This window comes from Arachis ipaensis, chromosome B3 (assembly GCF_059453495.1).
Source record: "Arachis ipaensis isolate K30076 ecotype BB chromosome B3, ASM5945349v1, whole genome shotgun sequence".
In the NCBI taxonomy this organism is placed as follows: domain Eukaryota; kingdom Viridiplantae; phylum Streptophyta; class Magnoliopsida; order Fabales; family Fabaceae; genus Arachis; species Arachis ipaensis.
This window is the reverse complement of record NC_142438.1, coordinates 101,381,204-101,453,292: the sequence shown is the minus strand read 5'-3', so window position 1 is coordinate 101,453,292 and position 72,089 is coordinate 101,381,204. Positions and strand designations below refer to the sequence as shown.

General features: G+C 39.1%; 2 non-coding genes and 1 pseudogene across 2 annotated transcripts; 1 reads left to right on the top strand and 2 right to left on the bottom strand.

Annotated features, from left to right (window-relative positions):
• Positions 1 to 3,237: 3,237 nt before the first annotated feature.
• LOC148571809 (uncharacterized) lies at positions 3,238 to 6,810 on the bottom strand (annotated as a pseudogene).
• Positions 6,811 to 36,121: 29,311 nt separating this feature from the next.
• Positions 36,122 to 36,229, bottom strand: LOC148571808 (small nucleolar RNA R71). Its single transcript, XR_015908173.1, has one exon. It is a non-coding gene; the product is annotated as a small nucleolar RNA R71 (small nucleolar RNA).
• Positions 36,230 to 45,520: 9,291 nt separating this feature from the next.
• LOC148571807 (small nucleolar RNA R71) lies at positions 45,521 to 45,624 on the top strand. Its single transcript, XR_015908009.1, has one exon. It is a non-coding gene; the product is annotated as a small nucleolar RNA R71 (small nucleolar RNA).
• Positions 45,625 to 72,089: the final 26,465 nt, after the last annotated feature.

Here is a 72,089-nt window from a genome sequence, read left to right as displayed (position 1 = left end):
ATGGTTCCTACTTCCTACTCTAAAGACATGAAGAATATACACAATAATACTTTTTGTAGTAAAATGTGTCATCGGTTTCATCAGATATGTTTAATATTTTTTTCCACTTGTTTTATATGTTGCTGACCAGCAACTTGCAAAATATATTTTTTTAAAGAGTAAATACTCTTTTCGGCCCATGTCCTTTTTGGAAATTGACTACACGTCTCCTAACCTTTTTAAATTACCAAATCGGCTCCTATTCATATACTCCGTGATACCAATTAGCCTTTCCGTTAGTTTCTTCGTTTAAAGTCGTCGAAAAACGCTGAGGTGTAACGTGCAGCCCGTGACATGGCGTTGGATCATCATACGTAGAATACTCTGTGGGCATTGGGACAATTAAGCCCCTGCACACTCAGCAAAGCGACGTCGTTTTGAAAAGAAGCCCTTTGGCTCGTTTATGGTGAAATCTCAGTCTCCCTATTTCTGAACCCTAACACTAGTGCCTCAAGCATGAGCGATCCAGAGCAATCTTCAACCTCTAACACACGCCGTGTCTGGAGGAAGACTATGGTGGGTTCGAGTAGCAATGCATGTGAGGGTATGAAGGCCAAGTTCTAGCACCCTAAATGCAAGTGTGGCACATATGCAGTCATGCAAGAGTCTGGGACAGCCAAGAACCCGGACAGAATCATCCTGGGTTGTTTCTACTATCGCGTAAGTGTGCATCCATCTTCAGTTTATGTAATCAACTTCTTGTGTTGTTTAACAAGTTGTATTTACTATAATGGCGATTGCAGATGGAGCAACATCACTGCAACTATTTTGTTTGGCTGGACAAACTGATTGCTAAACATTTTGGACATGAAGATGACAATGATGTTCAAGGAAGAATGGCTATGCTGGAGAATAGATTGGAGCAACTGGAATTCAAGATTGAGGATGAATATGAAGGAAAATAAAAAAATGTAGTAATACCCATGGTGTATTTGTTATGCTGGCAATGTTAATTCTGTTAACAGCAATTGTGTTTGTAGTGTTTTAGGGTATATTGTGTTGCTGTAAGTGATGCATGGACAAGGTTAAGAGTTAGGTTAATTTGCTCTGTAATTGTATATTCTATATGAATTGAATGTGAATTTTTTTTTGTAAGATTGTAAAGCCTGAACCCATGATAAGTCTGCACAATGTTGTATAAGCTAAAATCATAATGTTTATATTCATACTGCTAAGCACAAAGGCTATTACAAAATCAGCCAAAAAACATGTTCCAGTAGTGTTAACTGTATTACTTCTTACAACTTGACAACCAAAAAACTTGACACTAAAATATTCATAACTATAACTATGATTATGTCATTTCTAAAGTCTTGGTGGCCTAAAACCATATGTTGGCTTGAATCTGTAGGGTGCATTTAGGCCTGGTGTGGGGATAAACGTGAAAGGAGTTGTGGCAGTCCCTGAGCCAGTTGCTCCTTCTTTTGGAAGTTGCTGCTAAGTTGGTGGTTGTGTGGTTTGGGTTGTTGCTTGCTGTAGAGGGGGCTGAATTGTTGGGGTTTTGTCCTGCTGCATAGGTGGCTGAACTGTTGGGGCTGTAGCCTGCTGTTGAGGGTGGTGAACTGTAGGTGCTGGAGGTCTAGTTATTACTTGCTTTGGTCTGAAATTTGGCCCCTGGTTGAGTGTAGTTGGGGTAGTAGGGGTTGAGGGCTCAGTGTTGAAGCTCACACCCTAAACCACATGAAAACAACTCAGCTTAGTGCATTTACTCTTGGGCCAAAAAATTTTATAGTTGCTGGACATGAATCTATAAAATAACATTACCTCTAATGGTGGTGGGCAGACTGTGAAGATTGGATCTCAACTCTTGTCTCTTGTTGGACTGAATTTGGGTTGGAGGTCTTTGGGACTTTTTTCTTTTGCCTTTTTGCTTTAGCCTGTGAAAGACACAAGAGAAGCAAAGTAAACATAGCCATGACAGAAAAAAAAACTCAACTAAGTTTAGGATCTAAGACAGTGGTCTACCACTGGATCAATAGATGTGGCAGTAACATTTTGGGGGACATTTGTTCGAACTCCTTCCCCTGCCTGTGCAAATCAAAAATAACATCTCAACTACTATACTGCTCAATTGAATGGAGGAAATAACAACTACTACAATGAAAAAAAAACATGTAGAACTCCTTTAACCTGTGCTTCCTGCTGATCTAGAGGTGGCTGTGATGATTGGTTTCCATTTTGTTGTTGCCTTGGCTTCTTTCGCTTTGGTTGCCAATTTGGATTTGTAGGAGGGCCTTTGCAAGTCATGTGGTAGTGTCCCTTTTGCCCATATTTACTGCATGTTACTTGGAATGACTTCCTCACCTTGTGACCTTGCTGCTGCATTTGAGACTCAGCCACCACATCAACAGCCCTTTTTTTGGTTGGTATCCTAGGGGGTCTCTTAATGATTGGTGCCTCTGGACGCAGCCTGTTGGTTTCTTCCCAAAACTCCTCAGAGTTCATTGGTTTAATGGAGTCCCCATAAGTAGCCCGAATAGCTTCCATTGTAAGCTATTTGTGGGCAAAATCCTCTGGCCTCAGTTGTTGTTTCCTTAACCTTGATATAGCAGCTACTGCATGCTTGCATGGAAACCATGGTAGGATAGATACATAAATGCAACAGTTACTGAATCAATATTTACTTAAATCACATAACTATTAGCAGCCAAACAATAAGTAGATGATTAAACCTGTTAGTTGCCAAACATTGCAAGCACATGTTTGCCTTTGCAAATTGACAGCCACTCTTGTCTGGTATCTTTGGACTTCAAACAATACCCTTGCTTCATCCCCAACCCACTCTGCTGTCTACTTGTTGCTCTCAGGAATGATGTACTCATCCAGCCTTAGTTGTTGAACTGGAGCCAACTTACCCATGCATTTGCTTAACTTGTGCTTGTGCCCTGCCATTTTTCGCATAATGTAACTTCGAAGCTCCTTGCACATAGTTAAAATTGGCATCTCTCTGTACTCCACGATTTTGGCATTCCAAACTTCTCACATGTTATTGGTGATATTGTCACACTTCGGGCCATGGCTAAAGTAAGCCTTCGTCCATGCACCGGGATCAAACTTCCGTAGATACTCCTAAGCATCCTTGTTCACCTTCTTCACAAGCTCCATGTTGTCTTTGAATTCTCTCATTGTTGTGCTCTTAGCAGCCTTCCAAACTAGCCCTTTTGTGTGCTTGTCCTTAAAGTGCTTGATGAAGTTTTTTCATATATGTAAGACACAATTTCTATGATGGGCTTGTGGCATAACCTCATGCAATGCCTTAGCCAACTCCTGCAATAACAAGTCAGCCAAGAGTTGAATTAACAAGTAAGCACAACACACAAACCATATAACAAAAAGAAACATAAAGAAGGAATTCATGTTACCTTCTGCTGGTCGGACATGAAGTTCCACCCATTGGCAGCCACCGGACCAAGATCATCGTGCAGGATTGAAAGAAACCATTTCCAGGGATCAGTGTTCTCAGCTTCAACTACAGCAAATGCTATTACAAAGAAACTATTATTGGCATCTTGCCCCACAGCTGACAAAAGATGACCACCGAAGTACCCTTTTAAGAAGCATCCATCCAATCCGATCAGAGGGCGACAGCCCGCCTTGAAGCCTTTCTTGCAAGCATCCAGTGAAATGTACAACCTATTGAACAGTGGACGACGCTCCAGTTGAGAAATTACATCAATCATCCCAGTGGAACCTGGATTGCTTCTGTGAATTTCATTTAAGTAGTCATGTAGCTTTCCATATTGTTCTCGCTCCTTTCCAATTGTTTGCACTTTAGCAGCTTTCAAAGCTCTGTATATCATCCTGTAATGTACATTGACATTGTAGTCTTGTTTCATGTGCTCTAGTGCCTCTTTCGGAGTCATTAGAGGTTGAGTTACCAACCTTTTTACCAATTTACTTGTCACCCAAGCTCTATCAGCCATGTTACTGCTCAAATTCTTGCCACAGTTGTGCTCTCCAATGAATGTCTTGATTTGAAAACTTAGACTTTAACTATTATGAGAGAAAAACACCAGCCATGGACAACCCTCCTTAGCACACCTTGCTCTAATCCTCTTGGGTTCATTCTTCAAATACATAAGCTCTTTACCCTCATATACAAAGTAGTCCTTAAGTGCTTGCTTGAACATTGCCATGGTCTCAAAGTGTTGTCCAACCTGAAACTGAACCTCACCATACTCTGCATCCTCATTGAAGTAAGGATATCTTGCCTTATGCTCCTCATCTGAACTAGATATTGGGGAGTTAAATGCCTCAGACTCATATTGATATGGCTTATCTAGGTCTGAGTCCAATTCCTCAGCCACTGGATCTGAATTGGGCTTATCTCTTGCCTCATCATTTGGTTCAACCTCAGCTGGCCCATTACTTTGATCTCCACTAGGCCCAGTATTTGGCACATTGTTTGCTTCTTGTTGGGATAGAACATGTTTTCTTTTTCTTCCAACACACCTTTTTGCCTTCTTCTTCTTAGTCCTAGGAGACATGTCCTTATCATCTATTCTACCAGGTGGCACATTCTTCTTCTTTTTAGGTGTCTGTTGTCTAACACAACTCTTCTTCTTAGTACACTTTTGTCCAGCATCCATTGCCTCTTTCATCCTCACACTAGACTGCTTCTTCCTCACACTCTTCCTCTGTACATTAACTTCCTCATCACTACTACTTCTATCAGATTCGAATCCAGGTGGAGGGGGTCTGTAGGGTTCGTCTTCAGTTGTCTCATATCCGTCATCTGAAGAAGACGAATTTACCTCAACAACATCTGGCCCATATACTGGTTGACTAACATCATGCTCAAAATAAATAACCAGCAAATCTGACTCCACATTCTCCATCTTTTTATCACACATTTCATTGATTTCCTTATCTCCTTTAAGAACATGCAACCCAGACTCTAAATCGGGGGCACTACCATCATACCAATACATCTGTTTGTAGCTTGTATACCCTAAACCCTTGAACATCTCCTCCAAATCCTTGAAATTAAAATAATCTATGTCTAATGGAAGAAATGTCTCAACACTTCCATCGTGGTAGTACAATGCACCATCTTCATCCCATTCAAACCAACCCCCATGATGAAAAACAGGGACTATTTCATATGATATTTATTAGAACAACAATGTGCAATAATTAGAACTTAACTAACTACTTCCATCAGACCTCATTTTAACATTTTAGAACATGTATGGGATGATCACTAATCCAAATCATCATTAACAAAAACCAAGTTCAGGAAAAATATTTTTGAGCAACACAAGCTAACGAAGCTTCAAGATCAGATAGCGACACTAACCTTAGTAGCGCCGTCAGTTCCTCCGTCTGCAGCACCGTCAACGCCTCCGTGTTGGAAGTATCTGTCAGCTTGCTTGGGGGGAAACGTTTCGTTCTCTTAGGGTTTCTTCGTAATTTTGAGTAGAGAACGAGGGTGATGTATGGTAACTGAAGTGTGCACAAGGGGGAGAATGGGATTTCACCCCCAAATGAGCAAAAGAATGCCAAGCAAAACGACGTCGCTTTGCTGAGTGTGCAAGGGCTTAATTGTCCCAATGCCCACAGAGCATTCCACGTATGATGATCCAACACAACGTCATGGGCTGCACGTTACACCTCAGCGTTTTCCGATGACTTTGAACGGAGAAACCAATGGAAAGGCTAATTGGTATCACGGAGTATATGGATAGGGGCCGATTTGGTAATTTATAAAGGTTAGGGGGCGTGTAGTCAATTTTTAAAAAGGACAGGGGCCGAAAAGGGTATTTACTCTTTTTTAAAACTTATTAAACACCGCACATCATATGGATTGTGAACAAATATATAGATTGAACTAATTTAAATGAGATCGGTCCATTTTGATCTCTTAAAATTTTTTCCACTCAACGCTTGCATGTGTGTCCTTTTGGCCTCTGCTCCCCTTTCAACACTTCACCAACATTTCGAATCAGCTTAATCTTTCGAAAATAATTATTTCGACTAACAAATTTCCTCCTAGGATTAATGTGTTTACTTTCGAAGTCATTTCTTGGAAGACGAAACACTTAATCCTAATCCAGTCTTCAATCACTTTAACTGATCATAATTGCCGTTTATCTTCTTCATTAATTCTGACCCGTTTGACACGTCTCTCACGATTCACAATTTCTCTCTCCACCACTTCACCTTCTTCGCAAAGTTACCTCCTTTCTCTTTGAATTCTTTCTGTAACAATGGTCAAACCCCCCTTTAAATTTAAACCTTCCATCTTTGCTTAATTTTCTTGAATTCTCATTTTCTCCACATCTCTTACATTCTTCTTTCTTGTGTTGCTTCTATTTTCTTTCCTTCGTTTTCCTCTGCTCATCAATAGCTGCTACTTCATCTCACGTTGCTGCTCAGGACAAGGGCAAACGTTCTACATTGCAACCATAGGCTCCTCCGGCCTTACACGTGCTAAACCAGGTCATTGATGACCCACAGCTTCAACTTGATGACTGCAGAATCCTTATTCCCTTTACTGTGGGTAAAGATACCCATTGTTTTGTTGGTCCCATTGAGAATTTGGAAAGGGCGAACAGAAAATTCCCTTTCTTCCCCAATGCTCAAGGGGAGAACTTATTGATTAATCAGGACCTTGACATCCTCTTCTTTAACAATCAAAAACCCTTCAGGAATAACCCTAAAATCACCCCTTGTGGAACTGATTTCACAGCCTGGCATGAGCATCTTGCACCGTCGAAGAACGCTGCTTGGGGGGCTCTTGGGATTCAAGACCTTCTGAGACTTTCTCATTTTTCTCCTTCGACACTTCCTTGGATGATTGGAGCCGTAACTTTTTTCTGGAACAGGACTACCAATAATTTTCACCTTCCTTGTGGAATGATTGGTATCTCACTTCTCGATGTAGCTGCCATTACAGGACTCCCGATTAGACCTGTAGATTTTACTTCTGATATGCAGCCTAAGCATCAGTACAACATTGCTCCTATGACTTCCTACAGTGACTTCATTGCTCATCATATGGGCGCAGAGGGTGACCCTATTACAGATGATGAACATGTGGTCTTTTTGTTCTATTGGTTAAACGCAATTATTTTCTGCTCCCAAAGCATTCAAATGCAGAAGCTTTTCCTTCCTCTTGCTGCTTTCCTTCATGAAGGAAATAACCTCAACTTAGCCAAGCTACTTCTAGGGCATATTTTCGAAGAACTTGGCCAGTTTGTCAATTGTCTTCGAAACAATTACTTGATAAGTACGGGAGGCCTTCTTTGGCTTTTCCAACTCTGGCTTAATGCCATTTTCAAAAAAATATATGATAAAGCCTGGAGGTGGTGTTTTAGACAAACAGCATATCGAAGGCTTTCACTTGGCTAATTTCAAACCAAATTTTTTAGAAGCTCAATCGAATGAAGATCGATTTTGGGCTGTTTTTTTCTTTTTTCCACTCCTGTAAAGATTTTCATAATGAGGACCTCAATTTCACCCCTTTTCTGCATCGAAATTGTGGTCCTGCCCGGCTCGAACATCTCTTCGTCCCCAATGAAACCGAAGAGAAGGAACTTCCCAACATAAGTTGGGCAAATCTACTAGCTGTGCAAGTGATTCCAACAGGACTACCTCAACACAAAAAGGAATGCTTCAAAGCCACTCTGTATGCTCCTCACTATACAGCCAGGCAACTAGGCTTCTCACAAGCTATCCCCACTCCACTCCCCAGGAACAGCAAACCCTTTTGCCATGTCACTTTGGCTTCGAAGAAAGAGCTTGATGTTTGCCTCTCAGAGGGTTATAATCATCTTGTTTATGATCGAAGCTCATTCATTACAAAATCTTGCTTCGATTGGTGGACCACTTACTATTCTAAGTACAGTCGTACTTTAGAAGAGATCAAGCGTTTTGTTGTCCGAGTGGTCTCTGCTGCTGAAGGCTCTCCCAAGATACCTCCAAAAAGGAAAGCCGAAGCTACAGCTTTTTCACGACAACCGCCAAAGAAAAGTCGACGAACTCCTTCAAGAGCTTCTAGAAGGGTAATTACTCTTTATTTGTATATATATATTTAAACCGAAATTCTTCGAAAACCACATCCGCTTGCAATCCTCTTGATTTCACCCTTTTTTCAGTTACAGTTGCAACAATCGAGCGAAAGCTCTTCTGATGATAATGAGCCATCCATCCAAAATCTCTTTGCTGCATCCTCGAAGTTGGATGATACAATTGATTCGGATTCAGGCTCTCCTTTGATTTGAAGAAAAAGACCTGTTCCGGTAATATTATATTGTTTTCAAATATATTGATTCAATTAGACTACTTCGACTGATGTTTGTTATATTTTAGCCTGTTACTGCTGCTCAATCAATCACTTCAACTCTTGCACCTGACCAACCACCTCAAAAACATCAACAAGATTTAAGACAGAAAGCATCTCATTCATCAATTCAAACTATTGAATCTGCTGAACCTCGCCAGGTAGCTCCTCCAAATTTAATTGAGACCCAAGTAGTTGATTTAACAGAAGAATGTGTTCACCATTCTCCAACACAGGTTTTAAGTATTGAACATTCTTCTCCACTAAACCAAGTTGTAACCTCTACTGGATTCCAAACGGCTCCTAATTCTGACTCTCCTTCTCGAGTCCCTGAAACTATTGCCACCGATTCAGATTCACCATCCCGAGTTTTGGAAACCATCCCTTCTCCACAAAGAATTTCTAGTCCATTCAAGAATGCTAAACTTCTAACTCCTCCCGGTTTAGGATCTAGAGATCTGGGCATAGTCTCTGAATCCACGGATGCTGACCTGATTACACTAGTTACCATCCTGAATCAGGTTGTTCAGGAGGATAAGGTGCCCATTTCTACCACCGCACTTACAGGTCCTTCTACATCCAAATTCCCACCTAAGCCGAGTGTTAGTTCTCGAGAACAACTTTTGGCCCTTCTCAAGCTTCTGGATTATCCACCTGTTGAATGGACAAATAATGCAACCTTGAACCCAATTCTGTCTGATGTCCTAGGTTCATCTCTTGAACTTCAGGTTCTATCCCAACACTCTGCTATAAATAGAAAATTCATAAAAGTTGCTGACATGTGTATATCTGCTCAAGATAAGCTGCAAGAAGTCAAAGATAAAGTGGCTAAAATTTAGTTTGAATCAAATAGCTATATTGCAGATCTCCAGCCTATAAAAGCTTCCCGTGAAAAATTTTACTTAAGAATCTCCCAAGCCTTTTCCGCTCAAGCTTATTATGACAAGGAAGAAAGAGAACTCGAAACAGAATTTGCTCAAATCAATGAGAAACTTGCCGAAATTCGAAAGAGGAAAGCTGATATAGCAACACCTCTAGCCACTATCCAACACAAGAACCAGAAGCTTGTACAATAAATTCGTTCCATTGAGGCCAAACAAGAAGAATATGAGAAGCAGCTTGGCAAGGATCAATACGAAGAATATGAGCAAATTGAAGCACTTTCGGATCTGGTCAGTGAAAGGATTAAGCTACATTCAGACTTAGCAAAGCTTTTGGCGCCTTACCTTTCTCCTCCTTAAGGTTCAATGCTTGTAATGATTTCCTTTGTTTTTTATCCACAGACTGATGAACGAAATTCTTATGCCGGTATAGAAATTAGCAATGAATCCAATCGTGAGTATAGTCTAACCGACATGCAAATATCACATCAAACAATTCTAAAATCTATGACCGAGAGTATTAGTCCCGGGTCGTCCTCCCTAGGAATTGCCTTAGAATGCACATTATTGATTAGCAAGTATTTTATGGTTTTGAGAGTTGGTGCAAGAATTCAAGCTAACAAAGGTAAACAACAATTGATTAAGATAAAGGTCTTGGCTAAGGGTGAGTATTGGAAGTTCCATCATTGTAGTTTCCTTCAATTGTGATAACAATTGACTATTGCTCCACTTAGTTAACCCCCTAATAATGGAAGAAATTTAAGAGGAAGTAACTAACTTGAGTCACAAGTCCTAGTCTAACCCTAGGGAAGTCTAGCTTTAGTGCACTCCAAGTCAATTAGCAATTCTCAATTCCCAATCAACAATTGACATCCACTACTCAAGTGTCCAATAACTCAATCCCTAAGCCAAGTAAGAGAAATCTACTCCATAGCTAGGGTTGTCATTTTCACAAATAATTGGTGGGTAATCATACGAGACATGATGAAATTGAGATAAAGGAATTGAATTAAACCTATCTAATTCAAGAAATCATCAACAATCAAGTAATTGAATAAAATTCCTCAATTCATTAATCAAAATTCAAAGTAACAAGGTCACAAACCTAAAGTCCAAGTGAATGAATCAAAAGAGCACTAATTGAGAGTAGAAGAAGAGTAGATTTACAACTTGTATCAAAGCAAAAGTGAATTAACAATGGATCTCACCAAGAAATCAAAGGAGAATTGCAATGGAGAGAGTAAAATCCTAGAGAGAAGTTGGAGTTTTGATAAACCCCAATTTTATGGTTTATCTTGTGCTTATTTTGAGGGATTTTATCACCTTTTCTCACATTTATTCAATGAAATAGCATAGTTTTGCAATTCTCCCTTGATTTGTGCTTAAATGTGAAAACATGCTTTTTAGGCCCTAAAATAGCTAAATTTAATTCACTTTAATTCCATTCGATGCCTTGATATGTTTGTTGAGTAATTTCAGGTTCATAAGGCAAGTATTGGATGGAAGAAGTGAGAAGAAAAGCATGCAAGTGGGAGAACTCATGAAGAAATGAGGGAACCGTAAAGCTGTCAAGCCTGACCTCCTGGCACTCAAACGACCATAACTTGAGCTACAGAGATCCAAATAAGATGGTTCTAGTTGCGTTGGGAAGCTAACATCCGGGGCTTCGAAATGATATAAATTTTGCCATATGTTGCTTCGCGTTCAGGGGCGCGCACGCGCACTTTGCGCGCGCGCACCGATGCTGTCCGTGGCCCACTTTAATGAAATCGCCCCCAGCGATTTTGCAGTTCATTTTGGTCCCAATCCAACCCATTTCTGATGCTATTGAACCCAAGGATTGAAGGAGGAATGAACCAAGCAGTCATAGTTTAGTTTTCATCATGTTTTAGAGTAGAATTCTAGAGAGAGAAGCTCTCTCTTCTCTCTAGAATTTAGGGTAGTTTAGGTTTAATTTTCTTAAATCCAACTTTTAATTCTTGTTTTGATTTGGTTTCTCCTTTTAATTTCTTGTTGTTACATCTCTACTCTTCTAGTTTTTACTTGTCCATTTCTTTTATTTTGTTTCTTTTATGTTCATGAACCTTGTTGGATCTTAATTTTCCTTTAATGCAATTTTATGTTTGATGTTATTTTTATTGTTGATTTGAGTTATTGATTTTACTTTTCTTGCTATTGGTAGTTGGTAGATTTTATTATTCTTGCACATTTACTATGCTTTCCATGTATGCCTTCCAAGTGTTTGATAAAATGCTTGGAAGGATGTTAGAGTAGATTTGAGCATTCTTGGCTTGGAAAGAGTAATTGGGCAATCTTGAGTCATGAAAACCCAACTCATGTTGGTGATCTAGAGTTGTTAGCTAATATTGTTTCCATTGACGCTAATCTTTTGCTAATTAAATTAGTGAGTTGATTAGGACTTATGGAATATTATTTCCATTGACGCTAATCTTTTGCTATTTTAATTAGTAAGTCGATTAGGACTTTTGGATTGAGATTAGCTAGTCTCATTAGACTTTCTTCCAATGTTGGAGATGACGTAATGAGATAAATTCTTGTTATTATTGTGGTGTGATTAATTAGTCTTGTTTGACATTCTCCCTATTTGTTGGAGTTAACTAAATAAGATGAATTAATCATTGCATGACTAGGATAGAAAGCCTATGATCTCAACACTTGCCATGAATGTCTCTCTTTATTAATTGCTTTCTTTAATTGCTCTCTTTACTTTTCTTGTCATTTATATTTTATTGCCCTCTCACCAATGAAAACCCCCTTACCCCTTTCATAGCCAATAATTGAGCACTTCATTGCAACTCCTTGTGAGACGACCCGGAGTCTAAATACTCCGGTTAATTCTTATTTGGGGTTTGTACTTGTGACAACTCAAATTTTTGATTGAGAGGATTGTTTGTTGGTGTAGAACTATACTTGCAACGAGATTTCAATTGTGAAATTCTATACCGACATGACAATTCTCTTTAAATCAAAATGGCGCCGTTGCCGGGGAGTTGCAATGGTGTTACATTATTGGCTATTGTGAATATGTGAATATGTTTGCCTTTTGTTTGTTTGTTAGTTTTTGTTAGATTTAGGACTTTGTTGCTTATTTTTGTTAGTTTTTGTTTTTGTTTGCTACTATGAATTCTCATCACTTTGGCTATGAGTTTGTCTCAAATTATGTTGTAGGGAATGGGAACTACAATGAGGATATGCATCAAGGATGGAATAATCAAAGATGGGAGGAGCCTCAAGGGATTGATCAACCTTCTTGGCAACAACAACCTCCGAATTCTTATGGGTATAACTCTCATCCTAATGCATATCAATCTAATGGATGTGGTGACCCTTATTGTGATTGTCAACAACTACCACCACATTCCTATGAACCATCCCCTCAACATGACTTTGAACCACCTTACTCACACGCCCCTTTTCACCAAACACCTCCATATGACCCTAATCCTTATCCATCATACCAACCACCTTATGAACCATATGAACCATACATGGAACCACCACCATTCTAACACAATTACTCTCAAGAACCACTTCAATATACACCATCTCCATACCCTTACCAAGGTGAACCAACTTCCAATCATGAAACCTTCCTCCCAAACAATGAACCTTCTCTTCCACCATCACCTCCCGATGAAGCCCCCACACATGAATTGAGAGATCTTGAATCTCATATCTTAAGGTGACAAGAGGAGGATGAAAAGAAGTTTAAAGAGCTAGGAGCCAAGGTGGCTATCCTAGTGGAAGCCGTTAGCAATATGGCCTCCTCCCAACTAAGTAATCAAGGAACTCCCATTGACGAATGTGGAGAGGCAATTAAGGAGCATAGTGAGGGAGTGAGTTTAGAGCTTTAAGATGAAGAAGAGGAGTTGAAGAAAGAATTGCCACAAGGGGAAGAAGTTGAGATAATTGAGCCGGAAGAAGTGGTTGAAAACCTAGGAGATGTTGGAAGTCCATGGGAATGTAGCATTAGAGAGCCCTCTTTCAAGAAGCTTGATATTGATGTTGAGGAGGGTGTACAACCTCCAAGACATATCATGGTGGAAAACTTTGAAGAGGTTGATCAAGAGATGGATTCAATCATTGAGGAGTTCCTATCTACAATTGGATCCTCTCCCATTGGGTTTGACATGGAGATCAAAGAGGAAGATGCACAACCTCTCATGCCCTTGGTGAGTAATGAAGAAGAGATTGAATTGAAAGCAAGCCACCAAGAGGAAGAGGTTGAAGTTAAGGAAAGTTGTAAAGAGGTGGAGGTAATCAAGGAAGAGTACAAGGGAGTGGAACTTGCAAGATCATTGGAGACATCCCTTCCTAAGTCACCATCCAATACAACATTCAAGTGGGTAAAATTCTTATCCCTAAGCTTCACTTTCTCACTTGAATATGGGTTGATTGAAAATGATGGTCAACTTAGAGCTCTTTGTGGAGTTAAGAGTAAGAGAGAGTTGTGTAGTGGTTGGAAACATTACTCTACGTTCATAATGGTTGCATGCTCAAAGTTGAATGGCAATGGTTGATGTAGAACCAAATTTCATGGGTCTAGGAAGTTGTTTGGAGGCTTCTTTGAGAATTCCAAGGCTAAACCACCCAATTGGAGCTATGATGATCAACTTGAAGATGGGTGCAAAAACAAGATTTGGGATCCGAGAGTATATGAGGATCAATTTGGGAGCTCATATCTTGGAAAGAATCTCACCCAAGCTTGGTGGAAATGGTTGGAAATTCTGACAACCAATTGAGGAGCAAGCATTCTTGGAGGATCAAGGATGAATACAAGCATAAGCCACCATGACAAGGAGCCTCCCAAATGTCCAACTTAAGGACTTAAACTAAAAGTGCTAGGTGGGAGACACCCTACCATGGTAAACCCTTTCCACTCTCTTTTAGATTTGGTTAATAAGTGATTTGAGTTGCCATTATAGGTAGTTTTTGTTATTTTCTATACTCTTATACATTTTTCTTTGATTGATTGGTTGTTTCTTAGTTTGTTTTGATTAGTTTAGATTGTTGTTAAAGTAGGTTGCTTGAGGTACAAGTTTTGTTTGTTTTGTCTTTGAAAATTTTTCAAAAAGTTAAAGATTTTTGTTGAATTTGAATTTTGGTTGCTTTAGAATGTTTATAGGTTAGGAGAGTGTTGAATTCTGTTTTTATGTTTCAAAAAAAAAAAAAAACGAGCATCGGCGCCCAAGCGCGCTGTGCGCTCGCGCGCCGTTGTGGTTTCACAACTCCTAGTACTATAATCCGAGAGTTGTGCCCACTTTATGCCTACTTTGTGCCAGGCGATCCGCGCGTAAGCACGCATGGCGTGCGCGCGCCAATTGTCCCTACCGCATCCGCGCCCAAGCACGCATGGCGCGCGCGCGCGAATTGTCCGTGCTGCATCCGCGCCTGAGCACGCATGGCGCATATGTGCGGATTTGCACTCTGTTTTTCTCCTTTCTCCTTTCTCCTTCTTTCTTCTTTTCTTCTTCTTTCTTTCTATTTTTTTTTCTTTCTTTCTTTTTTCTTCTTCCTCTCTTGGAAAATTTTTTTCTTTCTTTTAAAAATAAAAAAACAAAAAAAATTTTTAAAAAAAATAAAAAAAAATTAAAAAAATATAAATAAAAAAATTTCTCTCTTTTCTTTCATCTTCTTTTATTGCATTTCCTTGTTTTCATTCATTGCATTTTAATTTTATTTTTGTAACTTGTTTTCCATTTTCTTTTCTAAGTTTCTTATTTTAATAAGGGTGTTGGATTCTCTTACTCAATTGTTGAGAATTTCTTGGTTAATCTTGGTGCTTCTTGACTTGTTTGATATTGTTGGGTGATGAAACTTTTAAATCAATGCTTAATCTTGTATGACTCTTATATTCTTTGTGCATTGATATGAACTTGTATGTCTTTCATGACCCACTCTTTCTAGTTGAACTTGATACTTTTGAATGCTCTTCATGCGTTAACTTGTTCTTGCATCAAGTATTAGTTAATATGCCTTTGCTTGAATTGCTTTCTCACTCACATGTTGTAGCTACCATGTATTTGAGAATCATACTTTTATTTGGCATTAGCCCTCGCCTATGTTCTATTTGCTTTGATATCTTTGTTATAGGCGTAATTTTCTTTCTTTTTCTTTCCTTTTAGGTTGGCCACCAAGAAGGAAAGGAATGAGAAAGCTTCTAAATGGGGCAACAAACAAGTCCACCTGCACAACCTTTTGAAGGAACTCATCAATTGTAGAAATCCGTCCACCTTGCTCTTCTTTGCATGCACCGAGGACGGAGCAAATTTTTAAGTGTGGGGAGGTCGTTCGACCGATCTCCATGGGTAACAATTTTCTTTCAACACCAATTCTTGATTTCCTTTGCTAGTTAGTTGTTACATTGCATGATAGGTTGCATGTTAGTTAGAACTTGTACATATTTTTACCACTTCCTTTTTATGTTAGGACTACTTGGTTAGGGTGATGATTTCTTTTCCAAGAAAATAAATTGTTTTTAGGGCACCCTACCAATTTGAAAAAATTTTTCTTGTTGAACTTGCTCAAAGAATTTATTCTGGAACATGATTTTTGAGCTAAGAACACAAGCATGTGAGTTTTGAGCCCTATGGTGTGGTTACATCTTATAACCACTTATTTTCCATTCTTGTGTGCATTATTCTTTTTCTATTATTGTAATCTTTGATTTGTTTGATTCTTTATGTCCATTATTCCATGCATACATGCATTTATATGATTGAGGCCATCACTTCATTTAGCTCACTTATCCAAATAGCCTACCTTTCATCAACTATTGTTAGCCAATTTTGAACCTATTTAATCCCTTTTGTTCTTAATGTTAGCACATCACTACCCTTAACTGAAAAATAATAAATGTCCTTAATTTGGATCTTTGATTAGCTTAGGCTAGTGAGAGTGTGTATCATTTGGGTATGGGAAACTTGGGACATTGGTTGAGGTAAAAGTGTATTTTGTATTTTTGATTGAAAATTTTGGGAATTGGGTACATACTCGTGTATTAATTATGTTTAAACCATATGCATTGATGCTCTTGTATATACTTTATTGAAAAAAGAAAAAAAAATCTACAAAATAAAGAAAAAAATATAGAAAAAAAAAGAGAAGAGAAAAAGAAATAAAAAGGGGACAAAATGCCCCAAATTAAAGTTCAATAAAAATCAATGCATATGGAATGTGAATTAAAAAGAATGCATGGGCATGTGGAAAAGTGGGAATCATGGGTAGCTAGGTACTATATTAGAATTGTATAGGTTGTTATATGTGTTTAGTGAGAGCTTAGGCTAGTCAAAGATTCAAATTCCAAGCTCACTTGACCATATGCATCCCTACCTTGACCCTAGCCCCATTACAACCTATGAATAAGTCCTCATGATGAATGTATGCATGCATTGAATAATTGTTGATTGTTAGATGAAAAACAAATCATAGAAAGCATGATTAGAAGAGAATTGAGTGATCAACCCTATACACTAGAGCGACTAGAGCGGATACACATCCGGTGAGGGTTCGATGCTCAATTCCTTGTTCCCGGCTTTTATGAGCTTTTCTTCTTGCAAGTCTATTTGAACTTCATTTTAATATTTGAATTGGTAGGATTCATGAATCATCATACTACTTAGCTCTATATGTGCATATATGTTCTTGGAGATTGATTTACTTTTAACCAAGTAGGTAGAATCATTTTGCATTTAGTTGCATGCATGTAGATAGGTGCATATAGCTTCTTTGCATTGAATAAATGTTCATACCCTTTTCTTGTCATTCTTTATTCTTAGCATGAGGACATGCTTGGTTTAAGTGTGGGGAGATTGGATAAACCCCAATTTTGTGGTTTATCTTGTGCTTATTTTGAGGGATTTTATCACCTTTTCTCACATTTATTCAATGAAATAGCATGGTTTTGTAATTCTCCCTTGATTTGTGCTTAAATGTGAAAACATGCTTTTTAGGCCCTAAAATAGCTAAATTTAATTCACTTTAATTCCATTCGATGCTTTGATATGTTTGTTGAGTAATTTCAGGTTCATAAGGCAAGTATTGGATGGAAGAAGTGAGAAGAAAAGCATGCAAGTGGGAGAACTCATGAAGAAATGAGGGAACCGTAAAGCTGTCAAGCCTGACATTCTGGCACTCAAACGACCATAACTTGAGTTACAAAGATCCAAATGAGGCGGTTCCAGTTGCGTTGGAAAGATAATTTTGCTATATGATGCTTCGTGTTCAGGGGCGCGCACGCGTACTTTGTGCGCGTGCGCCGATGCTGTCCGTGGCCCACTTTAATGAAATCGTCCCCAGCGATTTTGCAACTCATTTTGGGCCCAATCCAACCCATTTCTGATGCTATTGAACCCAAGGATTGAAGGCGGAATGAACCAAGCAGTCATAGTTTAGTTTTCATCATGTTTTAGGGTAGAATTCTAGAGAGAGAAGCTCTCTCTTCTCTCTAGAATTTAGGGTAGTTTAGGTTTAATTTTCTTAAATCCAACTTTTAATTCTTGTTTTGATTTGGTTTCTCCTTTTAATTTCTTGTTGTTACATCTCTACTCTTCTAGTTTTTACTTGTCCATTTCTTTTATTTTGTTTCTTTTATGTTCATGAACCTTGTTGGATCTTAATTTTCCTTTAATGCAATTTTATGTTTGATGTTATTTTTATTGTTGATTTGAGTTATTGATTTTACTTTTCTTGCTATTGGTAGTTAGTAGATTTTATTATTCTTGCACATACTATGCTTTCCATGTATGCCTTCCAAGTGTTTGATAAAATGCTTGGAAGGATGTTAGAGTAGATTTGAGCATTCTTGGCTTGGAAAGAGTAATTGGGCAATCTTGAGTCATGAAAACCCAACTCATGTTGGTGATCTAGAGTTGTTAGCTAATATTGTTTCCATTGACGCTAATCTTTTGCTAATTAAATTAGTGAGTTGATTAGGACTTATAGAATATTGTTTCCATTGACGCTAATCTTTTGCTATGTTAATTAGTAAGTCGATTAGGACTTTTGGATTGAGATTAGCTAGTCTCATTAGACTTTCTTCCAATGTTGGAGATGACGTACTGAGATAAATTCTTGTTATTATTGTGGTGTGATTAATTAGTCTTGTTTGACATTCTCCCTATTTGTTGGAGTTAACTAAATAAGATGAATTAATCATTGCATGACTAGGATAGAAAGCCTATGATCTCAACACTTGCCATGAATGTCTCTCTTTATTAATTGCTTTCTTTAATTGCTCTCTTTACTTTTCTTGTCATTTATATTTTATTGCCCTCTCACCAATGAAAACCCCCTTACCCCTTTCATAGCCAATAATTGAGCACTTCATTGCAACTCCTTGTGAGACGACCCGGAGTCTAAATACTCCGGTTAATTCTTATTTGGGGTTTGTACTTGTGACAACTCAAATTTTTGATTGAGAGGATTGTTTGTTGGTGTAGAGCTATACTTGCAACGAGATTTCAATTGTGAAATTCTATACTGACACGACAATTCTCTTTAAATCAAGTTTCTCTCTCTAAAAGAAAATGTAACTAACTCCTCAAAATATCTAAAAATGTCTAATTATCTCAATCCCCCTATTCCTTGGTCTTCTTATGCTCTTCCCGCCAGAACTCTGCCCCAAAACAGGGTCTGCAACTGCCTGAAATTGCTGGTCACGTTTTCTCCTTAAAAAATCATGTGCGGCTATCGGCGCGTACGCGCACAGCACGGGTACACGTCCCTGGGGCTTTTTGTAATCCATGCGCAGGCGCGCAGTGCGCGCGCGCGTCCAAGGATTTCTGGCCCGGCCATATCAATGCGCCAGCTTCTCGCTTTGGCTCCATCGCGCCGGCTCTGAGGATGTGCATCCACGTGTACGCGTACGGTACGTGTGCGCGTCCATGCCCAAGTTCCAAAACTCTAATTTCTCCATGCTCCTTCCCTTTTATGCATGCTTCCTGGTGTGGAATTTCTAACCATAAACTAACCGGCAAGTGCACCGGGTCGTACTAAGTAATACCTCAGGTGAGTGAGGGTCGATCCCACGAGGATTGATGGATCAAGAAACAATAACTGAGTGATAGGCTTAGTCAAGCAAATAGAAAGTAATGTTTGGGAATTCAAAAGACATTAAACAATATAAAGAATATTGAAGAAAGGCAAGTAAGTAAATTGGGAATAAACTATGGAGAAAACAATTAAGGTTTCAGAGTTATCTAATTGTCCAGATTAACTTTTCTTACTAACTATTTTAATCATGTAGGATTTAATTTATGGCAAACTATATGTGACTAGACCCTAATTCCTTAGACCTTTCTAGTCTCCTCTAAAATTCATCAACAGCCAATTCCTTGGTCAATTAATTCCAATTAGAGGGTGATGATCAAATTCCAGTTTATATGCCACATAAACTCTAATTACCAAAAAATAAAAGGATTATATGTCACGTATCCCGTTAAATCCAGATAATTCAAATTTAGGAGAATATGTTTTCAAGCTGTTGTTCAAGTAAAGAGCTTTTTCAAGTTATACAAGAACTCAAATAGAAAGAGGGTCATACTTCCGTTCCACCCAAATTCATAATATAAAGAGCAAAAAAAATTCTTAAATTATAAATCCATACATGAATTAAAATAGAAAAAGTAATAAAATTAATCCATACAAATAGACAGAGCTCCTAACCTTAACAATGGAGGTTTAGTTGCTCATGGTTCAGAGAAGAAAATAAGGATTCTGATAAAATGTATTTTGGTAGTCTAGAATGGGGATCCCTAAAAGAGAAGTTTCTTTTCCCTTTTATATCAAATCCTCATTAATTTAAAATCTAGTATCTAAAACTAAAATAATATCTTTTCCTAAAAATAATATTTGAATTTAAATTAGAATTAATTAACAAGTCTTCAATTAATGGTGGAGACCACTCGTTTTGTCCATTTTGCAGCTTCTAATATATGTTTTTTGGCCTGAAATTTGAGTCAAAACAGCCCAGAAATCGTTCCCAGCGTTTTTCTATGTTTTCTGCACGTGTCGATGGTCTTCTTCGCGTGTCACGCGCACGCGTCAGTCACGCGTATGCGTCGCTGAGCAAATCTTCAAATCACGCGTACGTGTCAGTCACGCGCACGTGTTGCCATGGAAAGCTCTAAATCACGCGCATGCGTCAATCACGCGTATGCATCGCTCCTCGCTGCCATCTCCTTTGGTTCTTATGCTGCAGAAACTCCATTAAATCCAGTCGAATGCTACCTAAAATAAACAAAATTGCAAAAGACTCAAAGTAGCATCCATATTGGCTAAAAGATAATTAATTCTTTATTAAACTCAACAAATTAGATGCAAATTCACTAGGAAAAGATAGGAAAGATGCTTACGTATCACTTCCATCCTCTCCTCCAAGCCATCTCAGCCCTATAAGCTCTGAATTACTTAACGCACGGATCAGGGCATCGAATGGTAACAGAGGAGGATTAAAATATATCTAGTTCAATGCGAAAGAAGCATGTTTTCATCCATGAGGCAAAATTGCAAGAGGAACACAAAATCATGCATTTTTATATGAATAAGTGTGAGAGATCATTGATAAAACCCTCAAAATCTATACCGGATAAACCCTAAAACGGGGTTTATCAACCTTCCCACACTTAAACTATAGCATGTCCTCATGCTAAAGGAAAGCAAAAGATCAAAGGATTATAAGAGAATGAGATTCATGGGATGCAATCTACTTACGTGAATGCAACTAGGATGTATGCCACTATCTACTTGGTCAAAAGCAATTCAATCTTCCTGGAACATATATACATAGGCACATAGGGCAAGATGATAAGCAATGCATGAACTCTACCAATTCTAATAATCAAAGTGAAGTGTGCACAACTTGCATGAAGAACGCTCGCGAGAGTCGGGAACAAGGGATTGAGCTTCGAACCCCTCACCGGAAGTGTTTGCACTCTATTCGCTCGATGTATAGGGTTGATCACTTAATTTCCCTCTACTTCATGCTCTTCCAAAATTTGTTCTTCCTCTAACAATCAACAATTGTTCTATGCATGCATACATATATCATGAGATTTTTCCTTAGGTTATAATAGGGTTAGGGTTAAGGTAGGGTTATATATTTGGCTAAGTGGGCTAAAAATTGAATCCTTTGATTAACTTAAGCTCCCCACCTAGCCTATATAACATCCTATACAATTATGTACTAACCTAACTACCCATTCCTCACTCTTTCACATACTCATGCATTTACTTTTGATCATTATACATATGCATTGATTTGTCTTCAAGTCTTACTTTGGGGTATTTTGTCCCCCTTTTTTTTTCTTTTCTTTTCTTGCTTTGTTTGTTTCTTCTTTTTTCTTTTTTTTCATTATTCCTTTTTCTCCTCTTTTTGTTTTCTTCTTCCCTTTTTTTTTCTTATCAACGCATATGGTTTACACATTTGGTCAACACATGAGTATGTATCCCCTTTCCAATATTTTTAACAAAAACAACAACATGCTCTTACCTCAACCAATGTCCCCCCCTCTCCGGTTTTCCCACACTTGAATGACACACACACACTTTAGCCTAAGCTATTCAAAGATTCAAATCGGGACATTCATGGTTTTCCACTTTTGGCTTGTAATGTGCTAAAATTAAGAATAAGTGGATTAAGCGTAGGCTCAAAGTTGGTTGCAAAGGTTGTTATAAGGTAAGGTCATTTGGGTAAGTGGCTAAGTGAATTGATGGCCTCAATCATGTACATGCATTCATACATATAACAATGGACATATAGAGTCAAACAAATTAAGGATCACAACCATAGAGAGAGAACAACGCACACAAGAAGGAAGGTGGTGCACGAAATTGCGATCATCAACAATGGCTCCCAAAGACTTGGGGCTCTTAAACGTGAATCACACTTTGTCACAACTACGCACAACTAACCAGCAAGTGCACTGGGTCGTCCAAGTAATAAACCTTACGTGAGTAAGGGTCGATCCCACGGAGATTGTCGGCTTGAAGCAAGCTATGGTCACCTTGTAAATCTCAATCAGGTGGATTCAAATAGTTATAGCATTTTGATAATAAAAATATAAATAAAATATAAACTAGGATAGAGATACTTATGTAATTCATTGGTGAGAATTTCAGATAAGCGTATAGAGATGCTTTCGTTCCTCCTGAACCTCTGCTTTTCTGCTGTCTTCATCCAATCATTCCTACTCTCTTCCATGGCAAGCTGTATGTAGGGCATCACCGTTGTCAATGGCTACATCCCATCCTCTCTGTGAAAATGGTCCAATGCGTTGTCACTGCATGGCTAATCATCTGTCGGTTCTCGATCGTACTGGAATAGGATTTACTATCCTTTTGCATCTGTCACTACACCTAGCACTCGCGAGTTTGAAGCTCGTCACAGCCATCCCTTCCCAGAGCCTACTCGGAATACCACAGACAAGGTTTAGACTTTCCGGATCTCAGGAATGGCCGTCCATGGGTTCTAACTTATATCACGAAGACTCTAATATCTCGGACTCGGTTCCCTGTATTAGATATCTAAGAGATACTCATTCTATCTCATCTTCATGTAGAACGGAAGTGGTTGTCAGGCACGCGTTCATAGGTGAGAATGGTGATGAGTGTCACCTAATCATCACATTCATCACGTTCTTGGGTGCGAATGAATATCTTAGAATAGGAATAAGCTTGAATTGAATAGAAAAATAATAGTACTTTGCATTAATTCTCAAGGAACAGCAGAGCTCCACACCTTAATCTATGATGTGTAGAAACTCTACCGTTGAAAATACATAAGAACAAGGTCCAGGCATGGCCGAATGGCCAGCCCCCTAAACATGATCAAAGATGATCCGAAGATTAAAACTAAAGATCAGATGTAAATACAATAGTAAAAAGTCCTATTTATACTAAACTAGTTACTAGAGTTTACAGAAATGAGTAAATGATGCAGAAATCCACTTCTGGGGCCCACTTGGTGTGTGCTTGTGCTGAGCATTGAGCTTTACACATTTAGAGGCTTATTTTGGAGTTGAACGCCAGTTTGTAACCTGTTTCTGGCGTTTAACTCCACTTTGTAACCTGTTTCTGGCGTTTAACTCCAGAATGCAACATGGAACTGGCGTTGAATGCCAGTTTGCATCATCTAAACTCGGGCAAAGTATGGACTATTATATATTTCTGGAAAGCCCTGGATGGCTACTTTCGAACTCAATTGAGAGCGCGCTATTTGGAGTTATGTAGCTCCAAAAAATCTACTTTAAGTGAAGGGAGGTCAGAATCCAACAGCATCTGCAGTCCTTTCTCAACCTCTGAATCTGATTTTTGCTCAAGTCCCTCAATTTTAGCCAGAAAATACCTGAAATCACAGAAAAATACACAAACTCATAGTAAAGTCCAGAAATGTGAATTTTATTTAAAAACTAATAAAATATACTAAAAACTAACTAAATCATACTAAAAACTGTGTAAAAATAATGCCAAAAAGCATATAAATTATCCGCTCATCACAACACCAAACTTAAATTGTTGCTTGTCCCCAAGCAACTGAAAATCAAATAGGATAAAAAGAAGAGAATATACTATAAATTCCAAAATATCAATGAAACTTAGCTCCAATCAGATGAGCGGGACTAGTAGCTTTTTGCCTCTTGAATAGTTTTGGCATCTCACTTTATCCATTGAAATTCAGAATGATTGGCATCTATAGGAACTTAGAATTCAGATAGTGTTATTGATTCTCCTAGTTCAGCATGTTGATTCTTGAACACAGCTACTTTATGAGTCTTGGCCGTGGTCCTAAGCACTTTGTTTTCCAGTATTACCACCGGATACATAAATGCCACAGACACATAACTGGGTGAACCTTTTCAGATTGTGACTCAGCTTTGCTAAAGTCCCCAATTAGAGGTGCCCAAGGTTCTTAAGCACACTCTGTTTTTGCTTTGGACCTTGACTTTAGCTGCTCAGTCTAAAGTTTTCACTTGACACCTTCACGCCACAAGCACATGGTTAGGGACAGCTTGGTTTAGCCGTTTAGGCCAGAATTTTATTCCTTTAGGCTCTCCTATCCACTGATGCTCAAAGCCTTGGATCCTTTTTATTACCCTTGCCTTTTGGTTTTAAGGGCTATTGGCTTTTTGCTCTTGCCTTTTTGGTTTAAAGAGCTCTTGGCTTTTTCTGCTTGCTTTTTCTTTTTCTTTTTCTTTTTTTCCATTTTTTTTCTTTTTTTTTTCGCAAGCTCTTCTCTATTCACTGCTTTTTCTTGCTTCAAGAATCAATTTTATGATTTTTCAGATTATCAAATAACATGTCTCCTTTTTCATCATTCTTCAAGAGCCAACATATTTAACATTCATAAACCACAATATCAAAAGACATATGCACTGTTCAAGCATTCATTCAGAAAACAAAAAGTATTGTCACCACATCAAAATAATTAAACTATTTTCAAGGATGAATTCGAAACCATGTACTTCTTGTTCTTTTGTAATTAAAACAGTTTTCATTTAAGAGAGGTGATAGATTCATAGGACATTCATAACTTTAAGGCATAGACACTTAAATACTAATGATCATGTAATAAGACACAAACATAGACATAAAGCATAGTAAACGAAAAACAGGAAAATAAGAACAAGGAGATTAAGGAATGGGTCCACCTTAGTGAGGGTGACGTCTTCCTCTTCTTGAAGAACCAATGGTGCTCTTGAGCTCCTCTATGTCTCTTCCTTGTCTTTGTTGCTCCTCCCTCATAGCTCTTTGATCTTCTCTAATCTCATGGAGGATGATGGAGTGCTCTTGGTGCTCCATCCTTAGTTGTCCCATGTTGGAGCTTAATTCTCCTAGGAAAGTGTTGATTTGCTCCCAATAGTTTTGTGGAGGGAAGTGCATTCCCTGAGACATCTCAGGGATTTCATGGTGAGGAATTTCCTTATTCCCTTGTTGAGGTCCATGATCTCTTATTTGCTCCATCATTTTCTTAGTGATGGGCTTATCCTCATCAATGAGGATGTCTCCCTCTATGTCAATCCCAGCCGAATTACATAGATGGCAAATGAGGTGAGGAACTAACCTTGCCAAAGTAGAGGACTTGTCAGCCACCTTGTAGAGTTCTTGAGGTATAATCTCATGAACCTCCACTTCCTCCCCAATCATGATACTATGGATCATGATGGGCCGGTCTACAGTAACTTCAGACCGGTTGCTAGTAGGAATGATTGAGCATTGAATGAACTCCAACCATCCTCTAGCTATAGGCTTAAGGTCCAGTCTTCTCAATTGAACCGGCTTGCCTCTTGAGTCAATTTTCCATTGAACTCCTTCCACACATATGTCCATGAGAACTTGGTCCAACCTTTGATCAAAGTTGACCCTTCTAGTGTAGGGGCGTACGTTTTCTTCCATCATTGGTAAGTTGAGCGCCAGCCTTACATTTTCTGGACTAAAATCTAAGTATTTCCCCCGAACCATGGTAAGCCAATGCTTTGGATTCGGGTTCACACTTTGATCATGGTTCCTAGTGATCCATGCGTTTGCATAGAACTCTTGAACCATTAAGATCCCGACTTGTTGAATGGGGTTGGTGAGAACTTCCCAACCTCTTCTTTGGATCTCAAGTCGGATCTCCGGATACTCATTCTTTTTGAGCTTGAAAGGAACCTCAGGGATCACTTTCTTCTTGGCCACAACTTCATAGAAGTGGTCTTGATGGACCTTTGAGATGAATCTCTCCATCTCCCATGACTCAGAGGTGGAAGTAATTGCCTTTCCTTTTCTCTTTCTAGAGATTTCTCTGGCCTTAGGTGTCATAAATGGTTATGGAAAAACAAAAAGAAATGCTTTTACCACACCAAACTTAGAAGGTTTGCTCGTCCTTAAGCAAAAGAAGAAAGAAGTGAGTAAAAGAAGAAGAGAATGGAGGAGATGGAGGTGTGTGAATGGTTCGGCCAAGGGGGTTTTAGGTGGTTATGATGTGTGAAAAGGAAGGAGTGATGGTTTGAATTTGAGTGGGTGGGTGTAGGTGGGTTGTATGATGGTTTTGGAGGAGTGAAAGAACTAGAAGATTGATGGTTTAGAAGTTATAGTAAACTCTCGTTGCAAGTATAGTTACTAAACCAAGCAATCAACCTTTCTTACAAACGTTTTGGTTGTCACAAGTAAGAAATTCCTAAATAAATTGATAACTGAAGTATTTAAACCCCGGGTCGTCTTCTCAAAGAATTGCAGAGAGGTGTTCTTATTATTGGTTATGAGTCTTGTAAATTGGGGGTTTTGAAAGTAAGGAAGCAGTATGACATGTAAAATAAATAAATAACTATAAAATAAAACTCTTGGCAAGGTATAAGAACTGGAAGTCCTATCCTAGTTATCCTTATCAATTGTGATGAGAATTGGATTTTTCTCCCACTTTGTTAACCTCTAACTATGAAGGTAAGTTAAATGGATGAATTAATTTTAATTCCTCAGGTCCTAGTCTTTCCTTGGGAAAGGCTAGAGTTATTAGAACTCGAATTTATTCTTGAAGAATTCCAATTTTCAATCAACAATGAGTTTAATAACTCAAGTGTCTCCAATTATTTAACCAAAGCCAAAAGGGAAAATATCTAAATAAATTTAAAAGCATTCATATAAATAAAGCAAAGCAATCTTAAATCTGAAATACCTCAAATAATATTAATTAAGAAAATCATAACATGAATGTAACATAAGCCAATTAGGCAACATAACTAATACAAGCATTAAAGCATCTGAAAGTAAAAAGAGAAATATAAAATAAAAAGAATATTGAACCTGGGATTGAGAGGCACTCCTAAAACTAAGAGAAATCCTAAATCCTAATCCTAAGAGAGAGGAGAGAACCTCTCTCTCTAAAAAACTACATCTAAGTCCTAAAATTGTGAATATGAAAGCTTCTTTATGAATGGATGCAATCTCTCTACTTTATAGCCTCTAATCTGTGTTTTCTAGGCCAAGAACTGGGTCAGAAACAGCCCAGAATTCGCTGGTTGCGAATTCAAACACGCTGATTTTCGTAACTGCGACGCGTCCGCATGGAGCACGCAGTCGTGTTGCCTAGCGTCAGGGTAAATATGGCATATTATATATCAAATCGAAGCCCCAGACGTTAGCTTTCCAACGCAACTAGAACCGCATCGTTTGGACCTCTGTAGCTCAAGTTATAGCCATTTGAGTGCGAAGAGGTCAGGCTGGACAGCTTAGCAATTTCTCCAACTTCTTGTATTCCTTCCACTTTTGCATGCTTCCTTTCCATCCTCTGAGCCATTCCTGCCCTGTAATCTCTGAAATCACTTAACACACATATCAAGGCATCTAATGGTAATAAGAGAGGATTAATATTAGCAATTGTAAGATCAAAGAAGCATGTTTTCAATCATAGCACATAATTAGGAAGGCAAATGTAAAACCATGCAAATAGTATGAATAAGTGGGTAAAGAGTTGATAAAAACCGCTTAATTGAGCACAAGATAAACCATAAAATAGTGGTTTATCAACCTCCCCACACTTAAACATTAGCATGTCCTCATGCTAAGCTTAAGAGAAGCTATAAAGATGAAGAGGAATGGTAAATTAATATGAAATGCAACCCTATCTATATGAATGTAACTACATGCAAAATGTTTCTACCTACTTGGTTAAAAGTAAACAAATCTTTTAAGAACAAATATGAACTGGATTTCACTAATTCAAATCACAAAAAATAAAGTACAAGTAAACTTGCAAGAAGAAAATAGCTCATGAAAGCCGGGAACAAAGAATCGAGCGTCGAACCTCACCGGAAGTGTATGCACTCTAATCACTCATGTGTTTAAGGTTCGACTCTCTCAATTCTCTACTATCCTTGCTTTCTAAGGCTTGCTCTTCATCTAACAATCAACATAAATTTAATGCACAGATACACATATCAAGAGGTCTTTTAAGGGTTGTAATGGGGTTAGGGTCAATGTAGGATTGTATTTGGCCAAGTGGACTAAAATTTGAATCGGTCACGCGGTCGCGTAACACAGTTTATGCTACTGGCGCGAGGGCAGCCTTGCGCTCGCACAACTCTCTGTTCGAAACTTAGTATTGCCAAAATCCAGGGTGACGCGGTCGCGTGATCGACACGATCGCGTGAGTGGCCATTATGGGGGTATGACGCGGACGCGTGAGCTATGCGTCCGCGTGGTAGGGTTTGTGCGTTCAGCACCTGTCCAGCACCACTCTAGCACAACTTTCGGTCGTGCACCCTTTCTTACGTTGATTTTCAGGTCATGCGGCCGCGTGAGTGACGCGGACGCGTCAGCGATGCTGCCGCGTCGCGTGCGTGCTTTGTTTTTTTTTTTTTTGATGCAGTATGCAGAGTGAAAAATGAGATGGATGTTATGAGTAATTTCAGGTTCAATGAAATAAAATAAAATAAAACTCAAAAACAAACAAAACAGACTAAAATTAAAATTGAAAAAAGGGATGATCATACCATGGTGGGTTGTCTCCCACCTAGCACTTTTAGTTAAAGTCCTTAAGTTGGACATTTGGTGAGCTCCCTGTTATGGTGGCTTGTGCTTGAACTCATCCAGGAATCTCCACCAATGTTTGTAATTCCAATGGCCTCCGGGATCCCAAACTAGGCGCAGAAAGCCTTCAAGCAAGTTAAAGCAAGTGACAAGACCCCAAGAGTGTTGATTTCTAGACTGGATTCCGAGATCCCAAATCTTGCTTTTGCACCTGTCTTCTTGTTGATCATCATGATTCCATCCGGGTAGGAAGTAATCTGAATTCTCACTAAAGCGGCCAAACAACTTCCTAGACCCATTCAATTGAGCTTTACACCAACCTTTGCGTTTAAACTTAAAGCTTCCAACCATAATGAACCTTGCAGGACAATTCTTACCACTGACCATCTTCCTCTTACTCTTAATGCCACAAAGAGCTCTAAGTTGACCATCCGTCTCCAGTAGCCCATATTCAAGTGGGATTAGAAAGCTAAGGGATGTGAATTTTACCCACTTGAATGTTGTGAAAGATGATGGCAACTTAGGGGGATGTATTTCTAACAAATTTGCAAGCTCCACTCCCTTGTGCTCTTCTCTGATAACTTCCACCTCTTTGCAAGTTTCTTCAATATCAACCTCTTCCTCTTGGTAGCTTTCTTCCAATTCAATATCTTCTTCATTGTTCACCAAGGGCATGGGAGGTTGTGCTTCTTCTTCTAGAATCTCCATCTCTTGATCAACCTCTGCCAAGTCTTCAACTATGATATGCCTTGGAGGTTGTACACCCTCCTCAACATCAATTTCAAACGTCTTTGAAGGAGGCTCTATAACTTGAGTTTCCCATGGAGGTTTCGCATCTCCTAAGTCTTCAACCACTTCTTCCTCCTCAATGGCAGGCGTAGCTTCTTCCAATTGTTTCAATATAAAATCGTGCTGCTCACTGTCCACCGGAGTTTCTAATATCTCCTTCATGCTACGTTCTTCATTAGATTTCCCACATGAGGCCATGGGGGTTCCTTGAGTGTCCGAACGTCGGAAAAGTAATCGATTTATCGCTTGATCCAGTTGGCGAAGGGTTGCTTGAAGTTTTGGCACATGTTTCCGTGAGACGATCCCTTGATTCTTGTTGCGCTCGGCTATCATAAGTAGGATCATAGTGCTCTTGGATTGATGGATATAGAGATGGCAAATATTGAGGTGGTGGTTCTTGGGAGTAATTGGGTTGGAATTGGGGTGGTTCTATATATGGTTCATATGGCTCATAAGGTGGTTGGTGTGGTGGATGTGGGTTAGGATCATATGAAGGTGAATGGTGGTAGTTGGCTTGTGAGTGTGGTGGTTCAAAGTTGTGTTGAGGAGGTTCATAGGCATATGATGGGGTCCATCATATCTATCATCTTGATATGCCCCCTGGAATGGCTCTTGACTATAGTAATTTGGTGGATGTTGGTTGTCACGGAAGGGTCCACCATAACTATTGTCTTGGTATGCATCGTGGAATGGTCTTTGTCTATGGTACTGTGGAAGGTGTTGTTGCCGGAAGGGTTGATCAGATCCTCATGGCTCCTTCCATCTCTGATTGTGTTGACCTTGATGCATGTTCCTGTTATAGTTTCCACTCCTTGCAACAACATTAGAACCAAACTCAAAGCGAGAGGGGTGAGAACTCATAGTTAGTTAATAAAAATTTAAAAACAAAAATAAAAGCAAATTTGAAATTCAAATTTTTGAATTTGAAAATTAAAATTTGAATTTTGAATTTTTTTAAATTTGAATTTTGAAGATTAAAATTTGAAATTTTAAAATTTGAATTTTAAATTTTGAAAATTGAATTTTTAAAATTGAAAATTGAAAATTGATTTTTTTAAAAATAAGATAGGATAAGATAAAAATTTTTTAAAATAAAAATCTGAAATTTTTTTTCGAAAAAAAATCAATTTAAAAGTAAATATTTACAATAACTAATAATAAGGCACACGTTTGCAAATCCCCGGCAACGGCACCATTTTGAAAGAACTGGAAGATTGATGGTTTAGAAGTTATAGTAAACTCTCATTGCAAGTACAGTTACTAAACAAAGCAATCAACCTTTCTTACAAACATTTTGGTTGTCACAAGTAACAAACCCCTAAAAAAATTGATAACCGAAGTATTTAAACCTCGGGTTGTCTTCTCAAGGAATTGCAGAGAGGTGTTCTTATTATTGGTTATGAGTCTTGTAAATTGGGGGTTTTGAAAGTAAGGAAGCAATATGACATGTAAAATAAATAAATAATTATAAAATAAAACTCTTGGCAAGGTATAAGAACTGGAAGTCCTATCCTAGTTATCCTTATCAATTGTGATGAGAATTGGATTTTTCTTCCACTTTTTTAACCTCTAACTATGAAGGTAAGTTAAGTGGATGAATTAATTTTAATTTCTCAGGTCCTAGTCTTTCCTTGGGAAAGGCTAGAGTTATTGGAACTCGAATTTATTCTTGAAGAATTCCAATTTTCAATCAACAATGAGTTTGATAACTCAAGTGTCTCCAATTATTTAACCAAAGCCAAAAGGAGAAATATCTAAATAAATTTAAAAGCATTCATATAAATAAAGCAAAGCAATCTTAAATCTGAAATACCTCAAATAATATTAATTAAGAAAATCATAACATGAATGTAGCATAAGCCAATTAGGCAACATAACTAATACAAGCATTAAAGCATCTGAAAGTAAAAAGAGAAATATAAAATAAAAAGAATATTGAACCTGGGATTGAGAGGCACTCCTAAAACTAAGAGAAATCCTAAATCCTAATCCTAAGAGAGAGGAGAGAACCTCTCTCTCTAAAAAACTATATCTAAATCTGAAAATTGTGAATATGAAAGCTTCTTTATGAATGGATGCAATCCCTCTAATTTATAGCCTCTAATCTATATTTTCTGGGTCGAGAACTGGGTCAGAAACAGCCCAGAATTCGCTGGTTGCGAATTCAAACACACTGATTTTCGTCACTGCGATGCGTCCCATGGAGCACGCGGTTGCGTTGCCTAGCGTCAGGGTAACTATGACATATTATATATCAAATCGAAGCCCCAGATGTTAGCTTTCCAACATAACTAGAACCGCGTCATTTGGACCTTTGTAGCTCAAGTTATAGCCATTTGAGTGCGAAGAGGTCAGGCTGGACAGCTTAGCAATTTCTCCAACTTCTTGTATTCCTTCCACTTTTGCATGCTTTCTTTCCATCCTCTGAGCCATTCCTGCCCTGTAATCTCTGAAATCACTTAACACACATATCAAGGCATCTAATGGTAATAAGAGAGGATTAATATTAGCAATTGTAAGATCAAAGAAGCATGTTTTCAATCATAGCATATAATTAGGAAGGCAAATGTAAAACCATGCAAATAGTATGAATAAGTGGGTAAAGAGTTGATAAAAACCACTCAATTGAGCACAAGTGATGAGCGGATAATTTATACGCTTTTTGGCATTGTTTTTAGTATGTTTTTAGTAGAATCTGGTTACTTTTAGGGATGTTTTTAATAGATTTTGTGTTAAATTCACATTTCTGGACTTTACTATGAGTTTGTGTGTTTTTCTGTGATTTCAGGTATTTTCTGGCTGAAATTGAGGGACTTGAGCAGAAATCAGATTCAGAGGTTGAAAAAGGACTGCTGATGCTGTTGGATTCTGACCTCCCTGCACTCAAAGTGGATTTTTTGGAGCTACAGAACTCGAAATGGCGCGCTTCTAATTGCGTTGGAAAGTAGACATCCAGGGCTTTCCATCAATATATAATAGTCCATACTTTGGCTAAGAATTGATAACGTAAACTGGCGTTCAACGCCAGCCTTCTGCCCAAATCTGGCGTCCAGCGCCAGAAAAGGATCCAAAACCAGAGTTGAACGCCCAAACTGGCACAGAAACTGGCGTTCAACTCCACAAATGGCCTCTGCACGTGCAACACTTAAGCTCAGCCCAAACACACACCAAGTGGGCCCCGGAAGTGGATTTATACATCAAATACTTACTCATGTAAACCCTAGTAGCTAATTTATTATAAATAGGACCTCTTACTATTGTATTAGGCATCCTGGATTGTATTCTGATCATGTGATCTCGTTTAGGGGGCTGGCCATCTCGGCCATGCCTGGACCTTCACTTATGTATTTTCATACGGTAGAGTTTCTACACTCCATAGATTAAGGTGTGGAGCTCTGCTGTTCCTTAAAGATTAATGCAAGTACTACTGTTTTCTATTCAATTCTTCTTATTTCGCTTCTAAGATATCCATTCGCACCCAAGAACGTGATGAAGGTGATGATTATGTGTGACGCTCATCATCCTTCCCCCTTATGAACGCGTGCCTGACAAACACTTCTGTTCTACATGAATTAAGCTAGAATGAATATCTCTTAGATCTCCTAACCAGAATCTTCGTGGCGTACGCTAGAATGATGGCGGCATTCAAGAGAATCCGGAAGGTCTAAACCTTGTCTGTGGTATTCTGAGTAGGATTCAATGATTGAATGACTGTGACGAGCTTCAAACTCGCGATTGTTGGGCGTTAGTGACAGACGCAAAAGGAGGGTGAATCCTATTCCAGCATGATCGAGAACCGACAGATGAATAGTCGTGCCGTGACAGGGTGCGTGAGCATATGATTCACTGAGAGCAGGGGATGTAGCCACTGAAAACGGTGATGCCCTTGCATACAGCTAGCCATGGAAAGGAGTAAGACTGATTGGATGAAGATAGCAGGAAAGCAGAGGTTCAGAGGAACGAAAAGCATCTCCATTCGCTTATCTGAAATTCCTGCCAATGAATCTACATAAGTATCTCTATCCCTTTTATTGTTTATTTTAATCTAATAAAGTATCATGTTTAAATCCGCCTGACTGAGATTTGCAAGGTGACCATAGCTTGCTTCAAGCCAACAATCTCTGTGGGATCGACCCTTACTCACGTAAGGTTTATTACTTGGACGACCCAGTACACTTGCTGGTTAGTTGAACGGAGTTGTGTCCACACATAGTAAAGAGCCATAATAATGATTCCATACAATAACAAAGAGTACTACATTAATGTGATCACAACTTCGTCCACCAAGTTTTTGGCGCCGTTGCCGGGGACTGTTCGAGTATGGACAACTGACGGTTCATCTTGTTGCTCAGATTAGGTAACTTTCTTTTTGTTTTCTTTTCAAAAATTTTTCAAAAATATTTCTAAAATTTTCTCATCTGTTTTCAAAAAAAAAAAAAAAAAATTTGTTTTCAAAAATAAATTATTCTATGGCTTCAGAATTTTTAAGAATGAATTCTAGCGTTTCATGAAGCATGTTGAAGCCTGGCTGGCTGTAAAGCCATGTCTCAATCCTTATACCCAAGAGAAGAGCTTCTTTATCTTTCTTAGCCAATTGGCTGTTGAATGTAAGGAATGTCAGGTGTGTCATGTCTGAGTTATATACTAAAGCTTGGCTGGCTATTAAGCCATGCCTGACCCTTTGATTGGAGCTTTAGAGCATAAGATACCTGGAATTCATATTGAAAATTTTGGAATCCTTATTTTTCTTTTCCAAAATAGTTTTTCGAAAAATATAAAATAAAAATCCAAAAAAAAATTAGAAAATCAAAAAAATCAAAAATATTTTGTGTTTCTTGTTTGAGTCTTGAGTCATATCATAAGTTTGGTGTCACTTGCATATGCATCTTGCATTTTTTCGAAAATATCATGCATTCATAGTGTTCTTCATGATCTTCAAGTTGTTCTTGGTAAGTCTTCTTGTTTGATCTTGATGATTTTTTGTTTTGTTTCTTTTCATGTTTTTCATATGCATTCTTGAATTCTTAGTGTCTAAGCATTAAAGAATTCTAAGTTTGGTGTCTTGCATGTTTTCTTTGCATTAAAAATTTTTCAAAAATGTGTTCTTGATGTTCATCATGATCTTCAAAGTATTCTTGGTGTTCATCTTGACATTCATAGCATTCTTGCATACATCACATGTTTTGATCTAAAAATTTCATGCATTGCATAATTTTCATATTTTTCATAAAAATTTCAAAAATAAAAAAAAATATCTTTCCCTTTTTCTCTCATCAAATTCGAAAATTTGAGTTGACTTTTTCAAAAAATTTTAAAATCAAGTTGTTTCTTATGAGTCAAATCAAATTTTCAATTTGAAAATCTTATCTTTTTCAAAATCTTTTTCAAAAATCAAATCTTTTTCAAAATTCTTAGTTATTTTCGAAAATTCCAAAAATATTTTTCAAAAATCTTTTTCTTATTTTTTTTTCAAATTTTCGAAAATAACAAACAATTAATGTTTTGATTCAAAAAATTTCAAGTTTGTTACTTGCTTGTTAAGAAAGATTCAAACTTTAAGTTCTAGAATCATATCTTGTGATTTCTTGTGAATCAAGCCATTAATTGAGATTTTAAAAATCAAATCTTTTGCAAAATTAGTTTCTAAAAATATCTTCCTATCTTATCTTTTTCAAAAATATCTTTTCAAAATATCTTTTCTAACTTCCTAACTTCTTATCTTTTCAAAATTTGTTTCAACTAACTAACTAACTTTTTATTTGTTTCTTAACTTTTTCAAAACTACCTAACTAACTCTCTCTCTCTCATTTTCGAAAATATCTTCCCCCTTTTTCAAAATTTCTTTTTAATTTATTAATTATTTTAATTTTTAAATCTTAATTTTCGAAAATTACTAACATTTTTCAAAAACTATTTTCAAAAATCACTAACTCTTTTTCAAAAATTATTTTCGAAAATTCTCTTCTCTCTCATCTCCTTCTATTTTTTTTATTCATCTACTAACATCTCTCCCTCATTCAAAAAAAAAAAAAAAAAGAAAAAAAAAGGGGATCTCTATTATTATTATTTTTCTGTGCCTTCTTCTTTGTCATATGAGCAGGAGCAAGGACAAGAATATTCTTGTTGAAGCAGATCCAGAACCTAAAAGGACTCTGAATTACAACTAACCAGTAAGCACCTGTTAGGAATTTTCAAACAAGAAGAGGAGATGGCAGCCGAAAATAATAATAATGCAAGGAGGATGCTTGGTGACTTTACTGCACCTAATTCCAACTTACATGGAAGAAGCATCTCCATTCCTGCCATTGGAGCAAACAAATTTGAGCTGAAACCTCAATTAGTTTCTCTGATGCAGCAGAACTGCAAGTTTCATGGACTTCCATCTGAAGATCCTTTTCAGTTCTTAACTGAATTCTTGCAGATATGTGATACTGTTAAGACTAATGGAGTAGATCCTGAAGTCTACAGGCTCATGCTTTTTCCTTTTGCTGTAAGAGACAGAGCTAGATTATGGTTGGATTCTCAACCCAAAGACAGCCTGAACTCTTGGGATAAGCTGGTCACGGCTTTCTTAGCCAAGTACTTTCCTCCTCAAAAGCTGAGCAAGCTTAGAGCTGATGTTCAAACCTTCAGACAGAAAGAAGGTGAATCCCTCTATGAAGCTTGGGAAAGATACAAACAGTTGACCAAAAAGTGTCCTTCTGACATGCTTTCAGAATGGACCATCCTGGATATATTCTATGATGGTTTATCTGAGCTATCAAAGATGTCACTGGACACCTCTGCAGGTGGATCCATTCATCTAAAGAAAACGCCTGCAGAAGCTCAAGAACTCATTGACATGGTTGCTAATAACCAGTTCATGTACACTTCTGAAAGGAATCCTGTGACTAATGGGACGCCTATGAAGAAGGGAGTTCTTGAGGTTGATACTCTGAATGCCATATTGGCTCAGAATAAAATATTGACTCAGCAAGTCAATATGATCTCTCAGAGTCGGCATGAAATGCAAGCTGCATCCAACAGTACTCAAGAGGCATCTTCTGAAGAAGAAGCCTATGATCCTGAGAACCCTGCAATAGCAGAGGTAAATTACTTAGGTGAACCTTATGGAAACACCTATAACTCAACATGGAGAAATCATCCAAATTTCTCATGGAAGGATCAAAAGCCCCAACAAGGCTTTAACAATGGTGGAAGAAACAGGTTTAACAATAATAAACCTTTTCCATCATCCACTCAGCAACAGACAGAGAACTCTGAACAAAATACTTCTAATTTAGCAAATCTAGTCTCTGATCTATCTAAAGCCACTGTAAGTTTCATGAATGAAACAAGGTCTTCCATTAGAAATCTGGAAGCACAAGTGGGCCAGCTGAGTAAAAGGATCACTGAAATCCCTCCTAGTACTCTCCCAAGCAATACAGAAGAGAATCCAAAAGGAGAGTGCAAGGCCATTGACATAAGCGCCATGGCCGAACCTGTGAGGAGAGGAGAGGACGTGAATCCCAAGGAGGAAGACCTCCTGGGACGTCCAGTGGTCAATAAGGAGCTTCCCTCTGGGGAACCAAAGGACTCTGAGGCTCATCTAGAGATCATAGAGATTCCATTGAACCTCCTTATACCCTTCATGAGCTCTGATGAGTATTCCTCTTCAGAAGAGAATGAGGATGTTACTGAAGAGCAAACTGCCAAGTTTCTTGGTGCAATCATGAAACTGAATGCCAAATTATTTGGCATTGATACTTGGGAAGTTGATCCTCCCTTGTTCATCAATGAACTAAGTGATCTGGATCAACTGACATTGCCTCAGAAGAGACAGGATCCTGGAAAGTTCATAATACCCTGTACCATAGGCACTATGATCTTTAAGGCCCTATGTGACCTTGGTTCAGGAATAAACCTCATGCCCCTCTCTGTAATAGAGAAACTGGGAATCTATGGGGTGCAAGCTGCTAAAATCTCACTGGAGATGGCAGACAGCTCAAGAAAATAGGCTTATGGACAAGTAGAAGATGTATTAATAAAGGTTGAGGGCCTTTACATACCTACTGATTTCATAGTCCTGGATACTGGAAAGGAAGAGGATGAATCCATCATCCTAGGAAGACCTTTTCTAGCCACAGCAAGAGCTGTGATTGATGTTGACAGAGGTGAAATATTCCTTCAATGGAATGAGAACTCCCTTGTGTTTAAAACTCAAGGATCTCCCTCTGCAACCATGGAGAGGAAGCTTGAAAAGCTTCTCTCAAAGCAGAGTCAACCAGAGCCCCCATAGTCAAACTCTAAGTTTGGTGTTGGGAGGCCACAACCAAACTCTAAGTTTGGTGTTGAACTCCCATATCCAAACTATAAGTTTGGTGTTGGAGAGTTTCAACAAAGCTCTGCACATCTGTGAGGCTCCATGAGAGCCCACTGTCAAGCTATTGACATTAAAGAAGCGCTTGTTGGGAGGCAACCCAATGTTTATCTAATTCTTATTTTTATTGTTTTTCATGTTTTCTTAGGTTCATGATCATGTGGAGTCACAAAATAAATAGAAAAATTGAAAACGGAATCAAAAACAGCAGAAGAAAAAGCACACCCTGGAGGAGCATCTGTCTGGCGTTCAAACGCCAGAACAGAGCATAGTTCTGACGCTGAACGCCCAGAATGGGAGCATCCTGGCGCTGAACGCCCAGAACAAGCATGGTTTTGGCGTTCAACACCAGAAATGGCAGCAAAGGGGCGTTGAACGCCCAAAATGGGCACCAACCTGGTGCTGAACGCCCAGAGTTGTGTGCAAGGGCATTTTGCATGCCTAAATTGGTGCAGGGATGTAAATGCCTTGACACCTCAAGATCTGTGGACCTCACAGGATCACCTCAGGATCTGTGGACCCCACAGGATCCCCACCTACCTTCACTCACTCTCTTCTCTCTTCTCAATCATCCTCTATTCCCAATAAACACTCATCCCTTCTGTCTTCCATTTACCACTCACACCCATACAACCACTACCTTCAATCTCACCCTTATGGCCGAACACACACTCCCATCCATCTCCTCCATATCTTCTTCTTATTCTTCAGTCTTTCTTCTTTTGCTCGAGGGCGAGCAACATTCTAAGTTTGGTGTGGTAAAAGCATAGCTTTTTGTTTTTTCCATAACCATTGATGGCACCTAAGGCTAGAGAAACCTCTAGAAAGAGGAAAGGGAAGACAAAAGCTTCCATCAAGGGTCTATAGCTCAGTGGTAGAACATTTGACTGCAAATCAAGAGATCCCTGAGATACCTCAGGGGATACATTTTCTTCCACACAATTATTGGAAGCAACTAAGGGTGGAACATCAAGAGCACTCCATCATCCTTCATGAAATCAGAGAAGATCTAAAAACAATGAAGGAGGAGCAGCAAAGACAAGGAAGAGACATAGAAGAGCTCAAAGGACATCACCAAGGTGGACTCATTCCTTGTTCTTACTTTCTCTGTTTTTTTCGTTTTCTATGTGCTTATCTGTGTTTGTGTCTTCATTACATGATCATTAGTAGTCAGTAACTATGTCTTAAAGTTATAAATGTCCTATGAATCTATCACCTCTCTTAAATGAAAAATGTTTTAATTCAAAAGAACAAGAAATACATGAGTTTCGAATTTATCCTTGAACTTAGTTTAATTATATTGATGTGGTGACAATGCTTCTTGTTTTCTGAATGTATGCTTGAACAGTGCATATATCTTTTGAAGTTGTTGTTTAAGAATGTTAAATATGTTGGCTCTTGAAAGAATGATGACTATGAGACATGTTATTTGATAATCTGAAAAATCATAAAAATGATTCTTGAAGCAAGAAAAAGCAGCAAAGAACAAAGCTTGCAGAAAAAAAAAAAAAAATAGGCGAAAAAAAAAAAGAAAAAGAAAAAAGCAAGCAGAAAAAGCCAATAACCCTTAAAACCAAAAGGCAAGGGCAAATAAAAAGGATCCCAAGGCTTTGAGCATCAGTTGATAGGAGGGCCTAAAGGAATAAAATCCTGGTCTAAGCGGCTAAACCAAGCTGTCCCTAATCATGTGCTTGTGGCGTGTAGGTGTCAAGTGAAAACTTGAGACTGAGCGGTTAAAGTCAAGGTCCAAAGCAAAAACAAAGAGTGTGCTTAAGAACCATGGACACCTCTAATTGGGGACTTTAGCAAAGCTGAGTCACAATCTGAAAAGGTTCACCCAATTATGTGTCTGTGGCATTTATGTATCCGGTGGTAATACTGGAAAACAAAGTGCTTAGGGCCACGGCCAAGACTCATAAAGAAGCTGTGTTCAAGAATCATCATACTGAACTAGGAGAATCAATAACACTATCTGAACTCTGAGTTCTTATAGATGCCAATCATTCTGAACCTCAATGGATAAAGTGAGATGCCAAAACTATTCAAGAGGCAAAAAGCTATAAGTCCCGCTCATTTGATTGGAGCTATGTTTCATTGATAGTTTGGAATTTATAGTATATTCTATTCTTTTTATCCTATTTTGATTCTCAGTTGCTTGGGGACAAGCAACAATTTAAGTTTGGTGTTGTGATGAGCGGATAATTTATACGCTTTTTGGCATTGTTTTTAGTATGTTTTTAGTAGAATCTGGTTACTTTTAGGGATGTTTTTAATAGATTTTGTGTTAAATTCACATTTCTGGACTTTACTATGAGTTTGTGTGTTTTTCTGTGATTTCAGGTATTTTCTGGCTGAAATTGAGGGACTTGAGCAGAAATCAGATTCAGAGGTTGAAAAAGGACTGCTGATGCTGTTGGATTCTGACCTCCCTGCACTCAAAGTGGATTTTCTGGAGCTACAGAACTCGAAATGGCGCGCTTCCAATTGCGTTGGAAAGTAGACATCCAGGGCTTTCCATCAATATATAATAGTCTATACTTTGGCCAAGAATTAATGACGTAAACTGGCGTTCAACGCCAGCCTTCTGCCCAAATCTGGCGTCCAGCGCCAGAAAAGGATCCAAAACCAGAGTTGAACGCCTAAACTGGCACAGAAACTGGCGTTCAACTCCACAAATGGCCTCTGCACGTGCAACACTTAAGCTCAGCCCAAACACACACCAAGTGGGCCCCGGAAGTGGATTTATACATCAAATACTTACTCATGTAAACCCTAGTAGCTAATTTATTATAAATAGGACCTCTTACTATTGTATTAGGCATCCTGGATTGTATTCTGATCCTGTGATCTCGTTTAGGGGGCTGGCCATCTCGGCCATGCCTGGACCTTCACTTATGTATTTTCATACGGTAGAGTTTCTACACTCCATAGATTAAGGTGTGGAGCTCTGCTGTTCCTCAAAGATTAATGCAAGTACTACTGTTTTCTATTCAATTCTTCTTATTTCGCTTCTAAGATATCCATTCGCACCCAAGAACGTGATGAAGGTGATGATTATGTGTGACGCTCATCATCTTTCCCCCTTATGAACGCGTGCTGATGCCAAAGCATCTTAGGCTAGTTTCACTAGTATTTTTCTGTTAGTTTTAGTGGTTTTATGCATTTTCTTGAGCTTAAAGTAACCAAGAATGGTTAAAAGAAGAACAAAGCAATGAACCATCCAAACAGTATGATTTTGATGCAAATTCCATGAGTTTTTAGTTATATTACTTGAATACTATGAATGGAAGATTTCTCATGAAATTTTGCAAGACTTTGATGCAATTGTTTGGATGATTTCAGGGAAGAAGAGGCTAAGCAAGGAAGCAACAAAATCAATAAAGGAAGCTTGAATATCACATGTGGAGTTTAAGTTCCAGTTTAAGCCTAAACTGGAGCTTAAACGCCAGAATCATGAAGGCTAAGAAATGCTGGAATTGAAGTTTAACCTCCAGTTTAACCTTAAACTGGAGGTTAAACGCCAGAAGTGAGAAGGATACCAAGGGGGGCAGTTCCACGTTTAACCTCCAGTTTAACCTTAAACTGGAGGTTAAACGCCAGAAGTGGGAAGTGCACCAGGGAGCCATTCCACGTTTAAGCTCCAGTTTGACCTTAAACTAGAGCTTAAACGTGTTCGACCAAGAACTCTCCTCCAGGGCTGCCTTTCCCCCCTTCCACGTTTAAGCTCCAGTTTAACCTTAAACTGGAGCTTAAACGTGTTCGACACCTCCAGGGCTACCTTTCTCAGCTTCCACGTTTAAGCTCCAGTTTAACCTTAAACTGGAGCTTAAACGTGTTCGACCTCCAGGATGGCTTCCTCCTCTTCCACGTTTAAGCTCCAGTTTAACCTTAAACTTAATACTTGCTTGTCCCTAAGCAAGTCCTGAGTTATTTGAGAAGAAAGTATGAAACAGAAAGCAATTACATTGGCTATATTAGCAAGCATTTGAAGTTCATCAGAAGGGTTTTATGCAGAAAGTTGCAGCATCACTTTTTCATACTTATCAGGTAAGATTATCACTTTTTCATTGCATCTATCAAACACTGCTATGGCCTCTTGTTATTCTTATGTCCTTGGCACTTTCCTCTTCTTTGTTTTTCTTTTCTTTTTCTTAGAGCTTCTTTGCTCCTTGTTTGCTTAGTGTCATGTGTTGCACAAGCCTTTGGCATTTTCTTTTTCTTATCAGTGCACTACACATATCCACTTCAAGCATTTTAGTTCACATTTCTTCTTGAGACATTGGTGCCCAGCACCTCTTTGTGTGACTAAATGTTTTGTATTTAGGTTGCTCTTGATAATGGACTTTTGGTTGATAATCCCGGATTAGTTAACCCAAGTTACCAAGTGTTGAAACACTCCTCAGAACCTATTCATCCAAGCATATCCTTAATACATAAACACCACAGGCATTTGTCTCAGAAGTTCAAACCATTGGTGCCTAGCTTATTTTCTCAATTTTTTTTGCTTTTTGGTTGCCTTTTTTCAGTGGCTTTTTCTTCTTCTTTTTCTTTCTTTTTCATGGCCAAAGACATTTATTCATCAAGATCCATAGACAGTTTTCAATTTCTACATAAAAAATGATAATTCTACACTCTATGTCCAGTGATCTGACTTAAACAATCAAGCATGCATACCACCACTTAATTCTACTTGAATTGTCACTAATTGAGCCAAGTTACTTTTGTTCAAACTTTTCTTTTATTTTTGGAAACAGAACAAGCATGGCAAGCACTTGTTTAAGAAGGTGAAGTTATATCCAAACATCTAGGCATTCACTTTATTCAAAGCAATAAACAGACACTCATACTAAAAACTTCTCATTCCAGAAAGATTCAACATTCACAGTTTAAACCAGAACAAGCATGCTTTTGTTTGCCCTTTTTAAAGAATTATCACGGAACAATACCACCTTGTGAAATTCCTTGTTTTCTCTTTGTTGCCAAGAAACAATTTGCTTTCTCCTTCTTTTCCTAATTGTTGCTTCATGCTTTAAGATCCTTGTTTCCTTTCCTACAAAGAGTGATGAAGTTGCTTGCTTCTCAAGCACTTGAGTGGTTAGCTCAACTATGTGTGGGTACGTATCTGAGTCTTAAGTTGGTGTGTGAACACCAAACTTAGTCTCCCACTTACTTCTCTGTTCTTTGGATCCTTGAGTTCTCTTTGGAATGAAGTTGCTGCTAAGGGTTTTAAGCATTTCTGTGACTTCTTAGAATTGTTGTTTCTTTCACATAATTCAAAGGTTGTTGTGTTCAGTTGATCTTTATGGTGGAACACCAAACTTAGAGTCACACATTCCCCTTTGAATTATTGATCTACGAATCCATTGTTTGGTGTGAAACACCAAACTTATTTCTTTGCAATGCACAGAACTACTTCACCCTTTTTATTGAAACAAATAAAAGAAACAGCAAAAGGTATTACCTCAGGTTGGGTTGCCTCCCAACAAGCGCTTCTTTAACGTCACTAGCTTGACGGTTGTCCCTTGTTAGGGTGGATTGTAGTGCTTGACGTCTTCTCCTCTCACTATGAAAACGTCCCCACTTGATTCATTCATGACCTCTAAATGTTCCATAGAAAGAACTTTCCTGATTGTGAACACTTGAGGGAGCTGGGAAGGAATGGTTTTGAGGCCAGGTGGGATTGGCAGATAATGACTTGATATCACGTTATCTCCCGGAGAAAACCCTTCAGTGGGAATTTTCCTGTTTCTCCACCCTCTTGGCAATCTCCCTATCACTCTTCCCTTTCTCTTGAGGATTTCTTCATTGACCCTTATGTCAGGAGGATCCTTCTGATCTGTTTCCATTGATTCTTGTGGCTTTAACTCTTGCAACTCTTGTTTGCCTTCCAAGGACTGTTTTAGAGTTTCAGCTGCTGGATTACTTTCCTCCAAACACAGATGGCTACTATCATCCTTAGGCTTTTCAGGTTTTGGTTCAGGCTCAGATGCAGGTTTGAAAACTTTGAAAATGAGCTGTTCATCATGTATTCTCAGAATTAGCTCTCCTTGTTCTACATCTATGAGCGCTCTAGTAGTGGCTAGAAATGGTCTGCCCAGAATGATAGGGTGTAAGTAGCTTTCCTCCATGTCCACAATGACAAAGTCTGTGGGGAAGTAATAATCCCCCACTTTCACCAGCACATTTTCAACTACCCCTTCAGCTTGCTTCTGAGTTTTGTCAGCCAGTTGTATGATTACATCAGTGGATCTCACCTCATTCAGTTGTAGCCTCTTCATAAGAGTTAGAGGCATCACATTTATGCTAGCTCCTAGATCACAGAATCCTCTGTCAATTTTTGTTTCCCCTATGATGCAAGGGATATGAAAACTTCCTGGGTCCGTTTTCTTAGAGAGTGTGTCCTTCTTGATGAGAGCACTGCATTCTTTGTTCATTGTTACCGTTTGTCCTCCCTTCAAAACTCTTTTCTTGCTTAACAATTCCTTTAAATACTTGATGTGTGTAGGCATTTGATGGAGAATCTCAAGAAAGGGAATATTGACATGGAGAGAGTTAAATGTCTCTAAAAACCTTGAATAGGTTTTCCCTTTTTCACCTCCTCCTAACCTCTGAGGAAATGGTGCTTTTGGTTGGTATATTTCCAGCATGCCTTTTTGCAGTTCCTTGGCTTGCTCAGTTCCACTTTCCTGCTTAACTTCTTCCACACCTTCCTTCAAGATTTCTGGCTCCTGCTCTGAGGGCCTGATTCCTTCTTCTTCTGAAACTTCCTTCAATATGGTGATGGCCTTGCATTCTTCCCATCTCACTCTCTTTTGTTCCCCTTTAGGATTCTTTTCTGTGTCACTAGGGAACACTGCAGTTGATTTGACGGCCTGTTGAGATAGCTCTCCTACTTGAGACTCCATCCTCTTGAGTTTTTCACCATGGTTTCTTAAGGTAGCTCTCACATCATCCCTGAAGCTTTTCAATTCGGTTATGTCTTGACTCATGGTTGCCATCATTCCTTCTATCCGGTTTAATTGATCTTGAAATTGTTGGTTCGGATTAAGTTGGGTAGGTTGATTATTTTGGCTATGATATGATGGTTGGGGGTAAGTGTTTTGTGTGGCTTGGTATGATCTTTGGTTGGAGTTTTGGTATGTGGAATTGTTATGTTGGTTGTGGTTGTAAGGTTTGTGGTTTTGTGGTTGGGTTTGTTGGTTCCCCCACCCAAAGTTTGGGTGATTTTTCCATCCTGGGTTGTAAGTGTTGGAGTGTGGATCATATGATTGCCTTTGTTGGTTTCCCACATAGTTGGCCTCTTCCCAATCACCTCCTTCAATGCTTACTTCCTCTTGATCTTGTGTGTGTATTGCAGCCACTTGCTTTGTTTCTAATTGCCTGGTAAGCTCTGCTAGTTGCTTGGCAAACACCTTGTTTTGGGCTAGAATTGTATCAACATGGTTCAGCTCCATGACTCCCTTAGTGTTGTGCCTTTCTGATGCATAGTAGTACTCATTCTCAGCCACTGTCTCAATCACTTCAATGGCCTCTTCCACAGTCTTTTTCCTGTTCAATGAACCTCCTGATGAATGGTCTACAGCCTTCCTTGATTCATAAGAGAGTCCATCATAGAAAATATGCAATTGCACCCAATCATGGAACATGTCTGGTGGGCATTTCCTTGTCAAATCCTTGAATCTCTCCCATGCCTCGTAGAGAGTTTCACCATCTTGTTGTCTAAAAGTTTGAACCTCAGATCGAAGCCTATTGACCTTTTGTGGGGGGTAGAAACGTGCCAGAAACTTGCTTTCCACCTCATCCCATGTTGTTAGACTCCCCCTTGGGAATGATTCCAGCCACTTAGCTGCTTTGTCCCTAAGTGAGAATGGGAACAAAAGCAGTTTATAGGCATCTTCCTGGACTCCATTGGACTTCACAGTGTCACAAATTCTCAGGAATTTTGTGAGATGTTGGTTGGGATCTTCATTAGCACTTCCACCAAATGAACAATGATTCTCCACAAGTGATATTAGCTGTGGTTTGAGCTCGAAATTGTTGGCCTGAATGGGTGGTTTCTGGATGCTGCTACCACAATTCCCAGAGGTTGGGTTTATGTATGAACTAAGAACCCTCCTCTCAGGAATGGCATTGTTTCCATCAGCTCTCTCATGGTTGTGAACTTTTCTATCCATGTTGAGATCTAAAGCTTCCTCAAAATTGTCCTCAGATTCTCCTTCAGATTCCTCTTCTCCCACTACTCTCTTCCCTCTTGCTTCCCTTCTAAGTCTATGAAGGGTCCTCTCTGGTTCGGTATATGGAGGAGTTGATGTCTCTCCTCTCCTACCTGTCATACAAGAACACAGCACAGGCAACAAACAAGTGAAATACTCTTGGTTAATGGAAGAGTATGGTTAGAGCAATTGAGGAATTAATTCGAACAGTTAGTGAGTCAGTGAGTTAGTTGCTTGAATTTAAAGGCATAAAGAAAGAAAGCATGTAACCGAGTGCAGAAATTAAAATTCAACAAATAACTTGTACTGAATTATTCAAAACAGAAAAAAAATGCTCAATCTAGTTAACTTCCAATTTGAGAATTGTCAATCGAAAACTAAATCCCCGGCAACGGCGCCATAAACTTGACGCGCATAAACTAGTTATGCTACGATTTAGGAAATTGCACGATCGGCAAAATTCCTTCCGGCAAGTGCACCGGTTATCGTCAAGTAAAAACTCACAATAGAGTGAGGTCGAATCCCACAAGGATTGGTTGAGTGAGCAATTCGGATTAGAAGTGTGTTCTAGTTGAGCGGAATCAAGATTGAGATGAGAATTGCGGAATGTAAAATTGGCGGGAAAAGTAAATGACAAGAAATTGAAATGGCGGAATCTTAAATTGCATGAATTAAAGAGCAGAAACTAAATTGCTGAAATTAAAAGGGAATGGGGGTGATTGCATGAATTGAGTTGCAGAATGTAAAGAGAAGATGGAAATCAGAATTGGGGGATTCATTGGGTTATAGGAGATATTGAGATCTCCGAATCAAAACATGTTTATCTCTTCCTCAAGCAATGCGTTCATTGAATTTTGCTTGGCAATCTTATATGATTGGATCCCAATCCCTTGGCTCACCAATTCTCTCTAAAAATGAACAAATTCCCAATCCCTTGGTTTAAATGTTCATAAGAAGAGATGATGCTCGATCACTGATTATACCACACAGTTTCATGAACCACAATTTGGTAGGATTACATGTCACAATATCCATCCAAACCCCAATCCAATTCACTGTGAGAAAGCTTCTCTAGCATGAATCCTCCATTCCTTTCCCAAGGTTCCGAAGGATTCCAATTATGGGTAGTTTCTTTCCCAAGACAACTACCCAATGGAATTAGATCGAGAAGCTTTCTAACAAAATTCAAGAGAAAAGATTGAAGAAGAAGATAAACTATTATTGATTCATTGAATTACAATAGAGCTCCCTAACCCAATGAAAGGGGGTTTAGTGAGTCATAGCTCTGAATTCAATTACAAAGATATGAAAACTAGCTAAAAGTGAAGGTAAAAGTCCTGGCTAACTTAAATTCTATCCTATTTATACACTTTCTATATTGAGCTTCTGTTGTGTTTCTTGGGCTTTGAGGCCTCTCCCTGCTTTCCTTTTGCTTTGGATTTATGATCCATAATCTTGATGAGGCTGCTGATCCAAATTCTGTAACATTCATTGAGCCATCTTAGTGATAATCAAATAATAATACATGACTCAACAAATTGAAATTTCAGACTCATCAATTCTTCAAGCCCAATCCCATAAACCATGATATTCAATTGGGTTTCATGCCAGAGTAAGTTTAAGTTAATGTTTGTGCTCAATGACTAACTTAAACCGCAATATTTTTGGCCCAGAAACCTTTTCCAAGAGTGGCGTTTAAGTTGCAGTTTAAGCTTAAACTGCAGCTTAAACGCCAGACACTTCCAGTGAAGCCTTTTGTAGAAGCACGTTTAAGCTTCAGTTTAAGGTTAAACTGAAGCTTAAACGTGGAAATGGAAGAAGGCAGCCCTGGAGAGTCATGTAGTCGAACACGTTTAAGCTTCAGTTTAAGGTTAAACTGAAGCTTAAACGTGGAGATAGGAAGGGCAGCCCTGGAGGTCGAACACGTTTAAGCTCCAGTTTAAGGTTAAACTGGAGCTTAAACGTGGAAGAGGAGGAAGCCATCCTAGAGCTTAAACGTGTTCGACCTCCAGGATGGCTTCCTCCTCTTCCACGTTTAAGCTCCAGTTTAACCTTAAACTGGAGCTTAAACGTGTTCGACCTCCAGGGCTGCCCTTCCTATCTCCACGTTTAAGCTTCAGTTTAACCTTAAACTGAAGCTTAAATGTGTTCGACTACATGACTCTCCAGGGCTGCCTTCTTCCATTTCCACGTTTAAGCTTCAGTTTAACCTTAAACTGAAGCTTAAACGTGCTTCTACAAAAGGCTTCACTGGAAGTGTCTGGCGTTTAAGCTGCAGTTTAAGCTTAAACTGCAACTTAAACGCCACTCTTGGAAAAGGTTTCTGGGCCAAAAATATTGCGGTTTAAGTTAGTCATTGAGCACAAACATTAACTTAAACTTACTCTGGCATGAAACCCAATTGAATATCATGGTTTATGGGATTGGGCCTGAAGAATTGATGAGTCTGAAATTTCAATTTGTTGAGTCATGTATTATTATTTGATTATCACTAAGATGGCTCAATGAATGTTACAGAATTTGGATCAGCAGCCTCATCAAGATTATGGATCATAAACCCAAAGCAAAAGGAAAGCAGGGAGAGGCCTCAAAGCCCAAGAAACACAACAGAAGCTCAATATAGAAAGTGTATAAATAGGATAGAATTTAAGTTAGCCAGGACTTTTACCTTCACTTTTAGCTAGTTTTCATATCTTTGTAATTGAATTCAGAGCTATGACTCACTAAACCCCCTTTCATTGGGTTAGGGAGCTCTATTGTAATTCAATGAATCAATAATAATTTATCTTCTTCTTCAATCTTTTCTCTTGAATTTTGTTAGAAAGCTTCTCGATCTAATTCCATTGGGTAGTTGTCTTGGGAAAGAAACTACCCATAATTGGAATCCTTCGGAACCTTGGAAGGAATGGAGGATTCATGCTAGAGAAGCTTTCTCACAGTGAATTGGATTGGGGTTTGGATGGATATTGTGACATGTAATCCTACCAAATTGTGGTTCATGAAACTGTGTGGTATAATCAGTGATCGAGCATCATCTCTTCTTATGAACATTTAAACCAAGGGATTAGGAATTTGTTCATTTTTAGAGAGAATTGGTGAGCCAAGGGATTGGGATCCAATCATATAAGATTGCCAAGCAAAATTCAATGAACACATTGCTTGAGGAAGAGATAAACATGTTTTGATTCGGAGATCTCAATATCTCCTATAACCCAATGAATCCCCCAATTCTGATTTCCATCTTCTCTTTACATTCTGCAACTCAATTCATGCAATCACCCCCATTCCCTTTTAATTTCAGCAATTTAGTTTCTGCTCTTTAATTCATGCAATTTAAGATTCCGCCATTTCAATTTCTTGTCATTTACTTTTCCCGCCAATTTTACATTCCGCAATTCTCATCTCAATCTTGATTCCGCTCAACTAGAACACACTTCTAATCCGAATTGCTCACTCAACCAATCCTTGTGGGATTCGACCTCACTCTATTGTGAGTTTTTACTTGACGATAACCGGTGCACTTGCCGGAAGGAATTTTGCCGATCGTGCAATTTCCTAAATCGTAGCATAACTAGTTTATGCGCATCACGTGCCTGACAAACACTTCTGTTCTACATGAATTAAGCTAGAATGAATATCTCTTAGATCTCCTAACCAGAATCTTCGTGGCGTACGCTAGAATGATGGCGGCATTCAAGAGAATCCGGAAGGTCTAAACCTTGTCTGTGGTATTCTGAGTAGGATTCAATGATTGAATGACTGTGACGAGCTTCAAACTCGCGATTGTTGGGCGTTAGTGACAGACGCAAAAGGAGGGTGAATCCTATTCCAGCATGATCGAGAACCGACAGATGAATAGCCGTGCCGTGACAGGGTGCGTGAGCATATGATTCACTGAGAGTAGGGGATGTACCCACTGACAACGGTGATGCCCTTGCATACAGCTAGCCATGGAAAGGAGTAAGACTGATTGGATGAAGATAGCAGGAAAGCAGAGGTTCAGAGGAACGAAAAGCATCTCCATTCGCTTATCTGAAATTCCTGCCAATGAATCTACATAAGTATCTCTATCCCTTTTATTGTTTATTTTAATCTAATAAAGTATCATGTTTAAATCCGCCTGACTGAGATTTGCAAGGTGACCATAGCTTGCTTCAAGCCAACAATCTCTGTGGGATCGACCCTTACTCACGTAAGGTTTATTACTTGGACGACCCAGTACACTTGCTGGTTAGTTGAACGGAGTTGTGTCCACACATAGTAAAGAGCCATAATAATGATTCCATACAATAACAAAGAGTACTACATTAATGTGATCACAACTTCGTCCACCAACAAGATAAACCATAAAATAGTGGTTTATCAAGGAGTAATGGAGGTGGTTGGTGGAGGTTATTTGGGGAAGAGAGTTATGAAAATGTGTGAAGAGGAGAGAAGAAGTGGTGGGGATCCTATGGGGTCCACAGATCCTGTGGGCCAAGGACTTAACATCCCTGCTCCAATTAAGTGTGTAAAACGCCCTTGCTGTACAATCATGGCGTTTAACACCAGACTGCTGCTTGTTTCTGGGGTTAAATGCCTAAATGTAGCCTGTTTCTGGCGTTTAACGCCAGGTAGATGCTTGTTTCTGGCGTTTAAACGCCAGAATGCTCCTCCTCCAGGGTGTGCTATTTTTAATGCTGTTTTTCGTTCTGTTTTTGATTTTTCAGTAGTTTTTGTGACTCCACATGATCATCAACCTAATAAAACATGAAATAATAAAAAAATATAAAATAGATATAATTAAATAACATTGGGTTGCCTCCCAACAAGCGCTTCTTTAATGTCAGTAGCTTGACAGTGAGCTCTCATGGAGTCTCACATATGTTCAGAGCATTGTTGGGACCTCCCAACACCAAACTTAGAGTTTGACTGTGGGGGCTTTGGTTGACTCTGCAGTGAGAGAAGCTTTTCATGCTTCCTCTCCATGGTTACAGAAGGAGATCCTTGAGTTTTAAACACAAGGTTGTCCTCATTCAGTTGAAGGACTAACTCTCCTCTGTCCACATCAATCACAGCTCTTGCTGTGGCTAGGAAAGGTCTTCCAAGGATGATGGATTTATCCTCATCCTTCCCAGTGTCTAGGATTATGAAATCAGCAGGGATGTAAAGGCCTTCAACCTTTACTAACACGTCCATAAGCCTGTTTTCTTGAGTTTTCTGCCATCTCTAATGAGATTCTGGCAGCTTGCACCTCAAAGATCCCAAGTTTCTCCATTACAGAGAGTGGCATTAAGTTTATTCCTGACCCCAGTGAAAGAACTGTAGATTGATGGTTTAGAAGTTATAGTAAACTCTCGTTGCAAGTATAGTTACTAAACTAAGCAATCAACCTTTCTTACAAACGTTTTGGTTGTCACAAGTAACAAACCCCTAAATAAATTGATAACTGAAGTATTTAAACCTCGGGTCGTCTTCTCAAGGAACTGCAGGGAAGTATGTTCTTATTATTGGTTATGAAGATTGTAAATTGGGGTTTTTAAGATGAGGAACAAGTAATTTAAATTGCAATTGAAATAAGTAAAAGACTGTAAAGTAAATAAATAACTGTGAAATAAACTTTTGGCAAGGTATGAGAAATTAGAAGTCCTATCCTAGTTATCCTTATCAATGATGATGAAGATTGAATCTTAATTCCACTCAGTTAGTCTTTACTTAAAGTAAAGAAAGGTCAAGTGACTAATTAGTTTGATCTTCAAATCCTAGTTAATCCTTAAGGAAAGATTGGGATTATTGAAGTCCAATTCAATTAACAAAGATAACAATTATCAATCATGTTAAGTTTGATAACTCCTGAGTTACTGATTTCTTAACCAAGACCAAAAGGGAAAAAGTAAATCTACTGGAATAAAAATGTTTTCAGATTGGAAGCAACAGTAATAAAAGAAAGCAATAATAAACTGAAATACCTCAAATAACATGAATTCAAAGAATAATCTGTAACATAGATGAATTCATAGACTAAATTGAGAAGATAAATAAAAAGGAATGTTGAACCTGATAAAAGAGATAATCCTGAAAGCGAATAAAATCCTAAATCTAAATCCTAATCCTAAAGAGAGAGGAGAGAACCTCTCCCTCAAAACTACATCTAAATCATCAATAGTGACTAATTGGAGACTCTCCTCTGAATGGATGCATTCCCCCACTTCATAACCTTTGATCTGTGCCTTCTGGACTTGGATTTGGGCCAAAAAGGGCTTCAGAAATTGCTGGGGGCATTTTCTATAATTTCTGGTGCATGGCCTCTGTCACGCGCCCGCGTGGGTCACGCGGTCGCGTCAATTGGAGTTTTTCTTGTCACGCGGTCACTTCAGTCAGGCGTCCGCGTCATATGTGTTTCACTTAAGGCGCGCGGTCGCGTTGATGCGGGGAAAACTTGTCTCTCAACAAATCTTCCTTCGGCAAGTGTACCGAAGTTGTCGTCAAGTAAAAACTCACAATAGAGTGAGGTCGAATCCCACAGGGATTGATTGATCAAGCAACTTTAATTAGAAGAATGTTCTAGTTAAGCGAATCCAGAAATTGGGTTGAGAGTTGCAGAAAATAAAATGGCGGGAATGTAAATAACAGAAAAGAAAATGCTAGAATTAAATGAATGGAAGTATATGACTGAAAATAAATTGCAGAGTTATAAATGGGAATGGGGGATTTGCTCATAAAAGTAAATCGCAGAAATTAAAGAGAATGGGTAAGATTAGAGATGGGGAGTTCATTGGGCTTAGGAGATGTTGCAATTCTCCGGATCAAGTTCATTTTCTTCTCTTCCTCAATCAATGCACTCATTGATCTCCTTGGCAATCTTAAGTGATTGAATTACAATTCCTTGCAATTCAATCTCTCAAATCTTGATCAATAGCCAATTCCTTGGTCAATTGCTCATGAGAAGAGATGAAGTATGGTCACTGATTATACCACATGCATTTCCCAAACCAAGTATTGAGAGGGTTACAGTCACATACCCATCCAAACCCAATTTGGTCCAGCATGAGAAAGCATTTCTAGCTTGATCTCTTCATTCCTTTTTGATGAGCGGATATTTTATACGCTTTTTGGGGATAATTTCATATAGTTTTTAGGATGTTTTAGTTAGTTTTTAGTCTATTCCTAGTAGTTTTTAGGAAAAATTCATATTTCTGGACTTTACTATGAGTTGTGTGTTTTTCTGTAATTTCAGGTATTTTTCTGGCTGAAATTGAAGGAGCTGAGCAAAAATCTGATTCAGGCTGAAAAAGGACTGCTGATGCTGTTGGATTCTGACCTCCCTGCACTCAAAGTGGATTTTCTGGAGCTACAGAACTCGAAATGGCGCGCTTCCAATTGCGTTGGAAAGTAGACATCCAGGGCTTTCCAGAAATATATAATAGTCCATACTTTGCACAAGAATAGACGACGTAAACTGGCGTTCAACGCCAGTCCTCTGCCCAATTCTGGCGTCCAGCGCCAGAAAAGGATAAAAAACTGGAGTTGAACGCCCAAACTGGCACAAAAACTGGCGTTCAACTCCACAAATGGCCTCTGCACGTGAATTGCTTAAAGTCTCAGCCCCAGCACACACCAAGTGGGCCCCAGCACACCAAATGGGCCCCAGAAGTGGATCTCTGCATCATCTATCATAGTCCACTCATATTTTGTAACCCTAGGCTACTGGTTTAGTATTTAAACAACTTTTAGAGACTTATTTTGTATCTCATGACATTTCAGATCTAAATTTTGTATTCTCTGACGGCATGAGTCTCTAAACCCCATTGTTGGGGGTGAGGAGCTCTGCTGTGTCTCAATGAATTAATGCAAGTATTTCTGTCTTTCTATTCAAACACGCTTGTTCCCATCTAAGATGTTCATTCGCGCTTAATTGTGATGATGGTGATGAGCTGTGACACTCATCACCTTCCTCAACCCATGAACACGTGCCTGACAACCACCTCCGTTCTATATCCGATTGAATGAGTGTCTCTTAGATTCCTTAATCAGAATCTCCGTGGTATAAGCTAGAACTGATGGCGGCATTCATGAGAATCCGGAAAGTCTAAGCCTTGTCTGTGGCATTCCGAGTAGGATTCAAGGATTGAATGACTGTGACGAGCTTCAAACTCCTGAAGGCTGGGCGTTAGTGACAGACGCAAAAGGATAGTAAATCCTATTCCAACCGGATCGAGAACCAACCGGTGATTAGCCGTGCTGTGACAGAGCGCGTGAGCATAGTTTCACTGGAAGGACGGAAGGTAGCCATTGACAACGGTGATCCACCAACACACAGCTTGCCATAGGGGGACGTGCGTGCGTGAACAAGAAGACAGAGGAAAGCAGAGATTCAGAAGACAAAGCATCTCCAAAACTCCAACATATTCTCCATTACTGCACAACAAGTAAATTTTAATTTATGCTCTACTGGTTATTCACAATTCAATTGATAAACAAAATTGACTTCCTGACTAAGATTTACAAGATAACCATAGATTGCTTCAAACCAACAATCTCCGTGGGATTCGACCCTTACTCACGTAAGGTATTACTTGGACGACCCAGTGCACTTGCTGGTTAGTGGTACGAGTTGTGAAAAGTGTGATTCGCAATTTGTGCTACCAAGTTTTTGGCGCCGTTGCCGGGGATTGTTCGTGTTTGAACAACTGACGGATTATTTTGTTGCTTAGATTAGGAAAAATCATCTCTTTTTTGGTTTAGAGTCTTTTATTATTTATCCCTTGTTAAAACACTTTAAATTTATAGCTCAGTTAATTAGAACGTGGTGTTTATATTCATGGTAATTGGCTATCATATTTTTTAAAAAAAAAACCTTTTTCAAAAATAATTTTTCTATTAATAAGGTCCCATAACTCATTTGGCTAGAACATTAATTTGATTGGGTTAGAATCTTTTATACTCTTTTTAAAAACCTTCTTTTTCAAAAATAATTTTTCTATTAAATCCTGTGCCAAACTTTAAGTTTGGTGTTTTCTTGTTGATTCCCCTTTGATTTTCGAAAATTTTGGTTTGGTTTTCTAAAAATTTTAAGTTTGGTGTTCTTCCTTCATGTTCTTGTGTTCTTGTGAGTCTTCAAAGTGTTCTTGAGTTTTCTTGTGTCTTGATCTTAAAATTTTTAAGATTGGTGTTCCTTGGTGTTTTCCCTCCAAAATTTTCAAAAACAAGGAGCATTAGATCTAAAAATTTTAAATCTTGTACTATCTTATTGTTTTTCTCTCTCCTCACTAAATTCAAAAATATCTTTTCAAAATATCTTTTCTAACTTCCTATCTTTTCAAAATTTGTTTCAACTAACTAACCAACTTTTTGTTTGTTTCTTAACTTTTTCAAAACTACCTAACTAACTCTCTCTCTCAAAATTTTCGAAAATATCTCCCCTCTTTTTCAAAAATTTCTGTTTTTTTAACTAATTATTTTTAATTTTTTTACGAAAAAAAATTTTTTTTTCAAAATTTAAATTCTTTTTAGTTATTTTATTTTATTTAAGTATTTACTTCTTATAAAATAAAATAAATAAAAAAGATAAATCAGTCCAAGTTATATCCATAGATCCATCATGGACATAAGTGGAAATGAACAGTCCAGGAGGACTCTGGGGTCATATTCTAACCCCTCTACTGCTTCATATGGGAGTAGCATATGCATACCCTCCATTGGAGTTAGTAGCTTTGAGTTGAATTCTCAGCTCATTATCATGGTGCAGCAAAGTTGCCAGTATTCCGGTCTTCCACAGGAAGAACCTACAGAGTTTCTGGCACAATTTTTACAAATTGCTGACACAGTACATGATAAGGAAATAGATCAGGATGTCTACAGACTATTACTGTTTCCATTTGCTGTAAAAGATCAAGCCAAGAGGTGGTTAAATAACCAACCTAAGGCCAGCATAAGAACATGGAAACAGCTGACAGAAAAATTCCTGAATCAATATTTCCCTCCAAAAAGGATGACACAGCTAAGGCTGGACATCCAAGGCTTTAAACAAGGAGATAATGAATCTCTTTATGATGCCTGGGAGAGATAAAGAGAGATGCTACGAAAATGCCCCTCTGAAATGTTTTCAGAGTGGGTTCAGTTAGACATCTTCTACTATGGGCTTGCAGAAGGAGCTCAGATGTCTTTAGATTACTCAGCTGGTGGATCTATCCATATGAGAAAGACAATTGAAGAAGCTCAAGAGCTCATTGATACAGTTGCCAGGAATCAGCATCTGTATCTAAGCAGCAACCTTTCCATGAATGAAGAGGTTAAAACAGTAACTGCTGAATTCAGTACTGTAAAACAAGTTGCTGAATTCAATCAGCAATTAGATTTTCTAACAAAGCAGCTAGCTGAATTCAAAGACAGGTTACAGGAGACAAGGATAGCTAATATACATATGGAAGAACAGTTTAAGCAAACAAAGCAGCAGCTATCAAAGCAAATAGCAGAAGAATGCCAAGCAGTTCAATTAAGAAGTGGGAAAACATTAAATACCCCACCTCAAGGCATCAAAAATTCAAGAAATAAGCAACCCACCAAAGATTCCCCTGAGGACAGTAAGAGCCCAGGGAAAAATAATTCTGGCACTAAAACGCCAGAAAATGGGTGGAAGGCTGGCGCTGAACGCCCAGACCATGCCCAAAACTGGCGTTCAGCGCCAGAAACAAGGCAGGATTGGCGTTCAACGCCAGAAATGGGCAAGAATCTGGCGTTGAACGCCCAACAGGGGCACATTTCTGGCGTTCAGGCGCCAGGAAATGACAGTGAGCTGGCGTCTAACGTCACTCCAGCTTCTGACTCTGGCATTCAATTGCCAGTGAGGGATCAGACACACACAAGTGCTGACAACAACCCCTCTAAAAGGGCTTCTTTAACCACTAAGGTTGAGGAATATAAAGCCAAGATACCTTATCCTCAAAAACTCCGGAAAGAGGAGCAGGATAAGCAATTTGCTCGCTTTGTAGATTATCTAAGGACTCTTGAAATAAAGATTCCATTTGCAGAGGCACTTGAGCAAATACCTTCTTATGCCAAGTTCATGAAAGAGATCTTGAGTCATAAAAAGGAGTGGAGAGAAACAGAAAGAGTTCTCCTCACTGAAGAATGCAGTGCAGTCATTCTGAAAAGCTTTCCTGAAAAGCTTAAAGACCCTGGGAGTTTTCTGATACCATGCATATTAGAAGGTGATTGCACCAAGACAGCTTTATGCGATCTTGGGGCAAGCATCAACCTGATACCTGCATCCACTATCAGGAAGCTTGGATTAACTGAAGAAGTTAAACCAACCCGGATATGTCTCCAACTTGCTGATGGTTCCACTAAATACCCATCAGGCGTGATTGAGGACATGATTGTCAGAGTTGGGCCATTCGCCTTTCCCACTGACTTTGTTGTGCTGGAAATGGAGGAGCACAAGAGTGCTACTCTCATTCTAGGAAGACCCTTCCTAGCAACTGGACGATCCCTCATTGACGTCCAGCAGGGGGAAATAACCCTGAGAGTCAACGATGACGAGTTCAAATTGAACGCTGTCAAAGCCATGCAGCATCCAGACACATCAACAGACTGCATGAAAGTTGACCTTATTGACTCTTTGGTAGAAGAGATCAACATGGCTGAGAGTCTCGAATCAGAGTTGGAAAACATCTTTAAAGATGTTCAGCCTGATTTGGAGGATTCAGGGGACATGAAAGAGCCTCTGAACTTTCTTCTGAAAGAGGAAAAACCTCCTAAACCAGAGCTCAAGCCACTGCCACCATCCTTGAAATATGCATTTCTAGGAGAAGGTGACACTTTTCCAGTGATCATAAGCTCTGCTTTAAATTCACAGGAAGAGGAAGCACTTATTCAAGTGCTAAGGACACACAAGACAGCTCTTGGGTGGTCCATAGGTGATCTTAAGGGCATAAGCCCAGCTAGATGCATGCACAAAATCCTATTGGAGGATAATGCCAAACCAGTGGTTCAACCACAGAGGCGGCTAAATCCAGCCATGAAGGAAGTGGTGCAGAAAGAGGTCACCAAATTACTGGAGGCTAGGATTATTTATCCTATTTCTGACAGCCCCTGGGTGAGCCCTGTTCAAGTCGTCCCAAAAAAGGGAGGCATGACAGTGATTCATAATGAAAAAAATGAACTGGTTCCCACAAGAACAGTTACAGGGTGGCGCATGTGTATTGACTACAGAAGGCTCAATACAGCCACCAGAAAGGATCATTTTCCTTTACCATTCATAGACCAGATGCTAGAGAGACTAGCAGGTCATGATTATTACTGCTTTTTGGATGGCTACTCAGGCTATAACCAGATTGCAGTAGATCCCCAGGATCAAGAGAAAACAGCATTCACATGTCCATCCGGAGTGTTTGCTTATAGAAGGATGCCCTTTGGGCTATGCAATGCACCTGCAACCTTCCAGAGATGCATGCTCTCTATTTTCTCTGATATGGTGGAAAAATTTCTGGAAGTCTTCATGGATGACTTCTCAGTATATGGAGACTCATTCAGCTCCTGTCTTGATCACCTGAAACTTGTTCTGAAAAGATGCCAAGAAACCAACCTAGTTTTAAACTGGGAAAAGTGTCACTTCATGGTGACTGAAGGAATTGTTCTTGGGCATAAAATCTCAAACAAGGGAATAGAGGTAGATCAAGCAAAAATAGAGGTAATTGAAAAATTACCACCACCTGCCAATGTTAAGGCAATCAGAAGCTTTCTGGGGCATGCAGGATTCTATAGGAGGTTTATAAAGGATTTTTCAAAAATCGCAAAACCCCTAAGCAATCTGCTAGCTGCTGACACGCCATTTGTGTTTGACACAGCATGCCTACAGGCGTTTGAAACGCTGAAAGCTAAGCTGGTCATAGCACCAGTCATTTCTGCACCAGACTGGACATTGCCATTTGAGTTAATGTGTGATGCCAGTGATCATGCCATTAGTGCAGTATTGGGACAGAGGCATGACAAGCTTCTGCATGTCATTTATTATGCCAGTCGCATTTTAAATGATGCCCAGAAAAATTACACAACCACAGAAAAGGAATTACTTGCAGTGGTTTACGCCATTGACAAGTTCAGATCCTACTTAGTAGGATCAAAGGTGATTGTGTACACTGACCATGCTGCTCTTAAGTATCTACTCACAAAGCAGGATTCAAAACCCAGGCTCATCAGATGGGTATTGCTTCTGCAAGAGTTTGATATAGAAATAAGAGACAGAAAAGGGACAGAGAACCAAGTAGCTGATCATCTGTCCTGGATAGAGCCAGTGGAAGGGACGTCCCTCCCCTTCCTTGAGATCTCTGAGACATTCCCTGATGAGCATCTATTTGCCATTCAGGAAGCACCATGGTTTGCCGATATTGCAAACTATAAAGCTGCAAGGTTCATACCCAAGGAGTACAATAGAATACAAAAAAAAACTAATTACTGATGTAAAGTACTACTTGTGGGATGAGCCCTATCTCTTTAAGAGATGTGCAGACGGAATTATCCGTAGGTGTGTCCCCAGAGAGGAAGCACAGAGAATTTTATGGCATTGCCATGGATCTCAATATGGAGGTCATTTCGGAGGTGAGTGAACAGCCACCAAGGTCCTCCAATGTGGCTTCTATTGGCCCACACTCTATAAAGATTCCCGAGAGTTTGTACGTAATTGTGACAGTTGCCAAAGAGCTGGTAATCTGCCTCATGGTTACGCCATGCCTCAACAAGGAATCTTGGAAATTGAGTTGTTTGACGTATGGGGAATTGACTTCATGGGACCTTTCCCACCATCATACTCAAACACTTATATTCTGGTGGCAGTTGACTATGTATCAAAATGGGTTGAGGCTATTGCCACACCCACCAATGATACTAAAACAGTGCTGAAGTTCCTCCAGAAACATATCTTTAGCAGGTTTGGTGTCCCTAGAGTGTTAATCAGTGATGGGGGCACTCACTTCTGCAATAAACAGCTTTACTCTGCCATGGTTCGGTATGGAATTCGCCACAAGGTGGCCACTCCATATCATCCACAAACCAATGGGCATGCTGAAGTCTCGAACAGAGAATTAAAGAGAATCCTGGAACGGACAGTAAATACCCGTAGAAAGGATTGGGCAAGGAGCTTGGATGATGCTCTGTGGGCTTACAGAACAGCATTCAAGACCCCTATAGGGACCTCTCCATACCAACTCGTGTATGGCAAGGCATGCCACTTGCCCGTGGAACTGGAACATAAGGCCTACTGGGCAACCAGATTCCTAAACTTAGATGCCAAATTAGCAGGAGAAAAACGATTGCTCCAGCTAAATGAGCTAGAGGAATTCAGATTCACAGCTTTCGAAAATGCCAAGCTTTATAAAGAAAAATAAAAAAAATGGCATGACAGAAAGCTGTCATCTAGAATCTTTGAACCAGGACAGAAGGTCCTGTTGTTTAACTCTAGACTCAGGCTATTCCCCGGGAAACTGAAATCCCGGTGGAGGGGACCATACGTGATTATAAGTGTGTCACCATATGGCTTTGTGGAGCTTCAAGATATTGATTCTGATAAGAAGTTCATTGTCAATGGACAGAGAATCAAGCATTATCTTGAAGGCAACACTGAGCAAGAATGCTAAAGGCTGAAGCTAGATTAAAAGCTCAGCAAGGTCCAGCTAAAGACAATAAAGAAGCGCTTGCTGGGAGGCAACCCAGCCATGGGGCAACAATCCTCTAAGCATTTTGCCCTATTTTTATTTTTATTTGTTTATATAAAGTTCACTGACACTAAGGTAAAAAATCATTTGCATAAGTTTACAGGGTTACAGAAGGAATCTACACACAAAACAGAGATAGGGAGCTTACTGGCAAGAAAACGCCAGTAAGGATAGCTATCTGGCGTTCAACGCCAGAAAAGGGCAACAACTGGGCGTTGAACGCCCATGATAGCAGCATTTGGGTGTTGAACGCCCAAAACAGGCAGTGTTTAGGCGTTCAAACGCCAGGATGGTGGGGAGGAGCTCTCTTTCTACCCATCTCCTTCTTTTTCTTTTGCTTGAGGACAAGCAAAGCTCTAAGTTTGGTGTGCTTATCCGTGATCACTAAGATCACGGCCCCTAAAGGAAAAACAACCCACTCCAAGAGGAGCAAGGGCGTGATTTAAAGGAACTGAAGCGTCAGAAATTCTCTCTTGAAGGACCAAGCACCTCACAGACTAGAGGAACATCCACTTCCAAACCTCAAGGTTGTTGAGTTCTAATCTTAGGCTTAACTCTGTGATAACTGTTCTTATTTTAATTTTACCTTAGGAGTCATATAGTAGTAATTAGTATCTATTTTGATTTTATCTCCAATTAAGCTATAGTTTATTTTTCTCATCATCAGCAAACATGAATAAAGTAGTAGATCTTTTGAATAAGAAGCAATAAAATTTCGAGTTTTAATAAGAGAAATTCTAATTAGTTAAATATGGTGGCAATGCTTTCTGTCTTCTGAATGAATGCTTGAACAGTGCATATATCTTTTGAATTTGTTGTTTAAGACTGTTAAATATGTTGGCTCTTGAAAGAATAATGAACATGAAACATGTTATTAATAATCTGAAAAATCAAAAAAATGATTCTTGAAGCAAGAAAAAGCAGCAAAGAACAAAGCTTGCAGAAAAAAAAAAAAGGCAACCAGAAAAAGCCAATAACCCTTAAAACCAAAAGGCAAGGGCAATTAAAAAGGATCCCAAGGCTTTGAGCATCAGTGGATAGGAGGGCCTAAAGGACTGAAATCCTGGTCTAAGCGGCTAAACCAAGCTGTCCCTAACCATGTGCTTGTGGCGTGCAGGTGTCAAGTGAAAACTTGAGACTGAGCGGTTAAAGTCAAGGTCCAAAGCAAAAAAAGAAGAGTGTGCTTAAGAACTCTGGACACCTCTAATTGGGGACTTTAGCAAAGCTGAGTCACAATCTGAAAAGGTTCACCCAGTTATGTGTCTGTGGCATTTATGTATCCGGTAGTAATACTGGAAAACAAAGTGCTTAGGGCCACGGCCAAGACTCATAAAGAAGCTGTGTTCAAGAATCATCACACTGAACTAAGAGAATTAATAACACTATCTGAATTCTGAGTTCCTATAGATGCCAATCACTCTGAGCTTCAATGGATAAAGTGAGATGCCAAAACTGTTCAGAAGCAAAAAGCTACTAGTCCCGCTCATCTAATTAGAATCTGAGCTTCAATCAAAAACTCTGAGATATTATTGCTTCTCAACCTATTAGTCTTCTATTTTATTTGTCTAGTTGCTTGAGGACAAGCAACAGTTTAAGTTTGGTGTTGTGATGAGCGGATATTTTATACGCTTTTTGGGGATAATTTCATATAGTTTTTAGGATGTTTTAGTTAGTTTTTAGTCTATTCCTAGTAGTTTTTAGGAAAAATTCATATTTCTGGACTTTACTATGAGTTGTGTGTTTTTCTGTAATTTCAGGTATTTTTCTGGCTGAAATTGAAGGAGCTGAGCAAAAATCTGATTCAGGCTGAAAAAGGACTGCTGATGCTGTTGGATTCTAACCTCCCTGCACTCAAAGTGGATTTTCTGGAGCTAAAGAACTCGAAATGGCGCGCTTCCAATTGCGTTGGAAAGTAGACATCCAGGGCTTTCCAGCAATATATAATAGTCTATACTTTGCACAAGAATAGACGACGTAAACTGGCGTTCAACGCCAGTCCTCTGCCCAATTCTGGCGTCCAGCGCCAGAAAAGGATAAAAAACTGGAGTTGAACGCCCAAACTGGCACAAAAACTGGCGTTCAACTCCACAAATGGCCTCTGCACATGAAATGCCTAAATGTAGCTTGTTTCTGGGGTTAAATGCCTAAATGTAGCCTAAATGTTTCTGGGGTTAAATGCCTAAATGTAGCCTGTTTCTGGCGTTTAACGCCAGGTAGATGCTTGTTTCTGGCGTTTAAACGCCAGAATGCTCCTCCTCCAGGGTGTGCTATTTTTAATGCTGTTTTTCGTTCTGTTTTTGATTTTTCAGTAGTTTTTGTGACTCCACATGATCATCAACCTAATAAAACATGAAATAATAAAAAAATATAAAATAGATATAATTAAATAACATTGGGTTGCCTCCCAACAAGCGCTTCTTTAATGTCAGTAGCTTGACAGTGAGCTCTCATGGAGTCTCACATATGTTCAGAGCATTGTTGGGACCTCCCAACACCAAACTTAGAGTTTGACTGTGGGGGCTTTGGTTGACTCTGCAGTGAGAGAAGCTTTTCATGCTTCCTCTCCATGGTTACAGAAGGAGATCCTTGAGTTTTAAACACAAGGTTGTCCTCATTCAGTTGAAGGACTAACTCTCCTCTGTCCACATCAATCACAGCTCTTGCTGTGGCTAGGAAAGGTCTTCCAAGGATGATGGATTTATCCTCATCCTTCCCAGTGTCTAGGATTATGAAATCAGCAGGGATGTAAAGGCCTTCAACCTTTACTAACACGTCCATAAGCCTGTTTTCTTGAGTTTTCTGCCATCTCTAATGAGATTCTGGCAGCTTGCACCTCAAAGATCCCAAGTTTCTCCATTACAGAGAGTGGCATTAAGTTTATTCCTGACCCCAGTGAAAGAACTGTAGATTGATGGTTTAGAAGTTATAGTAAACTCTCGTTGCAAGTATAGTTACTAAACTAAGCAATCAACCTTTCTTACAAACGTTTTGGTTGTCACAAGTAACAAACCCCTAAATAAATTGATAACTGAAGTATTTAAACCTCGGGTCGTCTTCTCAAGGAACTGCAGGGAAGTATGTTCTTATTATTGGTTATGAAGATTGTAAATTGGGGTTTTTAAGATGAGGAACAAGTAATTTAAATTGCAATTGAAATAAGTAAAAGACTGTAAAGTAAATAAATAACTGTGAAATAAACTTTTGGCAAGGTATGAGAAATTAGAAGTCCTATCCTAGTTATCCTTATCAATGATGATGAAGATTGAATCTTAATTCCACTCAGTTAGTCTTTACTTAAAGTAAAGAAAGGTCAAGTGACTAATTAGTTTGATCTTCAAATCCTAGTTAATCCTTAAGGAAAGATTGGGATTATTGAAGTCCAATTCAATTAACAAAGATAACAATTATCAATCATGTTAAGTTTGATAACTCCTGAGTTACTGATTTCTTAACCAAGACCAAAAGGGAAAAAGTAAATCTACTGGAATAAAAATGTTTTCAGATTGGAAGCAACAGTAATAAAAGAAAGAAATAATAAACTGAAATACCTCAAATAACATGAATTCAAAGAATAATCTGTAACATAGATGAATTCATAGACTAAATTGAGAAGATAAATAAAAAGGAATGTTGAACCTGATAAAAGAGATAATCCTGAAAGCGAATAAAATCCTAAATCTAAATCCTAATCCTAAAGAGAGAGGAGAGAACCTCTCCCTCAAAACTACATCTAAATCATCAAAAGTGACTAATTGGAGACTCTCCTCTGAATGGATGCATTCCCCCACTTCATAACCTTTGATCTGTGCCTTCTGGACTTGGATTTGGGCCAAAAAGGGCTTCAGAAATCGCTGGGGGCATTTTCTATAATTTCTGGTGCATGGCCTCTGTCACGCGCCCGCGTGGGTCACGCGGTCGCGTCAATTGGAGTTTTTCTTGTCACGCGGTCACTTCAGTCAGGCGTCCGCGTCATATGTGTTTCACTTAAGGCGCGCGGTCGTGTTGATGCGGGGAAAACTTGTCTCTCAACAAATCTTCCTTCGGCAAGTGTACCGAAGTTGTCGTCAAGTAAAAACTCACAATAGAGTGAGGTCGAATCCCACAGGGATTGATTGATCAAGCAACTTTAATTAGAAGAATGTTCTAGTTAAGCGAATCCAGAAATTGGGTTGAGAGTTGCAGAAAATAAAATGGCGGGAATGTAAATAACAGAAAAGAAAATGCTAGAATTAAATGAATGGAAGTATATGACTGAAAATAAATTGCAGAGTTATAAATGGGAATGGGGGATTTGCTCATAAAAGTAAATCGCAGAAATTAAAGAGAATGGGTAAGATTAGAGATGGGGAGTTCATTGGGCTTAGGAGATGTTGCAATTCTCCGGATCAAGTTCATTTTCTTCTCTTCCTTAATCAATGCACTCATTGATCTCCTTGGCAATCTTAAGTGATTGAATTACAATTCCTTGCAATTCAATCTCTCAAATCTTGATCAATAGCCAATTCCTTGGTCAATTGCTCATGAGAAGAGATGAAGTATGGTCACTGATTATACCACATGCATTTCCCAAACCAAGTATTGAGAGGGTTACAGTCACATACCCATCCAAACCCAATTTGGTCCAGCATGAGAAAGCATTTCTAGCTTGATCTCTTCATTCCTTTTTGATGAGCGGATATTTTATACGCTTTTTGGGGATAATTTCATATAGTTTTTAGGATGTTTTAGTTAGTTTTTAGTCTATTCCTAGTAGTTTTTAGGAAAAATTCATATTTCTGGACTTTACTATGAGTTGTGTGTTTTTCTGTAATTTCAGGTATTTTTCTGGCTGAAATTGAAGGAGCTGAGCAAAAATCTGATTCAGGCTGAAAAAGGACTGCTGATGCTGTTGGATTCTGACCTCCCTGCACTCAAAGTGGATTTTCTGGAGCTACAGAACTCGAAATGGCGCGCTTCGAATTGCGTTGGAAAGTAGACATCCAGGGCTTTCCAGCAATATATAATAGTCCATACTTTGCACAAGAATAGACGACGTAAACTGGCGTTCAACGCCAGTCCTCTGCCCAATTCTGGCGTCCAGCGCCAGAAAAGGATAAAAAACTGGAGTTGAACGCCCAAACTGGCACAAAAACTGGCGTTCAACTCCACAAATGGCCTCTGCACGTGAATTGCTTAAAGTCTCAGCCCCAGCACACACCAAGTGGGCCCCAGCACACCAAATGGGCCCCAGAAGTGGATCTCTGCATCATCTATCATAGTCCACTCATATTTTGTAACCCTAGGCTACTGGTTTAGTATTTAAACAACTTTTAGAGACTTATTTTGTATCTCATGACATTTCAGATCTAAATTTTGTATTCTCTGATAGCATGAGTCTCTAAACCCCATTGTTGGGGGTGAGGAGCTCTGCTGTGTCTCAATGAATTAATGCAAGTATTTCTGTCTTTCTATTCAAACACGCTTGTTCCTATCTAAGATGTTCATTCGCACTTAATTGTGATGATGGTGATGAGCTGTGACACTCATCACCTTCCTCAACCCATGAACACGTGCCTGACAACCACCTCCGTTCTATATCCGATTGAATGAGTGTCTCTTAGATTCCTTAATCAGAATCTCCGTGGTATAAGCTAGAACTGATGGCGGCATTCATGAGAATCCGGAAAGTCTAAGCCTTGTCTGTGGCATTCCGAGTAGGATTCAAGGATTGAATGACTGTGACGAGCTTCAAACTCCTGAAGGCTGGGCGTTAGTGACAGACGCAAAAGGATAGTAAATCCTATTCCAACCGGATCGAGAACCAACCGGTGATTAGCCGTGCTGTGACAGAGCGCGTGAGCATAGTTTCACTGGAAGGACGGAAGGTAGCCATTGACAACGGTGATCCACCAACACACAGCTTGCCATAGGGGGACGTGCGTGCGTGAACAAGAAGACAGAGGAAAGCAGAGATTCAGAAGACAAAGCATCTCCAAAACTCCAACATATTCTCCATTACTGCACAACAAGTAAATTTTAATTTATGCTCTACTGGTTATTCACAATTCAATTGATAAACAAAATTGACTTCCTGACTAAGATTTACAAGATAACCATAGATTGCTTCAAACCAACAATCTCCGTGGGATTCGACCCTTACTCACGTAAGGTATTACTTGGACGACCCAGTGCACTTGCTGGTTAGTGGTACGAGTTGTGAAAAGTGTGATTCGCAATTTGTGCTACCAAGTTTTTGGCGCCGTTGCCGGGGATTGTTCGTGTTTGAACAACTGACGGATTATTTTGTTGCTTAGATTAGGAAAAATCATCTCTTTTTTGGTTTAGAGTCTTTTATTATTTATCCCTTGTTAAAACACTTTAAATTTATAGCTCAGTTAATTAGAACGTGGTGTTTATATTCATGGTAATTGGCTATCATATTTTTAAAAAAAAAAACCTTTTTCAAAAATAATTTTTCTATTAATAAGGTCCCATAACTCATTTGGCTAGAACATTAATTTGATTGGGTTAGAATCTTTTATACTCTTTTTAAAAACCTTCTTTTTCAAAAATAATTTTTCTATTAAATCCTGTGCCAAACTTTAAGTTTGGTGTTTTCTTGTTGATTCCCCTTTGATTTTCGAAAATTTTGGTTTGGTTTTCTAAAAATTTTAAGTTTGGTGTTCTTCCTTCATGTTCTTGTGTTCTTGTGAGTCTTCAAAGTGTTCTTGAGTTTTCTTGTGTCTTGATCTTAAAATTTTTAAGATTGGTGTTCCTTGGTGTTTTCCCTCCAAAATTTTCAAAAACAAGGAGCATTAGATCTAAAAATTTTAAATCTTGTACTATCTTATTGTTTTTCTCTCTCCTCACTAAATTCAAAAATATCTTTTCAAAATATCTTTTCTAACTTCCTATCTTTTCAAAATTTGTTTCAACTAACTAACCAACTTTTTGTTTGTTTCTTAACTTTTTCAAAACTACCTAACTAACTCTCTCTCTCAAAATTTTCGAAAATATCTCCCCTCTTTTTCAAAAATTTCTGTTTTTTTAACTAATTATTTTTAATTTTTTTACGAAAAAAAATTTTTTTTTCAAAATTCAAATTCTTTTTAGTTATTTTATTTTATTTAAGTATTTACTTCTTATAAAATAAAATAAATAAAAAAGATAAATCAGTCCAAGTTATATCCATAGATCCATCATGGACATAAGTGGAAATGAACAGTCCAGGAGGACTCTGGGGTCATATTCTAACCCCTCTACTGCTTCATATGGGAGTAGCATATGCATACCCTCCATTGGAGTTAGTAGCTTTGAGTTGAATCCTCAGCTCATTATCATGGTGCAGCAAAGTTGCCAGTATTCCGGTCTTCCACAGGAAGAACCTACAGAGTTTCTGGCACAATTTTTACAAATTGCTGACACAGTACATGATAAGGAAATAGATCAGGATGTCTACAGACTATTACTGTTTCCATTTGCTGTAAAAGATCAAGCCAAGAGGTGGTTAAATAACCAACCTAAGGCCAGCATAAGAACATGGAAACAGCTGACAGAAAAATTCCTGAATCAATATTTCCCTCCAAAAAGGATGACACAGCTAAGGCTGGACATCCAAGGCTTTAAACAAGGAGATAATGAATCTCTTTATGATGCCTGGGAGAGATAAAGAGAGATGCTACGAAAATGCCCCTCTGAAATGTTTTCAGAGTGGGTTCAGTTAGACATCTTCTACTATGGGCTTGCAGAAGGAGCTCAGATGTCTTTAGATTACTCAGCTGGTGGATCTATCCATATGAGAAAGACAATTGAAGAAGCTCAAGAGCTCATTGATACAGTTGCCAGGAATCAGCATCTGTATCTAAGCAGCAACCTTTCCATGAATGAAGAGGTTAAAACAGTAACTGCTGAATTCAGTACTGTAAAACAAGCTGCTGAATTCAATCAGCAATTAGATTTTCTAACAAAGCAGCTAGCTGAATTCAAAGACAGGTTACAGGAGACAAGGATAGCTAATATACATATGGAAGAACAGTTTAAGCAAACAAAGCAGCAGCTATCAAAGCAAATAGCAGAAGAATGCCAAGCAGTTCAATTAAGAAGTGGGAAAACATTAAATACCCCACCTCAAGGCATCAAAAATTCAAGAAATAAGCAACCCACCAAAGATTCCCCTGAGGACAGTAAGAGCCCAGGGAAAAATAATTCTGGCACTAAAACGCCAGAAAATGGGTGGAAGGCTGGCGCTGAACGCCCAGACCATGCCCAAAACTGGCGTTCAGCGCCAGAAACAAGGCAGGATTGGCGTTCAACGCCAGAAATGGGCAAGAATCTGGCGTTGAACGCCCAACAGGGGCACATTTCTGGCGTTCAAGCGCCAGGAAATGACAGTGAGCTGGCGTCTAACGTCACTCCAGCTTCTGACTCTGGCATTCAATTGCCAGTGAGGGATCAGACACACACAAGTGCTGACAACAACCCCTCTAAAAGGGCTTCTTTAACCACTAAGGTTGAGGAATATAAAGCCAAGATACCTTATCCTCAAAAACTCCGGAAAGAGGAGCAGGATAAGCAATTTGCTCGCTTTGTAGATTATCTAAGGACTCTTGAAATAAAGATTCCATTTGCAGAGGCACTTGAGCAAATACCTTCTTATGCCAAGTTCATGAAAGAGATCTTGAGTCATAAAAAGGAGTGGAGAGAAACAGAAAGAGTTCTCCTCACTGAAGAATGCAGTGCAGTCATTCTGAAAAGCTTTCCTGAAAAGCTTAAAGACCCTGGGAGTTTTCTGATACCATGCATATTAGAAGGTGATTGCACCAAGACAGCTTTATGCGATCTTGGGGCAAGCATCAACCTGATACCTGCATCCACTATCAGGAAGCTTGGATTAACTGAAGAAGTTAAACCAACCCGGATATGTCTCCAACTTGCTGATGGTTCCACTAAATACCCATCAGGCGTGATTGAGGACATGATTGTCAGAGTTGGGCCATTCGCCTTTCCCACTGACTTTGTTGTGCTGGAAATGGAGGAGCACAAGAGTGCTACTCTCATTCTAGGAAGACCCTTCCTAGCAACTGGACGATCCCTCATTGACGTCCAGCAGGGGGAAATAACCCTGAGAGTCAACGATGACGAGTTCAAATTGAACGCTGTCAAAGCCATGCAGCATCCAGACACATCAACAGACTGCATGAAAGTTGACCTTATTGACTCTTTGGTAGAAGAGATCAACATGGCTGAGAGTCTCGAATCAGAGTTGGAAAACATCTTTAAAGATGTTCAGCCTGATTTGGAGGATTCAGGGGACATGAAAGAGCCTCTGAACTTTCTTCTGAAAGAGGAAAAACCTCCTAAACAGAGCTCAAGCCACTGCCACCATCCTTGAAATATGCATTTCTAGGAGAAGGTGACACTTTTCCAGTGATCATAAGCTCTGCTTTAAATTCACAGGAAGAGGAAGCACTTATTCAAGTGCTAAGGACACACAAGACAGCTCTTGGGTGGTCCATATGTGATCTTAAGGGCATAAGCCCAGCTAGATGCATGCACAAAATCCTATTGGAGGATAATGCCAAACCAGTGGTTCAACCACAGAGGCGGCTAAATCCAGCCATGAAGGAAGTGGTGCAGAAAGAGGTCACCAAATTACTGGAGGCTAGGATTATTTATCCTATTTCTGACAGCCCCTGGGTGAGCCCTGTTCAAGTCGTCCCAAAAAAGGGAGGCATGACAGTGATTCATAATGAAAAAAATGAACTGGTTCCCACAAGAACAGTTACAGGGTGGCGCATGTGTATTGACTACAGAAGGCTCAATACAGCCACCAGAAAGGATCATTTTCCTTTACCATTCATAGACCAGATGCTAGAGAGACTAGCAGGTCATGATTATTACTGCTTTTTGGATGGCTACTCAGGCTATAACCAGATTGCAGTAGATCCCCAGGATCAAGAGAAAACAGCATTCACATGTCCATCCGGAGTGTTTGCTTATAGAAGGATGCCCTTTGGGCTATGCAATGCACCTGCAACCTTCCAGAGATGCATGCTCTCTATTTTCTCTGATATGGTGGAAAAATTTCTGGAAGTCTTCATGGATGACTTCTCAGTATATGGAGACTCATTCAGCTCCTGTCTTGATCACCTGAAACTTGTTCTGAAAAGATGCCAAGAAACCAACCTAGTTTTAAACTGGGAAAAGTGTCACTTCATGGTGACTGAAGGAATTGTTCTTGGGCATAAAATCTCAAACAAGGGAATAGAGGTAGATCAAGCAAAAATAGAGGTAATTGAAAAATTACCACCACCTGCCAATGTTAAGGCAATCAGAAGCTTTCTGGGGCATGCAGGATTCTATAGGAGGTTTATAAAGGATTTTTCAAAAATCGCAAAACCCCTAAGCAATCTGCTAGCTGCTGACACGCCATTTGTGTTTGACACAGCATGCCTACAGGCGTTTGAAACGCTGAAAGCTAAGCTGGTCATAGCACCAGTCATTTCTGCACCAGACTGGACATTGCCATTTGAGTTAATGTGTGATGCCAGTGATCATGCCATTAGTGCAGTACTGGGACAGAGGCATGACAAGCTTCTGCATGTCATTTATTATGCCAGTCGCGTTTTAAATGATGCCCAGAAAAATTACACAACCACAGAAAAGGAATTACTTGCAGTGGTTTACGCCATTGACAAGTTCAGATCCTACTTAGTAGGATCAAAGGTGATTGTGTACACTGACCATGCTGCTCTTAAGTATCTACTCACAAAGCAGGATTCAAAACCCAGGCTCATCAGATGGGTATTGCTTCTGCAAGAGTTTGATATAGAAATAAGAGACAGAAAAGGGACAGAGAACCAAGTAGCTGATCATCTGTCCTGGATAGAGCCAGTGGAAGGGACGTCCCTCCCCTTCCTTGAGATCTCTGAGACATTCCCTGATGAGCATCTATTTGCCATTCAGGAAGCACCATGGTTTGCCGATATTGCAAACTATAAAGCTGCAAGGTTCATACCCAAGGAGTACAATAGAATACAAAAAAAAAAAACTAATTACTGATGTAAAGTACTACTTGTGGGATGAGCCCTATCTCTTTAAGAGATGTGCAGACGGAATTATCCGTAGGTGTGTCCCCAGAGAGGAAGCACAGAGAATTTTATGGCATTGCCATGGATCTCAATATGGAGGTCATTTCGGAGGTGAGTGAACAGCCACCAAGGTCCTCCAATGTGGCTTCTATTGGCCCACACTCTATAAAGATTCCCGAGAGTTTGTACGTAATTGTGACAGTTGCCAAAGAGCTGGTAATCTGCCTCATGGTTACGCCAT